The sequence below is a fragment of the Protopterus annectens genome, chromosome 8.part0 (genome assembly GCF_019279795.1).
Source record: "Protopterus annectens isolate FY-2018-M chromosome 8.part0, PAN1.0, whole genome shotgun sequence".
Lineage (NCBI taxonomy): Eukaryota > Metazoa > Chordata > Ceratodontiformes > Protopteridae > Protopterus > Protopterus annectens.
The window spans coordinates 1,120,099,048-1,120,171,136 of record NC_056741.1 but is presented as its reverse complement, the minus strand read 5'-3'; positions in this window follow the sequence as shown (position 1 = coordinate 1,120,171,136).

Here is a 72,089-nt window from a genome sequence, read left to right as displayed (position 1 = left end):
AGTTCACACAGCACATACCATGTCTGGCCAATGCACTTTTGTTGTATTTTTTCTTAATGCTGCATTGATGTTGGTAAATCCGTTGTTGAAGAATTAGTTTTACCCACATAAAATGCAGAACAAGTACAACAAGTGGCTAAGTAAGTAAGTTTTTGTGATTTACAGTTCAAAAAAGTTTATTTATCCCAAAATGTGATGTTATTTAACACACAATCTTCCCTGTTCACATTTTTATAAATACAATATGGGCAATGTTCACATTTCCTCATCATAGGTACCCCATGATAAGACCCTAATTTCTCTAATAATGCCTTAAAGTTGGGTTTGTTTTTATATGTAAATGTTAGCATGGAGTTGAATAAAGGACAAATACTGACATCACATTGCGAGAGCATCCAGTTTCTCTTAATAATTTTCTCAATTTCCTTCACATCAGTTGTGTAGTACATTACCATATTATTAGATGTACAAAAAGCATTTTCCACATTTACACCCTTGTAGGATACTACTGTAGTTAACCCATGTTTTATAATAGGTGCAAATCTATCTTGTTTCCCCAGCCAAACCTCATGTTCAGTTTTCTCCAACAAATCAACCCTCGATCAACAAACATAGTTTTGATCATAGCAAATTCTTCTAAACAATCGGACTCATCAGAAGTAAGACACGATGCACGAATCAAGTGACTTTTCACCACGCCTTTTTTCTGGTGCAGCGGGTAACAGCTTGTAAAATACAAATATGTGTTGCATTGTGGAGGTTTCCTAAAAATATGAGTAGACAATGTGCCATCACCGTTATTAGCAAATAAAACATCCAGGTAATTTAAAACCCTCCTATTAATGTATATGAAGATCTTAAAAAACTCAAACTTGTTTGCACAAAATCCATAAAAGATTCTAACTGGTCTAAAGTACCCTTCCATATAAAAAACAAGTCGTCCAAAAATCTAAAATACACCAAACATTTATGAAACAAGGGTGACTGAAACAGTTCATGTAGTTCCCACCAAAACATAATTGTGTTGGCAAACAACGGGATGCATGCTGCACCCATTGCAACGCCCTGGTTCTGTTTATAAAATGATCCTTCAAAAGACAAAAAATTGTTACATAGAACCAGGTCCATGAAGTGACATGCTAGTTCCTTGTCAGTCTCATTTAAACCGCTGTGTTGAGAAACAGTTTCACCGAACCAGTTCAATCCAATCTCCTGAGGAATCACAGTGAAAAGACTCTGAATATCACAAGTCACCAAAAAAGAATGTGCAGGAATAACCACAGATTTTAACTTACTCAGTAAGTCCCAGGAATCCTTTAATATGTGCAGAAACATATTGAACAAGTGCTTATGTTTGTAATCAACAAACTTGGCCAAAGGCTCAGTCCCTGACCCTCTTGCCACTACAATGGGACAGAGGGGTGGATTCTCTATATTGGTGTGTATTTTAGGGATACCAAATATTTTTTGAAGAACTGGATTCTCAACTCGAAGATAATCATAAAGAGACTTGGTAATGGAGTCAAACAACAAAAGTTCATCCAAAACCACCTTAATGGACCTGTATGCTACATTAATCTCATTTAAAGAAACCACACTGTATACATCAGCATCATGTAATAACTTCAGCATACATCCACAATAATCAACTGTCTCCATAGTTACCAGTCCCCTCCTTTGTCCGGTTTCATACACTAGATATTGTTGTTATACTTAAAATCATTAAACACCTTAATTTCTTCTTTTGTAGGTTGTAAAATCATTGTGTATTGTTGCCCAGTGCAGCGCAGATGTCCCTCTCACATTGTCTTTCAAATACATTAACAACTGGATACAGTGGAGGGTTAACCATGCTGCTCCTCTTAAACCCGTTGACCTCCAAACCTGTTATCATCTCCATCAAACATCACCTGAAAATTTAACTTGCGGGTAAATAATTTAAAATCAAGAATGGACTCATCAGCATGAACTCTAGCAGCAGGTATAAATTTAAACCCATTTAAAAATAGCTTGTGATGTTGTGGCTCTATAGTAATACCAGAAAAGTTATAAATATTGAAATTAAAGCAAGAGGTAATGTCAACAGTACCTGGGATGACAAAATTTGAGTCCAAACCTGGATTTAATAAGCTCAATTCCACTTCCCCTAGACATTCTTTCTGTTGTATTGTCTCCTCACATTCGTTTGTTGATATGTATACCCCTGTTGCTTGCTCGTTTTGTGTTTCTCCGCTAGTCTTTCCAATCTCCTCTTTACCTCCTGCTCTAAAGGGATCTCTCGATGGTCATCACCATGACTATTTGCATCCACTGCAAAGCCAGAATCCTGATAAATGGTAGGATACCTAGCTGGAGCCGAGTAGACAGTTTTTTTGTGATACTCATAGTCGTCTTGTCTCAACTTTTTGTCCTTCCTAGCTATCATGGAGGTCAACTTCTGCTCTGTAGATTCAAACACTCAATTAAACCCGGCCTTATGAACAGGAAACTGTAAATTCAGTGTAATAGACTCCACTAGCTTGGCTATATCATGTTTAAACGTGAGCAACCGTCTCTCCTTTTCCTTAATTAAGAGTCGAGTTAATTCTAGTCCTGTCCGGTCAAACAGTTTGACCATCTCAAGATGAAACAGTGAATTAACTTCCACTCCCTGTAGCTACTTCCAAATTCATAATCCCTTCGGAACATGCTGTCTTTGAACACTCTCACCAAGGAAGTAATTATCTGGCTGTAGGGATTTAAACTTGAAAAGCGACTTCTCCAATTCTCCAATTTGTTCATTTAAAGTCAAAAATTGCCCAGAATCCATTGATAAAGGCTCCCTGGAGTGGGAGAATTCAAAATTGTCAAGCCACTCATAAACCTTTGGTATTGTAGAAAAGTCACCAGAAGTAACCTGTCCATTGCCATGAGGATGACTTGCACTCATATTTGACAAATTCACATTTGCACCTGTATCACTATGCACATTACGTAAACCACTTAGCTCTCTCAAAATATTGTTTAATAATGTCACTGAATGAGAAAGCTATTGTATCAATTAAGTCAAATTACCAGGCTTGTTCCCACTTGAGTTGGGTTTGATTTTATATGTAAATGTTGGCATGGAGTTGAATAAATGACAAATACTGACATCACATTGTAAGAGCACCCAGTTTCTCTTAACAATTTTCTCAATTTCCTTCACATCAGTTGTGTAGTACATTACCATATTATTAGATGTACAAAAAGCATTTTCCACATTTACACCATTGTAGGGTACTACTGTAGTTAACCCATGTTTTATAATAGGTGCAAATCTATCTTGTCCCCCCAGCCAAACATCATGCTTAGTTTTCTCCAACAAATCAACAGGGTACCCTCGATCAACAAACATACTTTTGATCATAACAAATTCTTCTAAACAATCAGACTCATCAGAAGTAAGACGTGATGCACGAATCAATTGACTTTTCACCACACCTTTTTTCTGGTGTTTCGGGTGACAGCTTGTAAAATATAAATCTGTGTTGCAGTGTGTAGTTTCCTAAAAACATAAGTAGTCAATGTGCCATCACTGTTATTAATAAACAAAACATCCAAGTAATGTATAACTCTCCTATTAACTGTATATGAAAATCTTAAAAAAAATCGATAACTGAACAGATTTGCTATGACTGGTCTGTGCAGTTTCTACAGAATTACAGAAATGGACATAGATTTACTTGACAGTATCAGGGAGGAAGTAATTGTTAGATGTATGCAGAGGTGTAAGAATTGTTTGGTGACATGGTAAAATAGAATAACATTTCTTGTTTAGATATGATTTAAGTTGGGTTCTAAAGTCAGAGTAATTAGTAAGGTCCTTGATATAGCTGGGTTATGATTTCCAGAATATGGGTATGAAAAAGCTCTGATTTGTACATTATTGTCAGATTCATAGGGTTTGCAGCATACGACCAGATTGAAATTGTGCTTGAAGATTATACATTAGGGTGAAATTTGTGGTGAGTTTGGCAGTGAGGTGACAGTATGTGTATTGATGCAGCAGTTTGTAGAGTTAAGGACATCTTATCTACTTAAAATAGCAAAAAATGGCTGTGTAGCATTTTTGAAGTAAGAAAACTGAAGAGAAAATATGCAATATAAAATGAAACTAGGAGAAACAACCCTAACTCTACAGCCAAAGTTTCAATCATAATATTTAAATATACATCTAACTTCTGTGAAAATACAGTACAGTCAAATCAAGTGCATGCACATTATGCTAATAACATGGATTAAAAGCAAGTCAGGAAGTGAGACCTTACTGCTTCATTAATTTTGTTAATGTGGCCTCTGACTTCGCAAGTCCTGCTGCGGATCCTGAGATTAAAAAGTAAGCCCCTGCTCTACTGTAAACATAGCTTGTACTCCATAGGAACAAGTGCAGGGCAAACCCCATAAACAAACCTTTATCATAAAAGGAAAAGAATTTTGACCAAAAGTAAGAAGAATGATTCCCAGAATTTTAGAGCACTTGTCTCTGAAATAAACAAACAACTCGGGAGCTTAATAAAATCCACCAAAACTAAGTTTGAAGTAAAATTGCTACCCAAGCCAAAGACAGTCACAAGGCATTTTTAGTTGTGTTCGTAATCTCAAAAGCACAATGCAGCAATGATTTCAGCAGATTGTGAACAATGTTACCTAAATTAAGGCTGAAAATATAGCTAACCTACTGGCCAATAAATTTAACTCTAAATGTACCCATCTTTCCCCAGTCTGTCCTTCAAGATATACCTGAAACTGGCTTGCCTCCAGCTATCACACATGACCAAGTCCTAAAAGTGCTATCAAAAGTTAAAAATACTGCATCAGTGGGTCCTAACAATATCCCTAGATACATCTTAAATAGCATTAAGCATGAGTTAGCCTAATCCATAACAATACTATTAAATCTCAGCCTCCATACAGGTTTTGTACCAAGCAAATTGAAAACAACTACAGTCATCCTCCTCCATAAGGCAGGACCTTCCACAGACCCATATGTCTGACCAGCCTCATATGCAAAGCCATGGAATGACTTACCATGGAATTAATCAATCAGGACATAGGGAACCTCTTAACACTGGAGTCATCTCAGTTTGGATTCGACAAGGGCAGGTCATGCTTATTCAAACTGGTGGATTATTTTGAAAAGGTCACAAAAGTAATGGATGAAGGCAAACTGGTACACACCACATACCTCAACTTGGCCAAAGCTTTTGATACAATTTCCCACTCAGGCATAGTAGAAAAGCTAAATAAAATGGGAATAAATCCCTATGTCATACACTGGTTTGCCAAATGGCTCACTAAGATACCTTACTAAAAGGATGGAAGGCCTGAACAACATGTCCTACATGGACTGATTAAAAGCCCCATCACTATACTCTGTATCCTACAGACTACTAAGAGATGACCTGTGCCTGGCATACAAAGTATCCTTCGACCTATTACTGATGGATTTACTACACATCAGCACATCAAATGGCAGAAATACTTGGTCTAGGGGTCTAAACCTCTTATGCAACATCCACACATGGTTTGGACAGTCAGGTACATTTCACAGAGTATACCACTACTGTGGAACAGACTTTCCATCCACATAAAACAAAAAGTCCATCCCTGTCCATATTCAAGCACAAATTAGATCTCTGGATGGGAAAAAGAAAATTTACCCCAGGACTGCCTCCTGTACTACTAATGGACAGAAGCAGCTCCTAAATGTTTTATCCCATGCGTGGGTCCCCTCAAATTCTTTATGGTATTATTCTTGTTATTCTCATTAGGGGTAATATATAATTATCATCCTCTTTGGTTTGGGTAAGGTCAATCTATAGCCAAATGGGATAGGTTATTTCAAGCACAAAAAGGGAAACTGGTTAGGCTTAAAATGATCCACAAGGGCATTTGGCCCAGTACTTACCTATGAACCTATATCCTTGAGCAGGGGAGCAAGTCAGTATAACATACCCCTGAGATAAGGAAACTAGTCACTATACCTAAGAATGTTTCAGAAACTCGTAAGTAGAGCTGTGTGCCCACACCTCTTTATTCAACAGTAGCAAAGTTGTGTAAGAAACTAATCTTACATACCACATACTGCTGAGTATGCAAAAATCTGATGAATGTATTCATTGTCTTATATAGACAGATATACAGATAGATATTAAAAAAAACAGGGCTAATTGTAGAGAAGTGGCTTTACTGAAGTTGATTTATTTAACAGGTGATGTCACAAATGAGCGTGACCTTCCTGCTGTTATATTTAGACCTCAGTTTAGACTTGACTATATTGGCTATGACCTAATATGGATCTCAATGAGAATGGATATTTTTTTAGATGACTCAGTAGTTTGGAAATTAATTTAGCCGGAGTCTGAACTGTACTCTTGATGACAGACCTTTCTGGTTTTAAAAACTGGGCAAGCTTTACTGACATGTTACTCTTACACTTATGCAACCAAAAATAAATTACTTAAACACCAGCCAAACATGATCATTATGCCTAAGTGCATTATTCAGTCATTTATTCATTCAATCTGAAATTCTTTCTTTCTTTTGCCAGTATTTGCTTTATCCAGTTTAGGATAACAATGGAATAAAAGACTATCTTTCAATCAATCAATAGGAACAAGGCAGAGAAACTAATTGCAAATTGGATGCCAATCCATGATGGGATAGCATCTTAGGATGTGCATTCGCACACACATACACTCTTACAACAACACACTACACATGCACACAAGCACACGTGCATCTGCATGCACATGGACAGGGACACAGACAGACACACACACACACACACACACACACACACACACACACACACACACACGCACGCACGCACACACACACACACACACACACACACACACACACACACACACACACACACACGCACCATGCATATTGGTAATATGGATGATTAAGATATGGCAGGAAACCAGTGCACCCAGCAAAATCATATGTGTACTCAAGAAGAGATACAGACTCCACACAAAATGTATGGAAGTCAGGATCAAAATCAGATAACCAGGAACTGTGAGGCAACAGTGCAAATTTCAACACCTTTTTATAAAATGGAATTCATGATAAGGAGAGAAAAAAAATGTACATGCCAGTTCATCACAGGAGTCACAGGGATACACTGTGAAAAGTGCAGCTGCATGTAAACTAACCATAACAGTAGATGTTTGAATGATCACTGCTGCAGTAGCCTTATGGTTTGCATCCTGATAAGGATATAACATTCAGCCAGTTTCCAAAACTTCAGAGCACCTTCCATGCTGTAAACCATTAGTCAGCTTGAGCTAATTAAAAGGACACATTTAGGCACCAAGCCCTTCAGAGCTTTCATGCCAACAGAGAGAGTGTGTGGCTGAGTCCTGAGAGGACAATGCTAGGAAAAACAAACAATAAATATTCACACCCTGGCATAAACAACCCACTAAAAAAACAAGGGACTTGGAGGGAGGAAACAGCCACCACAGCAGTGAACTTTCAAACATCTAGTGTTTTGGTAAGTTTCTTACACAACTGTACTGTGGTCATCATATTGGTCACTGCTGCAGTAGTCTTAGTTATATGAGTAGATTACCCTAGCCTACTACATTTGGGTGTTGGAAAGAGAAGAGTTCAGAAGCCCCTAGAAAATGGTCCTAGCAAAGCTTTATCTGGACCTAGAGAAGGAATCAAGTGTGTAATGTTGTGTAAATTATATATAAAAGATCAAGTTGCTGCTTCTAGAATACTTCTAGAATCCAATCCTTTCCAAAAAGCCATAGATGATGCTAAGGTCCTGGTAGAGAGGACCTTGACCCTGTCTGGAATAGTTTTGTTGTGATGAGTATAACAAAAGGTAATAGCCTGAGATAACCATTTGGAAATAGTCTGCTTTGACACATTGTCGCTTTTTCTTACTTTCATAAGAAATTAACAATTGATCCAAAGTTCTGACAGATTTAGTTCTATCAAGATAGTACCTGAGCCATCTGTGGACATCCAAGGTATGGAGTATCCTTTCATCCTCATTTTTAGGTTCTGGAAAGAATACAGGGAGATGGATAGTTTGGCTTAAAATAAATATAGATAACATTTTAAGCATAAAAGAAGGATTCGTTCTCAAAGAAACTTTATATCTGTGGAAAATGAGATAGGGTAGGAGCTTGCAACTCAGATCATCTTCTTTCAGATGTCAGAGCAATCAGTAAAATAGATTTCTGTGTTAAGGACCTCAAGTCAGCCAGATTAGCTGGTACAAATGGTGCAAGTGTTAGCTTCATTAACACAAAATAAGATCCCAAGGAGGGGACACCAGTTTTCCTGGAGCCCTCTTAAGCAAAACCCCCTTTCAAAAATATTTTGACACGAGAATGCATTGAAAGAGGATCCATGGGCAAACATGCTGAAATTGTGGATAAATGAAACTTGATAGAGGGGTAAGAAAAAACGTAGGATAACAACTTACACAAATGCTTTAAAACTCAAGAACAGCTAGCCCTGACTGGGTGCTGGTTATGTTGCTGGCACCAACTAGAAAACCTTTTCCATTTGCTAATATATTTCTAGTAGCAGGCTTTCTTGCCTCCATTAGTACCTGCTGCACATCCTCAATAAACAGGTGCCTAAAAGAATTAAGACCCCATCATCCAGGCAGGCCACTGAAGTTGATTGGGGTTGGGGTGTATCAAACACCCCTGTTCTTGTCTGAGTAGATCCATACTCTGAGGAAGTTTGTGGAAATTGCCCCTGGCCATTTTCTAAAAAAAGGGAGAACCACTGATGCCTGCAGAAGGGAGTCATCACAATGATTTGTGTGGGGAGGGGGACTTTCTGAATCTTTAGAAGTACCCTGGATATTAGTGGGAAGGGTGGAAAAGCATTCTTGCCTGGAGTAGAATCTTATCAGCTATTGGTTCAAAGACAAGGTAAATAGGTCTACTTGAGGAACTCCTCACAGCTGGCTCAAATCTTGGAAGACTGCCAATCTAGTTTCATTCATGATGGTCTGCCTTTCTCCTACTGTGGCTTGTCTACCATACAACTTTGCTTCCACAGAATGTAGGATATCTGTAGAGTGAGACTGTACTGTGAAGCTATATCCCAAGCCAACGTGTCTCTTCTGCAAAGGGTTATGAACTGGTACCCATTACTACTCGATATACCACATGACTATGGTATTGTTTGTAACAACCTGAAGATGTGCAGGGGACCAAAGATGATTTATAGAGTTGAGTGCCTTAATTAGGGCAAGCATCTCTTTTATATGTATGTGCTTGCATCTTGTCCTTGGTGTCCCACATACCTTGTACTTCTATCCCTCCTAAAACTGCTCCCCAAGCAAAGTCTAAGGTGACTGACTGCTTTGGAGCAGAGATTTAGGGGAAATTTGCTGTCTCCACCAAGTTATATTTCTTCTGACAAACCCCAGCACTGGGACTTAAAGAGACAAAGGTTGTTGATGCTGGGACCAAAGATACTTTAGATACTTCATCTTTCTTATGTGGAGTTTTGCCAGGGTTATCAAGAGAATCATAGATGCCATGAGACCCAACATCTTGAGGTATTCCCTTGCAGTGACCAACCTTAGAAATAAATCTAAGTATAGATATATTTTACCTGTGGAACTGAGGTGTCTAGCTGACACTCCAAAAACACAATCCCGTGTGAAGTAGTCTTGGAATCCCAGCTTGTATCAGAGATCTCTTACCCAAGTGAAAGATTCATGAGACTTTGAAAAAGATTCTGCAAAGATAAGCAAGTCATCTAACTATGGAAACATTGGAATACTCTGTAGCCTGCAGTGAGCTATAACTGGAGCCAGACACTTTCTGCACACTCTGGATGCTGTGGATAGTGCAAAGGTAAGGCAGAAAACTGATAATGTGATAGCAACATATATAACCTTAAGAAATACCCAAAGACTGGAAGAATAGGGATATTATGATAAGCATTTTTAAATCGATTGCTACCATGAAAATTGAATGAGGAAGAAGAGGTAAAAGGTTGTGAAGTGACTTCATTTTGAACTTGGGCACTATCTCAAACATGTTTCAGAAAGAAAGATCCAGAACTGGTCACCCACCATTTTCTTTCTTTGGTACTAAGTACATCCTTAAATAAAAACCTTTCCTAACCTAGGAAGGAGGAACTGGTTCTATCATTCCCTGGGACAACATGTGTTGAACTACAGGAGGAAACAAAAGAGTCTGGTCTGATGGATGAGGAATTATCCCCTAAAAGGAGGAATTTTCTCCCACTGTCATCTGTAACCTTGATGAATGCTCTTCAGAACCCATTTGTTGAAACCATCTGCTGCAAAAGAGAAAAGTGGAGATTCAGACATTCTGGAATGGGAAAATGACTGCCAGGGTCGGAGGGGGGACTAGGTCCCTTAAATGGGCATTCAGACTTGTTGAACTATCCTTGGGTTTGGGGGTTCCTGAATTATTTTTGTTCCACCTCCACCACCATTCCTTTGTAAACATTTGTTTACCAGCATTTTGCTGAGACTATTTTTTTTTTTTTTGCAAAAATTGAACAAGAGGTTAGGGAATCCCTTGTAAAACTTGAAAAAGGAGGACTGAAAATCTTAGATTCCATGTATCAACATACCCCTTTCCTCAGACTTTTTGATTATCTCTGCAGCAGAGGAACCAAAAAGTAAATCTCTATCAAAAGGGAGAATTTAAAATCTCATTTTTCACTTTATAGGTTCATAGGTGTTTACTAGACTAATGACCACAAGGGCCATTTTAAGCATAGCCATGCTTCCCAAATCTCTGACAAGTTCTGGTACCATTGATAAGTGTAAGCATGGGCCTGGGAGATGAACCATTCTTAAAGGTTCTGAGATTGCACCCATGCAAACCTCCTCAAAACAGTACTAGTGGCCATATCAATGGAAGAAGCATCAACTGAGTCATATATACACTGCAAACAATTAGTAGTGACCTGTGCAATAGAAGAAACTAAGTAATTTAAAACAGACTTTTCCTCACATGAAGAAAATGCAGACAAAACATTCCTCATACTTTCAGAATTAGTCTGAATAAACTTTAAAATATGAGCCTGACAATTCAAAATTCTGAAAATCAAAGTTGCAGAAACAGATACTTTTTCTCATATTTATCAACAATCTTCCCATCCTTGTAAGAAAGAGTTGGGTTGGAATTAGCAAAATGTTTAACAGGATTAACAAAAACTATAGCTGCTGGGTCAACTTTAGGAAGAGTGTATAAAAACTTACAAGACTTAGGAACTTTATACATTCTAGTTACCTTTTTAGGGACAACAGGCTGACTATCAGGAAAATTGCAGGTAGTGACACACACATCCTCCAGAGTTGACAGAAACTGGGGAGAATGCTGAACGTTCTGGAAATTCCTTCTGTAACAGTTCATAGTATTTTCTGAGAGACTTAGAAAACTCAGTGTTCTCCCACTGAAGGCACTGGCACATTATAGAAATAGTCTCAGAGAAAGAGAAATCCCTTCAGGGAGAATCAGAAACTGAGCTCTCCTCTGAGTCTGAATTAGAAAACTGAGGAGAAAACTCTGTATATGTCTCTTCATCCTTCTGTCCAGATTTAGAATCTTGAATCTCCTCAGGAAAACTGATATCCCTCTTTATTTTACTAGAAACCACCTTATTAGAAGGATCAACAACTTGAATTAAACCTGAAGTCTGACCCAGTTGACGACTAATGTCTAAGGAATTTGAGGAGAAGTAGATTCATGCTTAGTTTACTGGGGGAGCAGGGTTGACAGGAAAAATGAGGCCAACAGTGTTATTAGTGACAGTGGCAGCTTCACAGGGATGAGCACAACATTCTGACAAAACAGGGAAGCCTTCACTGTTCCTTTTCCCAGGACCAAGAAAAGTGGCTCTAACTTGCCCACTGAGTCGACCCCAAAAGCCGCAGAGGACATAGATAACCATGGTCCATAGAGATTATAGGTATGACACCAGTGGGATCCAGAGTAAAAGATGAGTGATCTGAGGAACAAGCTATGGCACAGCAGAGATACCCAAGTGCAACTGAGGCAAATAGTAAACCTGCAGTGGCAGTAAAGTCTGCTTGCTTAAATTTATCTATTTTTGTGGCTGGCAGAAAAACTGAACATGGGACAAATAGTTTATTCCAAGATCAATCCAAAATTAGGGCCTCTTTCCTGAGGAAAACAAGAAGCAAAAGCCAGTAAAAATGCAAAGTCTTTAAAAGTCACTTTTTCACAAAATAACAATAAAAAGCACTTTAAAACACTTTGTCAGCACCAAAAAGTAAAATAAACACAGTTTCTTTACAGAAACCATGGCTTTCAATTGCTTTAAATATTTTTTAAACTGACAAGAAAAAAAGAGTGCTCCCATTTAAAAGTTCAGGTAAATCTCATGACAGTCAGTTAAAAACATATACTCCCAGCTTAAAAATAACTTTCCTAAATGAGAAGTACAATAGAACAACACTGTTTATAGTTTGGAAGGTTTTTCCCCAAAAGAAACTTACTTGCCCAGCAAAAGAACAGCACAAGCGGAACACTGATCCTAAAAAGCCCACAGATGAGCATAGTCTTGAGTGGCATGAAAGCTCTGAAGGGCTTGGCGCCCAAATCTGTCTTTTTATTTAGCTCAGGTCAAGATGACTTGGGCACTTAGAATGTGCTCTGAAGCTTTGAAAGCTGTCTAGGTGTTACATCCTTGGCAGGATATAATCTATATAGCTAAGGCTACTGCAGCAGTGATCAATTTGATGAACATCTATTACCACGTCCTAACTTTGTCAATGATGAGCAATCTGTGTGCACTAAGTAGAGGAATGTATTTGGGATGGCATGAGTGTTGCCTTATTTTACAGCAAGCTTGCATCTCTGGATATAAGAATGGTTTTCATGTGTTTAAAACATCAAACAATTTTGCAGTGCAGAAGATGTGCAAATGTTAGTGACAAGGAGAAAGCAAGCTGTTTGATGCAAGGTTGCAGATGTGCTAATGTCAAACACAGATAATGACTGCAACTGAGGCCAACTAGCAGCAGAACAACAGGGAATGCTGTAAGAAGGCAGCTAATCCGCAGTCACAAAATATCCATACGTTTATATTAGTCATTAACTTAACTACTTAATGTACCCAAGGCCTAGAGCAAGACTTGGCTCCTGATACCAGAATATTTGTCCAACAGTCATCCAAATATTCTAAATACAACTTTTAGATCCATGACTAATTCAGAGCCCAAAGGGGAGTATCTCAAGTTCAGTTAAAGTTGTTAATAGAAAGTTGTGAAGGAGCAGTTATATGCCAAATTGCTAGATCAAAACTCAGGTATACAAAAGTATAGGAAGGATCTAAATAATTGTATAGTTCATTGGCTTTCCTATTCTTGGAAACAAGAATATACAAAGAGACAGAGAAAGGGAACAATTAACAAGCTCATAGTCAAAAGTAAAAGCAGAAACCCTCAAACATTATTTTTTCTTGTTTGCTGCATTTATGAATTTAAACATATTCTCTGAAGGACAAGACTTGTGTTCTGCCTGAGCTCAATATGTATTTGGAATGCCATTGTTTTACTCAAGATAGACACTTCAGAAAATGAAATGTTATCATAAACAAAAAAATAATTTTGATCATATTTTATTTTTAAGCATTATTCATATTTTTGCATCAGTCTAAGTTGTTAGTATAATTGTCTAATGTGCCCTGCCCAAACTGGCAAGGTAGAGCCACCATACTGACGTTATTTTGTTTTTCAATCTATACTGAGTTTGCTTTTGGGATACTTTGTGTTTCCACAATATAACATAATATTATTGTTCCATTTCTTTTTGCTTTCTCACTGCACTAAATACGAATACAAGTACCCTGTACTGATGTTTCATCTGAGTGCTTTAGAGCAATGACTGCCTTAAATTTTTTGATAGTTGGAACCTCCTAAATTTAAACTAAATGAATTGTCCTTTTCTTGTTTCAGCCTGAACTGTGACCACAATAGTTGGTTTTGCAAATCACCTAAACGTCATAGCTGTAGGTATATCTCATTCACTAAAATTACTAAAATCAGAATCTCCTGTCACCTTTCCCAAATTCATACCTATGCTGTGCACGTATATGTTAATAAGTTATGGTGACAGAATTTTATGCCATGGGCCATGTGATGTGTTGATGCTGTGGTACAGTCTAAAAGGAAATAAAATGAGATCTCAAGGAAAAACAAAATTATATACAAAGGATTTATAGACTCAGGTACTCACAGAAAAATATGACTACTTAGTTCATCTTTTTTATATATAAATCTCTGAATGTTAAAATGAAAAGTGTTTTCAGATGAAAACATGACATTCAAACGTAGTTTAGTTATCCACTAATTTCTTCTTGAACTCATGAAAATCACCACGTCATCACAGTTCTGGACCAGTGCTTGCACTTTGCCTGAATGAGCTCTCCAAATACAGATTCCGTCTTTACTTCATATCCTGATTTACCAACTGTTTGGGAAAGAGACCGTCCAGATTGCTGGTCAATTCTGTTTTGTGCATACACACACCATCCACTTCTAACATCTCATAATGATCAGGATGGGATCCCTTGCACATTTTCCTATTTAGGAAGTCAAGCCTGATCACCCTGACCTTGAGGACATACTGTATGCTAATGGCCTTTCCTTGTTTTGATCTGACCACTCTCCAGTGACACTCAGCAACACATTCAGCCGTGATCCTGATATGACAATTAGTTGACTTGAGCAAAAGCAGCTCCACATTAACTTCGGCAAAAACCAGAAGTGATGTTCTTTGGGACACCTGTCAAGCTTTGGCGGACTCTTCCCACATGGAGCACAGCCACCTACATTTTCATAACACTGAAACTTTCCCTGATTTAACCACCTGGGATCATGGTTTGGCCATTTGTTTGGTTTGCTATTCAATACCTGTTGACTTTTTCTAGACAAAACCGATTTTTCACATATATTTTTACATTTTTATAACATTTCCCACCAGTTCCCTTTCACAAGACAGACTAGTCATCATTTCTTATTCAGCTACTCTAAATAAATCATGACAAGTTACCCTGCTCTTAGCACATAAGGAGCATTGTTGCACTACTACACCTACAACAAACTGCTTCGGTTTCCTGCTCTGCTATTTAAGCTGGGGCATCACACCTATTTTTGTACACATTCATGTATTGTTTCTATTATATAGCTCACCACAACTTTCATTCTTCCATTCTTTCTTGACACTCACATTTATGTTCTACACACAAACAGGACTTCCAGATCAAACAGATTGCTAAATTTATAAGAGCATGAACCTCAAGTGGAAGTGGCACAAAGGAAAAAGGATGATTTTTTCCCCTTGAATAGGGCAGTTAATCAATTAAACAAGTTTCCAAGAAGGCTGTGCATTAAAAAAATATCAATATAATTCAAGAATACACGGGACAGAAACAAGACAGTTCTTAAGGGTTAAACAGTAGTTTATTAAGTAGGATATCCATAAGATTGTTTATTATTATTCTGTTGTACCTAATTAAAACTCATCACTCTGATCTCATAAAAGCCGAAAGACACACACACACACACACACACACACACACACACACACACACACACACACACACACACACACACTGATCTCATATTCCTTTCCCCTTTATAATTTGACATGCTTTTCACTTAATTTTGACTTTCTAATACATCTAACCTGACTACCTCTATCACTTGTTGTCTATCTTTAAGTTCTGCAGTACTTTATAAACTTTCTCTTCCTCCTTTAACACTCAATTATTCCATATATTTTACATTATATTACTCTATACATCTATAGTACTATGCAGCTTTATTATTCTGTAAATAGTCCATATGTACATATATTGTCTATTTGTTATTCTTTACCTCAGCCTGATAATTCTTGTTCCTTTATGATAACCATTTGAAATGTCATGACCTGCTTTATTGAGTCCCATAAGACTGATACCGAATGGCCGTAAAAATGGATTTACATATTACTATACTAAGTCTGAGATGGTCATTTCTTGGCATGTTGCCTTTTGTCCAAGGTATTGCAATCTCAGAGTTGATATGTAATTTTTTTTTGGGGGGGGGTTGTCCCTGCAAAAAAGACGTTTAAAGAAAAAGTGTGATGTTTGATACTCTCTCTTCTACTGCATTTTCAGTATTTTTTAACATCAGCATTCGTCATTACGAGTACCAACATTCCAATATTTATTTATTTTACATTTGTTAACTGGAAAAGTCCGACTGGACACATCCATTTTCAGTGGAAGCCTGGGGAGAAAAGCTCCAATAGCATGTCATAAAAGAAATTACACAAGAATATCATACAGAGATATAGGTTCCACAGAAACATAAGTTATGTATAGATTAACAATTCTTTTAGTAAAGTCAGCTTACAGCATTCTAGTAGTAGGGTTTATATATAAAATAAAATTATAAACACACAAGAAAAACTTTTTTTTTTCTTTCTTTCTAAAGTATGAGTACTCTCAATATTTTGTTACAGAAATAATCAGCGATTATTAAGCTTTACAGTGAAAGGAATTAGGGGACCTTTAGTAGAATCCTTGAACATGGTACTGGTGCAAATTAACCTGGGGAGTAGCAAGAACAAAGCCAATTGTTTGAGAAGTGGGTTCTCAGGAGTTTCTTAAATTGAATAGTGGAGGTTATTTGGCTAGGTAGTGAGTTCCAGATTTTGGCAATAATGCAGGCAAAGAGAGATTTTCCAGCATCATTTTTGTGTCTGATAACGCTTATTAGGTTCTGAGAACTAGATTGTAAGGCTCTGGTAGGGATGTGGGGTTAATTATATTTTGAAATGCAGGTTGTTTTTCTGGAAGGTAGAAGAGATTATGCGCTATTGTGAGTTGATTAAACAGAAGTAGTTGAGGTAGCTTGAGCCAATTGAGTTGGTTAAGGGCGAGACAGTGGTGGGATTTGTATGAGGGTTCAGTAGCGAACTTGGCTATTTTGTTATAACAAGATTCCATTTTGTTCAGATCACTCTGGCGGAGATTAGTAAGGATGGGAGAGGCATAGAGAAGGATGGATAAGAGATGAGTTCTTGCAATACTAGCTTTGGTTTGTTTAGTTATAAAGTGTTTGTTCCTATAGAGAAGTACTAGTTTTTTATTAGCTTTCTTAATAGTTTGTGCTATATGGATGTCAAATTTGAGGTTATTTTCTATTTCTACACCTAACATTTTAGTATGTGCAGTTGGAGTGATTTGAATGTTATCTTTGGAGTGAATGGTGAAAGTGTTGTTGAGGGGGGAGCATGACCTGGGCCGAAAAGAATTAATTTAGTTTTTTTGGGGTTAAGAATAAGTTTGATGTTTGTGAACCATGTTTCGACTAGAGTAAAAGTGTTTTGGGTGAGGATTTGCAGTTCATTTAATGTGGAGGCAGCACTTATAAGGGTGGTGTCATCTGCGTATTGTACTACTGATGCTGTGAGTGAGAAGGAATTGATTTGATTGGTGAATTGTGAGAACAATAGTGGGTCAAGGATGGATCCTTGAGGGACACCTATGGATACTGGTAGCAGTGGGGACAGCTGGTCATGCCATAGGACTGCCTGCTGTCGACCAGATAAGTAGCTAGTAAACCATGATATAGTGGAGGGGCTGAGACTTAGAGTAGATAAAGTTTGGAGAAGAATATTATGGTCTACCATGTCAAAGGCTTTAGATAAGTCTAAGAAAATGGAAGATATAAATAGTCCCTTGTTTCTATTGTGGTTAACTATATCTGTAAATGATAGTAATGCTGTGGTGGTGCTGTGGGATGGTCTAAAGCCATGCTGGGATTAAGTTGTTTTGTAAGAAGTACTGAAGTAGTTGGGAATGTACAACTCTCTCTAATATTGTGGATAGAGGTGAGAGTATTGCAATTGGGCAGTAGTTGGTGAGTTCTAAGGAGTTGCCCCCTTTGTGCAGTGGAATAATGTGCAATGTTTTCCACAGGATAGGGCCTTTGAATTCTACAAGTGACCTGTTTATGAGGATGGACATGGGATAGGCTATGGCGTCTGCTGCTATCTGAAGGAATTTGGCTGGTAGGGTGTCAGCAGCTAGGGAGTCTTCTTTTACTGAAAGTTTGTATATACTGTTCCTTTATATAAATATTCTTCCCAGGTCTGAAAAGGGACTATTATAGCTCAGTTGGACTGCCCCAACAAATTAATTAATAAATTAATAAATAAATATGCAGCTTATTCAAAAGGTAGAGAAATAGAGACAAGGTGTGCCAGCTGGTTCTTATCTGCCATCAACTTTGATATTTTGTATATTTTTTTTTGTGTGTGTATAATTTATATTAACTGACAGTTCTGAGCTGGAAAACGGACAGTAAAATAATTCAGTTGTTTTTTTTTTTAATGTAAATTTATTTCCATGGCCTTTACTGGTAAGGCTCACCCAGACTCTACTACAGTTTGCTGTGAGGGAAAGGTTAGTTTGCTTTTTATTTGTTGTATTCTGTATTACTTTGTCTTTTTCTGTTTTGTATACTGTGATTTGTTTTCTTTACACTGTGTTTTACTTGTATTCTGCTTTTAACTGCATATTAAAACTTGAAAAGACACCACAGCTCTGTCTCTTGTTCCCACCCGGTTACTGTTGTGTTCTTAAACACCACTGTCTTTCTAGTTGCCTGCCCGTTATGTTAATATGACCATATATCTCATTTCCTCTTTGCTTTTACTGGTTGGTGTGAGTAAGCACAACATTGTCATTTTGTGAAATAACTCCCCTTCAACTATTTAAATTTATTGCCCATCCTACTGTATTCCATAGTACAAGAATAAAAAACTGACCACCCCCTTTCAATCTATCTTGCTGTTTTAAAAATAGTGACTTTCCACTAAAACTTAACTTTTTAGACAGGTAAAACATAAGTTTGCTACTTTCACATCTAACTCCTCTAGTGCATACTGCAGTTTTAGAATAAACCATTTTTTTTTCATCTTACCTTTAAGCATCTGTTGTAAGACCAGCTGTTATTGGAGAGCCCACATTCTGCCTCTCGGTAGTTATCTTGGGATTAGTGCTTCTGTTTTCTCCTGGTGAGATAAGGAGTGCAGTTACATTGTTTCCTGGAGACTGTTGATCACCAGAAAGCTTAATAACTGCTTTATAGGTGACAACTTGGAATCTGTGCTTATATTCTGATCCTGGTGAGAGTAGGAGCAGAGTGCATTGATTCCTGACTCTTTCTGGTTGGAGAGTAAGTGTCTGTGCTTAACGTACCTGATTGGACTGGTTACTATTCGAGGCATCTACCAGAAAAAGGCTACAAGCCTGCAGACCTTTGCATTATCTGGGACAAGACTGTGGATCACCAAACAGGCCATGTCCTGCTTCTCTTTTTAGGATTGGTGCTAATATTTTGCTTCTGGTGAGAGAAGAAGCAAAGGAGTATTGTATCCCAGCAGAGTGAAGCTGTGCTGATACCAGCATTAGTAGTAGCCATTCATGTGACTCCCCTCTTTTCATCATTCTTGACAAGCTAATTCTTTATTTTCAGTAAGTACTGCTTGATTTCTTACTAACTTCAGAATATCTGCCTAAATACTTCAGCCTTAAATTTTCAGGGTCTACATATTAGTTTCCCCTCAAGTGTTTGGCAGTGCACTGTACAGACTCAGACACTTTGAGTGACATTTTTCCTGTAAAAGGCATCAGTACTTAATATATTGAGCTCATATCCAGACATGTCTAAAGGTCAGTTCTCTGTGCTTTCTCCTGTCAACCTGGTGAACTTGGGCATCCTGAGGCAATGTAGCAGCTGCCTCATGTACAGAGACAACCCTCTCCTCTTACCTCCCAAGACTATGACTTGTGAGAGATACACATATATAGTCAAATTGGAAGCTAAGCACTCTCCAGCCAAGACTGGATTAGCCAGTCAAGAGGAGAAGGTTAACCTCTGCACCACACCACATTCAACACATAGCCCTCCAGAACATACACCACCACAACCCTCACATAGTAACACAAAACACATACCTACTTTTGTGGAGGCTCTCAATAAAAATCTGCCCAAACAACAGAGACCTCCACAATAGAAATACAAACAACCACTGCATCCCAGCACAAACCATGAGACACATAGCTCACATAAACAGTGTGGCACTCAACCCAAGCCCATAAGGCAAAACAACTTACCCAAAACACTAGTCATAGGTGACTCAATAGTAAGGCACACTGATGTCCCACTCACTAGGTTGAATAAGAAGAAGTTACGGTCAGCTGCCTGTCTGGTTCCAGGATCCACCACATAATGCATGCATTTAGGTCACTCCACAACAGGTACAAATATGACTCTGTCATTGTCCATGTTGGTGTGAGTGACCTGAGACGTACCTCCCTGGACTACATGAAAAGAGACATTGAGGAGCTCCCGGATCTTGTAGCCCAGGCAGGTATGACCCTAGCCCTGAGTAGCATCCTACTGTCACCCAGAATGATACCACAGTACAAGCAGAAAATGATTGACTTCAACAACTGGCTAAGTTTCTGGTGTCATTCTAAGGGGATCCAGTATCTGTCTGCCTTGGATGACATGATCGACAGACCTCGATGTTTCTCCAGAGATGGCCTGCATCTCTCACCCCAGGGATTCCAGATACTGGCCAAGGTTCTTGCCACCTCTATAGTGCATTTTTTAGGCAATGTCCTGAAGACAAAATTACCACCATAACAGCTACAAGCAAACGAAATCTGAAGGTTATGCTACTCAACGCTAGAAGTCTAAATCTCAAAATGCACTTGCTCGAAGCACTCCGTAAAATGGAGAACAGAGACATCTGTGCAGTGACAGAGAACTAGTTCAAGGCTCCGGAGAGCACCCCAGCACTACCAGGTTATAATTCATACCACATCTTTTAGACCCTAAACCTGGACCGAAGCACTAAAAGTGGTGGTGTCTCCATATTCATAAAGGATATGCACACCTCCAGACTAGTAGCCCAACATAATGCATCAGAGATACTTCAGGTACAACTAACACTGGGTAAAACTGCAATCCAGGTTGTAGCCTGCTATAGATCCCCCACCATTGTGTCCCAGGACTCCCATTCCACATTTCTAAACACACTGGAAAATATTAGGGTACAACCCAATATCCTTATACTGGGAGACTTTAACTACCCCTCCATTAACTGGGAAAATTACTCATGTACCAACACAATTGCTCAACATTTTCTGGAATTCAGTAATTCCAACACCCTGGACCAACTCATTCTTTCCCCCACAAGGGGTAGAAACATCCTTGACCTGGTCATTACTAACATGGGCAACCGTTGCTCTACACCAGTAAGCAACTCCTCCTTGGTCAGATCTGACCACAAGCTAATCACCATGGATATCCGCATCCCACCCTCACCCCCCTAAAGGAAACTACCATAAAACACATCTCCAAAGCCAATTTTGGGCTTCTAAAAACAGAGGTGGCTAACTTCACGACACCCATGCAAATGGAAAATAGGTGGATGACTGCTGAATCAACACCAATGCACTGTATGAGCACATACACAAGTGCATGGAATGGGCCATACCAAACAGAACCAAGAAGCTCTCCTCCAAAAAAAGGAAACCAATCTGATGGTCCCCCACCATAAACAAACTCTACAACAGAAGGAAAAAACTGTTGCAGAAAAGGGTGAAGTCCCAAGACTGGAAAAACTCCCTTGTTAGCCTCAGCAAAAAACTGAAATCCATCATCAAATCCTCTAAAGCTAGCTACAAAAACAAAATTGCTGCAGATTCTAAAGACAACCACAAGGCATTCTATAGTTATGTCAAGAATCTACACAGCAATACTCAGATCTGCTCTGAGTTACAGCACAATGGCAATACATATGCAGAACCAACTGATATTGCCAACATATTGGCGGACAGGTTCAGTGCGAGCTTTACCCCCCTTTCACCCCCTAAAGGGCCTATCACAATACCTGAGGAATGCCTAGTCCCTATTACCACAGCTACACAGGTAAAACCCACACTGTCCAAAGCCAAGAATACAGCTTCCATGGGACTTAATAATATCCCTGGCTGTGTTCTACATGAATTACAAAGTGAACTGGCACCACACCTTTGTACCCTGTTCAATCACAGCCTCATTTCAGGCTTTGTTGCTACCAAATGGTGCACTGCTATGATCATTCAACTCCACAAAGGGGGAGTGACTACAGACCCTGGGAACTACTGCCCCATTAGTCTGACAAGTCTGATATGTAAGGCTATGCAGCGCATCATCATGGACCTTATATGGACCTTATAAATAAGGACATAGGGAATCTCTAAACCCTGGACCCCACGCAGTTTGGGTTGTGAAAGGTAGATAGACTTCTTTGAGTCTGTCACCAGACCTGTGGATGAGGGCAAGGTAGTTCACACAGCCTACCTAGATCTTGCCAAGGCCTTCAACACTATCCCTCACTCAGGAATCATAGATAGACTCACTAAACTAGGCATTAACCCCTATGTCATAAAATGGGTTACCAACTGGCTCACTGACAGAACCCACACTGTGAAAGTAGAGGACTCCAAATCTGACTACTGACCAGTTACAAATGGTGTCCCACAAGGATTGGTCCTAGATCCTCTCCTGTTTGGCATCTACTTCTCTGAAGTTCAAGCCAACACAAAGGGACTCTGGCTGACCAAGTTCGCAGATGATTGCAAACTGGGAGCCATTATTGATTCTCCAACTGATGTAGACATTCTACAAAAAGGCCTCACTAACTCCAGTGAATGGTGCCAAACCATGGCCTTAAGCTCAATGCCAAAAAATGCATTGTCATTCCCTTTGGGAAAAATTTGGTGCCCATGAACTACCACATAGGCAGTAGTCCACTAAATACTGAAGGTGTGATAAGAGACCTGGGGACACAGGTTGACAGCAACCTCTTCTTTGATAACCACATTGCCACTGTAGTCAGAAAGTCCTTCTATGTGGCACATCTCATTACAAAAGGTTTCTCATCCAGAAAGAAAGAGGTCATAATCCCTCTCTACTCGTCCCTCATTAGACCTATAAATATAGAATACAATGCTCCATTTGGTATGTACCTCACTAGATACCTACAACAACTGGAAAGGCCACAAAAATACCTCACTAAGAGGATCTTAGGCCTTAGACACATACTCTATATGGGCAGACTCAAAAAACTCCATCTATACTCTGTCTCTTATCGCCTACTTAGAGATGATCTGTGCTTGACCTACAAAGCCATGTCTGACCCAGAGCTGCTAGATATGCTACACCTAAAGAAATCCCAATCCCTCCATGTCACATGCTTCAGGGACCTAAACCTCAGTACCACAATAAACAGAACATGCTGGAGGGATAGGTTCCTAATCCAGAGTCTTCCCATACTCACATAAAGCAGAGCACTTCACTGGCCCTCTTTAAGAGAAATCTTGACAAGTGGATGGGCAATAGGAAGTTCATCCTGGGGATCACTTCAATGGCCTTGCTTGACAGGAGCACTCAGCCCCTAACTTTGGGCGGCATGATGCCAGGGAATTTTCTTGGGCTAGGCTTATATGGGCTCCAGGGCCGTTAGCCTAGTACACACCTATGAACCTATAAACCTAGAGCTGGAAAACTGCTTACTGTCAATGAATAAATTCTGCTCAGTAGATCTTTTTGCTATAAAGTCAGTTTTTGCTGGCAGCATTCAAGCCAGTCTTCAAATATATCTAATACATGGTCTGTAAATGTCTTCTTAGATTAGTCTGACCTTGGCTGAATTCTGATAGAAACAGTGCTGTAGCCAAGATTTCTCTTACTAATATAAGGAACTGTCAACACTGTGACATCCCCTCTCTGGGCCTGTAATCAAGTCTGAATCCTCACCACTGACACTGGAGAGGGACATTCGCTTGGAACAAAAATAGATAAAAATAGATATACTCAGTATTTCCAGATGCAGCTCTCTGCATCAAGCACAATTTCCCTTAAGAGCACACAGGGAACACATTCAGTCTAGGGTCTTGATTTCTCTCTCTCTCTCCACGTCCCCAATAAGACCTCCACACTGGCACAGCTGAGTCCTCAGTTGAGTGTCCAAGCCAAGTACTCCAACATCCTCTCTGTACAATCAGTGCTCTGTGTCCCTGTTCCACACACACTCTTTGAGATTTGATTAACACACACACACACACACACACACACACACACACACACACACACACACACACACACACACACACACACACACACACACACACACACACAAACACAACAACACATACACACACCTGGGAAAGGCTGGCACAGATGTACTAGTTATGCCCCCTTCTGCCCAGACTATAATGTAGTTACTGCCACCAGACACTCAAAAGCCAGCTACCAGCTAGTCTAAGGCTCTTACAAGGGTACCCAATTATACTGAGTGAAATTAATACTAATTCAAATTATAGTGTTTTGACCAAAGCTGTAAAGCTTTCAGGAGTGACCACAGTGTCACTGAATAAATATAAGTACTCCCAAAGGTTACAATATTCTCTAAATGACCAGCCACAATGAAAAGTTTAAATATATTTAATAATATATAATAAAAGAACATGAAAATATGGACTATTTATTTATAATAAACACCAGAGCATCAATTACTGGAAATATTAAAATAACACAGAAGAACAGATTCACACAGATATAGAAAAGCAGTATTTAACTAATCTCACTATATTTTCATGACTGATCTAAAGAAATACTATTCCCTGGTCACTTGCTAGAGCAAGACAAGATGAAGTAGGTGAGGGGTCCTTCTTTGTCAGTTTACAAAAACTTCAGTCTCATCTAGTATTAAAATATCATTAAACAGCTGGCTTACAGAATGACATCACACACATCTGGTTATATGACTTCTAGTTCCTATACTACCCCCTTGCCTAGAACCTGCCAAGATTTAGCACATATGTGCCAATAATACATACATACATAGAGCTTCGCTAAGATCTGCTGCAGCTTCTGGAAGTTGTAAAACAATAAATACTTCCACCCTTTCTACAGGAGCTAATAAACCATTCTCTGGCACAACTATTTGGTCTCTGGCTGCACTCAGAACTGTAATATACAATCTTTATGGCCTAAATTAAGTAATGTAATTTCTTACTAGTTTTCAAAGTTAGCTGGACTGAGATTAACTAACCTCTTCTCTTCCAGTATCCTATTTACAACAGTACAATCTGATATAAATGTATATTTATTTTCTGTCCAGCAGGACACACTGTTGATAAATATTTAACACAATCAGCTTTTCAAGTACATTTTCAACACAAGCCTCTGTACAAATCAGTTTGATATACAAATGGCATATAATTATTTCCAAAATTCCAGCTAGCTGTGCTGGCGTATGTTACATATCTACTGCCCTACTTCTCCTGGCATAGCTGGCAATACCTCACATCATTGCAAACACATTAAAGCTTCAACTACCACAGTGTGATTTCAAAGCTCCTACTTCATTATAATGCAACTGTCACTACCTAGAATCTCTTATTGGAAAGTTAAAGCGGGAACATATATGAATTCTGAAAACCCTAGCAATATAACAACTTCTAAATGTGACCTTTATTGGTGTCCTGTCATACCTTGTTATATCTTTCAGGTACCTGAGAATTTCCATTAGATTTTCAACACATCTTCTCATCCTAAGTTTCTACATCATGGCTTTTTTGTGCCCTTGTCTGGTATTGCTGTACCAGTTTTGAAGTGCACCTGTGAACTGACTTAGATTAAAGGATTTCTTTCTTTTTTTAGATCAGAGTACCATTACATCTTACATGTTCTTTGTCTTTTCGGCTTTTCCCAGTTAGGGGTCGCCACAGCGGAACTCCGGTCCACTAGTGATTGGCAGTCGATTTTTATGGTGCCAAGTTGCCAGCTCGACGCCCAACCTTCAGTGAAGGCACGCCCATTCACGCATGTCTTTTGGACTCCACACAGAAGGCACTAAAGCCGAGAATTACATCTATTACATCTTACAGGTTCTATCACAATGAAAACATGAATTGTAGGAATATACCTACATTCCTTTTTCAGTGAGCCTGCTTGGAACACTTGTAAGTGCTGGCAAAAGCAAGTGAAAAGTACTACCTTAATTTGAAGTATCGTATTAAGCAATAAAATGTTTTTGGGAAACTGTGGCTGACAAATAACAAAGGGTCTGCTTTCCAGGAATCACTGCTTCTTGATTTTTATTCTCATAATACTACAAAACCTATTAAGAACATTTTTTTTCAGTTTTTTAATACCTAGATCATAAATTAATTATAACATCAAGGGGATGTGGAATTTTAAACCACATCCACTGCTTCCTTGATTTTATACTGACCTTGTTATATATCACAGTATAGCTTAACAGAAAAGGTGTCAGTTTGCAGACAAAACATGCAAAGGCATCACTAAGCTTATTGAAACGACTTTTAAGAAGGATACATTAAACAATATTTAATATAAATTTAAAATGAATCAACTTTGTCTTATATTGTATCTTCTAGTCAGTTTGCAGCCTGCATCATTAAAGACTATTTCTGGACTATAGTAGGTCATTTTTATCTATCTATCTATCTATCTATCTATCTATCTATCTATCTATCTATCTATCTATCTATCTGTCTGTCTGTCTGTCTGTCTTTCTATCCATCCATCCATCCATCCATCCATCCATCCATCCATCCATCCATCCAAAAATATTAAAAGGACATTCAGAATAAAACAGTTTTAGATCAGCACTTGAAAGTAAGCTTGACTTATAAGGGAGCAATCAAAGTCAGAAAGACCTAAGTACCCACAGACATCCATTTTCCTGCATTAAATGGTCCTGTATGTCTGTTGTCAGACTGAAAAAGGTGGTAGTAAGTTTATCACGTGGCTATGAAAAGTGGGGGGGGGGGGGCAGATGCAGTACATACTGGCTTGTAATGGCACTATTCACTAGGGTAAAATATGTGAAACAAACAGAAGCCATTATGCAGAAGTAACAAAAGGGAAGAGTACAGCCTTCAACACTTTAATGGGTGCCATCCATTTGCACTGTGTTTATGTGTTTCTGTATTCCAGCAATGCAATTCACTGAATGTGGCCAACTAGGTTTTTGAACAGGTATTATGGAGTCAGACTGCTATGATGTATTTATAGTAGTTTTAATGCTGTTTTATATACATTTCTATTACCTGTATTGCAGTAAACATGGAACAGCTAATGTTAATGGAAGTGGTACAGAGTGCAGTTTACTGGTATGTCAGACTGATAGATTAAGGATAACAAAACATGGAGTGATTCAGATGTTGACAGATTAGTGGCTGTACAACATATTCTGCCTCTGCCAACGTCACTGTGTTTACTGCAGTGATGGAATTTCCCTTTCCTGCAGTACACTGCAACCTTGGAGCTGATTATAATACTGATGTGGATACAGTATGAAGTTTCCTGCATGGGGATGTGAGGAATGGCTTCAGCCCCTAAAAGAAATGCTGTTTTAATTTTTATTTACTGATTATTAAAGTCTGTTTTTAACAGTTGTGTGTCACACACATATCTTTGTATTATTTTAAAGTGAAAGTGTGTTATTGCTTGGATTTCTAATAAGAAGTTTCAATATACTGCCCCACTATAAAGCATAAATCTGTATTAGAGAAGAACCACTTCACCAAACTCATATACTCCCTTATCTTTTGTAGAAGTGCAGACACATCTTCTTTTCCAAATTTTATTATTGAATTTGTACCTATGTCTACAATGTAAGAATTTCAAAAAGGTGTTAAATGTATTAATAATATTTAAACCTAACACTTCATTTTACATACTTTGCCTGTTTGGTTGGTTGTTTATTTAGTTTTGCCTAATGTCTTTGAATGGTATATTGCTCTATTCATTCACCACTCTTATTATAAGTATGCATATTTTTCATTGAGTCTAATTTAAAGATTTAGATCATGACAATTTATTCTTAAGAAATATTAAAAAAAAAAAATGTTCTTTTTTTTATATATCTGGAAGTCCCTCAACACTTCCTTATAGTTCCACGTCTACCTTTCAAAGTAGCTATAGGAGGAAAAATCATTCTCTAAGATTAGCCCCGCATCATGAAATTCTTTACCTGGAATCCACACCCACTATTTACACAAGTTCTTCATATCTCTGGGGAAAAATGAATATTCTGATACATGGCAATTTGGACTTAGTATGTACAAGTCCTCATTTTCTCACCTCCAGCCTTCCTTTTCCAGGACTCAGACTTACGAGTCTTGGAATTTAAACTGTAATGCATAGTACATATGCAACAAGACATCAATAAAAATGCTAACGCAATTGAAACAACAAATCGGAGATGGCTTTTCTGTATACCAAAGCAGTCTACTGAAGCTATGTTATATCACAGTTCCAGGAATGCGCTAGAAGGAGAAGGGCTATTAGGTGAATCCTGCAACCTTACAATGATAGCATTCTACATATGAGCAATTTCTCCAAATCATGCAGGTAAACACACAAATGTGCTGACATGCAAAGCTGTATGACATCAGTATATAACAGTACGGCTTATAAGGGTCTATATCGCTTTGTCGAAGACTGAAAATATCGAAGTTGATATGTCAGCACCATATCAGCGAAAATGAGAGACATCAAATGTTTTAATGGAAATCTCCATAAGGGAAGATTTCTGTTTACTACAATGTAGTGCGATCTCGGAGTCGGTATATTTAAGTAGCAGGGGTGTGGAGGACGCAACCCTCCACATGAGGGTCGCAGGGGGCTTGCCCCCCTGATTGCAATGTTTAGTTGTTTTCTTTTTTTCTTTTTTTATGTTTGAAGTTTCAAAATATCGATGATATGATGTCAACCATATCAGATTCGATATTTTGAAATTTCGACGATGTGATATAAACGTGATCATAAAGTAGTAGGATTCCATTAGTTTATAACATCGATATACAGTACAAAGCTCTAATGAGATAAAAATAAACACTAGTGTGCAGGAAACAATAGTAAGCAAAGTACAATTTAGAAGGTTTCTGGAATGTGCTGTTCATTTCAGCATATTGTCTTAATTACAATGGTTCTCAATGAGTACCACTGTCTCCTTTTGTGCTTTAGTATGTATCTGTGCACCTAAAAACTTCTGATTTATTTTGCTTGACAGGCAACCTAAATAGAACTAATCTTATACCATCCTCTCCCAATCATACGTTAGTATCAGCTCCCTATTGAAATGTCTACACTCGAAATGCCAAGTATTGACAAACCGGAATAAATAAATAAATAAAGCTCAAAAACACCGGAGAAGAGCATATTTTGCAAATTGCTCTTCTCCTTTAAAAATACGTTTTGCGGGGGGGGGGGGGCAAGTCCAAGATCACCATACCTCAGAGAAAAGGGAATAAAATGGCACTGTAGACTTAGTATATGTAAGTCCGTTCTTTCAGTCATTCATTCTAGGTATTTCGGGACTTGCTCTAGCGAGTCCCAACATTTCAGTTAGTTACTGTTGTTATCATTATCCTCCTATACAATACTAATATTTCCCTCCCCTCCTATATAATTTTATAACTTACTTCATTATATCTCCTAAACCCTTTACAAGCCTTTACAATATGAAAATCTCCCTTCTTACATAATTTTATAACTTACTTCATTACATATGTTGAACTACTTGCAAACCTTCTTTACTGAAATGTAAGAACACAAATCTTCTTTACGTTTGCAGTTTTACAGTCTCAAACTATTTACTTCCTGCAAGATTTTACAGCTACAACAACTGTATAGACTTATAACTGCTGATGTAAATACTTTACTGTATACACCTGTCTTGAGTTGTAATTGTGTTTTTTTTTTTTTCTATGGACTGTCTGAAATTCACTTGTTAATACAAATGTAATATAATGGATCTTTTCTTCCAGGTTCTCTGCTGAAAATGGGCTCTGCCCAGTTGAACTTTCCTGGTCAACAAAGGCAAATAAATAAGTAAATGTACAGAGTATATTGTATAACTGTCCCAAGTGCCTCTGGACTACTTTTGTACATAACATGCATTGCAGTACTGCTCTGTACCCTAAGCATACAGTAAAAGACCCAGGACACCTAGTATGCCACTGTAATGTAGGACACAAAGTGTGATACTAAAAAAAAAAAATAGTGTGCTGTTGTTGTCCAAGTACTTTATTTGTACATAATGCAAGAAATACTTCCCTTATGACTCCTTCAAACCCCAACCCTTCAAAAGACACCCACTTGACCTTAATCCATGAAACTCTTCCCTACAGTACAAAAATTATCTAAACAGTAATATTGGGAAGGTAATCTAGTTTTAGGCAAACACAAACTACTCACAAATACAAACAAACAAAAATGTTTTTGAGGGAGTGCTTTGCCACCAATCCCTACTTTTTCTTCACAATCTGAGGGTACAGCAACTTGCAGAAAGTGCAGTCACTATAAAAAATAGTGACTTATACAATGACCCCCCCATTAATATTTAAAAATGTGCACGCTGATTGGCCAGCCCAACCAGTGTGCCTATTGTAAATCCCACAATATATCAACGGAAAAAGGTCTAGACTTCTTTCCATTGGTAAATTGTTTAAATTTTATTTTTATTTCTTAAAAAAATAAAAATAAAATCTTTAGCCCCGACTCCAGACATACCAGAGAGGCAGCTTGGACAAAATACTAGAGAAATCAGGTACATTATTTAAAATTAAACACACGTACCTGATATCCCTTGTATTTCTTCCATGCTGTCTCACTCCTACCCCCTAAACTGCCCTAAAGTTTTTTTTTAATTAAAAAAAAACAAAAAACGGAGACTTTCTTTTCTCCGTTGCTTTCATTTCAAAGCATTGATATACTGGGTATGCATGGGAACGCAAGTCCCATACGCATGCGCAGTACATCAACACAAGGAAGCAGTATACCACCAGCCATGGAAGAACAATAATGCGCCATTATACAAAGACATTATTTAAGAAAATTAAGTATTTTTTCTTAAATAATGTCATTGTATAATAGCAATAACCGACTCCGTGGTTGTGGTATATTGAAATTTATCCACGGTTGGCTTTATTTAATCACTCAGGGTTCGCCCTCATGATTAAACTATGCCAACCATGGGTAAATCTTCAATATACCACACCACATCATCAGTTATTGCTTAAATACGTCCTTCTCTGAGATACTGCAATCTCAGACTAAGTATTATATATTAAAGCACAGTCCTACATATACTGCTAGAACATATAGTGTGCAAACATGATATATCACTTCATTGAGTCACCACGTTTAAGCAAAAATAATGCATACAAATATGTATAGCTAGAGCCAAGGTCATTTGGTGCCCTGGGCAGCACTCCTATTTGGCATTCCAGCAACAAACCTTTAAAACATGGAGACAGCCTACAAGTTTTCACCAAGTAATCACAGACACTTATTAGAGAACTTGTAAGTTGCCTGTCAATCTTCTGATTTATTTTGTTTAACAACCAGTTTAGAAGATGTCTAATAATCAAGTTGGATCAGTGACAACTTGTAACCTGTCATTTTTTATAATACAAAAGAACTGGCCAAAATATGCTATGAAAAAGAGACTCGTATCTCTTTATTGTAACTGCTCATGATAAGCACTTTCATCAAAGATTTTCTTCTTAAGGTTTAGAGCTCTTACTGGCTAGGTCCTCCATTCACCCCAGCCTTCCAATGGCACTGCAAATACATATTGGTCATGTGAGGGAAAGTGCTAATTATAAGAAGAGTGAACAGTGCTGCACTGGTGTGTGCCTTACAGTACAATGTAACCCGTCCTAAGAGCTACAGCTGTGATCTTCAGAATAACGAGAATGAAAGTGTGAACTCAAGGAATATATACATAAAATTTGTGGCTGTGATTTCTCTTACTTCAAGGTACAGAAATCTTAGACTTACTGTATATAAGTAACAAGTGCATGGAGGCATAGACACCTATGTCAGAAATACAGGGGATGAATACCCCCCTGCAAAATGCTTTAATGGCTTTACAGTCAGATTCAAAATTGTGGGCGTTCGAAAGATAGGCATTGAATGGGCGTGCTTTCGTTGAAAGCTGGGCGTCGTGTTGGCAACATGATACCATAAAAAAACAACTGCCAATCATTAGCGGACCGGAGTTCCGCTGTGGCGACCCCTAACCGGGAAAAGCCAAAAGACAAACAAACAACAGTCAGATTCAAAATTCACATGGAGGCCTTTTGCAGTTGCAGTTTATTTTTGTAGATGTGGCACTCATAATTATGGGTCTCACACTTCTGATAGGGAGCTATTTCTTAGTAGACCGCAATCATCTGTACACTTTAAAAAGGGAGTTACACCTCCCTGGGAATCTAACATGCTATTTACATGTACAGTCCACAGTGCTGCAATGCTGTGTGCCCCACTAGGTTCTGATTCATCTCTCTGGAGTACCTTCTTAGTCCATCTATAATGCAGAACAGAAAGTGCTGTTTTGCTGTGTGCCATGCCAGGCATCTCGTCTCCAACACACAGCACTGAAATGAGTGACACATAGTACTGTTGGTCTATGCACCATTCTTGCCAACATGATGCACAATGAGCATCAGCCGATAGGCATGCAGTTCTGATTCTAGTGATTCTAAGGCTGGTGACCTATTACTCAGCCAGTGAACAGACAGATTTATAAACATATGCCACAGTTGTTCTAGATAAACCAGGATACAAAAATTCACATCTACCCAAATAAATATATAAAATGTGTTAAGTATGAAGTGCCTATATCAGCTGTCTACTTACTCTTCAAATAACTAACAGACCCATTAAACTGTTAGAATTTTAATTAACTTTAGAGAATGGGCCAAACATACATTAAATCCAGATTGGAGAAAGAATGTTATCTAGCAGGGTGTTAATGTACAGGTAATACCCCAATGAAAAACAAGTCAACACTTCATAGCATCATACTAAGGTGCTGTGGAGCTCGGACTGTAAGGAAGCTAATGGCTCCATTATTTTACACAAAGTTTCTAGGATAAAAGGATTTGTTTTAGCATGCATTTTCTGAAGGAAATAATGTCTGAAACTCAAATGTATAATATCATTTAGCGAATTCAATCCCTGATGATTTATCTGTGAAACAGCAATTTTATATGGAACAGGCCTATAAAACTAAAAAAAAAAAAATGAGGTAAAATCTGGACATTCTTTGAAAATGTAGACAACTGAGAGTTCTGGTGATAAGAAACTTTTAATGGCTGCCATTATTAAATAAATGTTTTTAAACCTACAGTGCTTCTGAATGTGTGTGTGTGTGTGTGTGTATGAGAGAGAGAATGTGTGAAGATATTAAATACTTATCAAACTTATATTTTAGATGTAAAATACTCCTTTAACTGGATTTACATGTACTACAGCAAGTTTGAAACATTAGGCTGAGGAGCAATTTTACATCAAAAATATAAGAATAATAATAATAATATAGTGATAAAAAATAAATAAGTAAAACAAAACAGTTTTACAGACAGACCACTCTCCAAGTACAACAATGCCTTCCAAGATGTGTGCTACTGTATAAATAATTCCTTTCCAGGGGTGTAGAGGCCCTCCCATCTGTGGCATCAGTCGTCGTAATACTCCTGGGCGTGTGTTATTTTACACAGTAACACACACCCTGTTGGGCATTATTACTTGCATAAACTCAATGCCACACCAACCAGGCTTGATATTATTAACACATTGAGTAGACACTGCAAACTCAAAGTTTCCATAAACACCTACACCATTCACAAAAGTCAAAAATGCATACGGAAAAAAAAACATTCTAAAAAAATCTAAGCTATAAAATCACAAACCGATGAAATTGGAACATCAAAAGAAAGAAAACAGCTGAGGAGAGTTGCAAATACACATTTACTCAGATCTTCACAAAGCTTGGTGACTGTGCCAGTGCTGATACATTGTTTTTGGCCAAATATAAGCTGAAAACTTCACTGTCAAGTACTTATTTACTGTTTTGGAATTTATTCTGCATTGTAAAGTTTAAAACCTGCTAGATCTGAACTTATTTGTGGATGTTTTTTTTCATAATTTGTAGTTAGAATGCATTGGTTTACACTCTAGCGGGAAAGGAAGGACCCAAATCTTTTCAGAGCTAGTGATTGCTAAAAGAACCTGAGAGGCTGGCCAGAGGACTCTGATTTTTTTGGAAGTATTTCTCTGCCTCTATAAACTAGTCATGTTTGTGCAACACTGTTCATCCTGCAGTGACAGTGAGCTGAGCCGAGTATAGACACAGGTACTTAGAATTTTAGCTTTACCTGTACAGCTAATCTCTTAAATCCCTTGAATACTTAGCACTCTGCAGTTGCACAATGAGGCCCTGGTTTATGTTAAGAGGAGCATTACTCTTTGTGTTTAGACTTGGACTGGTGTCTTTACCAAGATAGTACCCTAGTAAAACAGTTCTAAATCTCACTGGTACCACCACCCCTGCAGCCCACACAAATAAATATCTTGAACCATGGAGTTGCACTTTTCAGCAGTCTCTTCAACTAGCTTGGTAAAAATGGGCATCCTGAGACAAAGCAGCAATTTATTTTATTTTTATTTTACATTTGTTGACTGGGAGAGTCTGACTGGATACATGTCCATTTTCAGCGGAGGCCCGGGGAGATAAGCATATGCCGAAAATTATTTCATTTATACATGACAAGTCTTCTTCTTCTCTTTCAGCTGTTCCAGTTAGGGGTCACCACAGCGGAGCATCTGTTTCCATTTCTTCCTGTCCTCTGCATCTTGCTCTGTCACACCAACCACCTGCATGTCCTCTCTCACCACATCCATAAACCTTATCTTAGGCCTTCCTCTTTCCCTCTTACCTGGCAGCTCCATCCTTAGCATCCTTTTCACAATATACCCAGCATCCCTCCTCAGCACATGTCCAAACCAAACCAGCGCAATCTCGCCTCTCTGACTTTGTCTCCAAACCATCCAAACCCAGCCACTGGGGATGCACAAGCCAGTGCATTTCTTCGTGCCAGTCCCAAGCCCGGATAAATGGGGAGAGTTACGTCAGGAAGGGCATCCGGTGTAAAACCTCTGCCAAATAACATGTGGACAATAATACAGATTTCCATTTATACATGACAACTACAGTTTAGAAATTCATATCAGTATTACAATACATTGAAAAGATAGGCAGACATATATCACTAGATCTTACATAGACAATTCATAGACAATCAGTAACACCCTATCTGAGTGACATAAACAGTCTCCTTTTACTTGTGGCTGTAGGATAGAAGTTAGTCGGGGTTAGAGCAATGACATAACCAACGTGTTTTAAAGTATTTTTTAAGGCTATTTTTAAATTGGGTTACTGAGGGCACCAACTTAATATCAGTAGGAAGATAGTTCCAAGATTTGCGAACAGAGAGTCCCCGGCTGAGTTGTTGGTTTTGACTGCTTGTACTGGAAGTCTGTTGGATGAGCATAGAGTCTTAAGGTTACTGTAAGAGGTGATAATTTTTTTAAGTATAGGGGTGTTCTCAGGTTGGTATAGAATCTTATGTACAACTATTACTTGGTTATACTGGAGTAGGCTAGGCAATTCAAGCCATTCTAGATGATTTAAGTTTTTACAGTGGTGTGTTTTGTTAGCTGCTCCAGTGGCAAATCTAGCAATGATATTATAGTAGCTTGATAGTTTGTTAAGGTCAGCTTTATTCAAGTTTGTGAATAATGGGGAGACATAAAGGAGGGTGAATAGCAGATGTGTGCGAGCAATAACTGTCTTTGCTAGTGGGGTTAGGAAGGGTTTAATCCTGTATAGTGAGCGAGTTTTTTGTTGACTGTTTTAATAGATTGATTAAAATACATGTCAAACTTAAGGTTATTGTCTACTAGTATGCCTAAAAGTTTGGTAGAGGGATCAGGTGAAATAATGGTGCCATTGTTAGATGTAATAGTAAAGGATGGAAAGGAGGACCTGCAGGTGGGGGAGAACAACAGCATCTTCGTTTTGTTAGGATTTAGTATGAGTCGCCGGTTAAGAAGCCAGTTTTCAACTGTACTAAAACCTGTTTGGGTTAAAGTTTGCAGTTCAGGGGGGGAAGTGGCTGAGCAGATTAAAGTGGAATTGTCTGCATACTGGATCCAGGTTGCTTGCAGAATGATGGCATACAGGTCATTAATAAAGATGGAAAAAAGAAGGGGTCCTAATATGGAGCCCTGGGGAACTCCAAGGGTAACAGGTAGAATGTTAGATAGTTTGTTCCTCCAAAGGACTGCTTGTTGTCTACCACTCAGGTAAGACTGTAACCATTGGATAGCCTGGTTATCTAGGGAGAAGGTTCTTAGTGTATTTATGAGGAGTTGGTGGTTTACCATGTCAAACGCTTTAGAGAGATCAATAAAGATGGCAGAGGAAAGAATGTTACTGTTGCAGTTTTGGTTTAAGATGTTAGAGAATGAGAGTAGGGCAGAGGTAGTGCTGTGAAATTGTCTAAAGCCATACTGAGAGTTAGCAAGTTGGTTGTTATGGATAGGCTAGCTCAATAGTTGTTTGTGGATACATTTCTCCATAATTTTAGCCTGGGGTGATAGAATATCTATGGGTCTGTAATTTGATAGCTCAATAGAGATACCACCTTTATGGAGTGGGATAATATGGGATATCTTCCAGATAGAGGGGATGGTAGCTTCTTGTATAGTTCTATTATTAAGGATGAGCATGGGGTATGCTATGGCATCTGCAGCTTTTTGTAGATACTCTGCTGGTAAGAGATCAGCAGAGAGGGTGGTAGGTTTCAGCTTCTTAATAAGGGTTTGGATAAGTGATGTGGGGACTGGTTGAAGGTGAAAGGAGAGTTGGGAGCTGTGTATAGTAGTAGTTGTGAAGGCTCCTAGTATTGAGTAGCAGTACCTTAATGTTATGTGGATTCCATTTTGTTATATTTGAACTATTATATAGTATTGACTACTGCTCAATACTAGACAATTGCCTCATGTTTACCTACAGTTACCTAATACTTAAACAATCTGATACAGTGCATGAGAGATGTAGTTATAAAATTTAATTGGATGCCAGGGTCTCTCATACAGCCACCGCAAATACCAAGCCAGCTGTCAATAACACAGAATGCCATACTATACCTACTATACATATTACAGACCAAGCACATAGACCCACATATGCTGAGAATCTTAAAAGTAAACTGCCTAAACCACAAAAGCCTCCCAAATGCTACTGTAGTAACAAGCACCCTTAGCAACCTCTCAACCCCTCAGCTCAAGCAGCATCCACGACAAAACATGCATCTGTAACTCAGTGTCTCAACTCAAAAGCCCATAAGACTAGCATCCACACAACCCAACATCCTAATCATAGTAGATTACATTGTGAGACACATTCCTACACCAGTCACCAGGCTGAGCAAGGAGGGGGTCATAGTCAGTTGCCTATCGGGGGCCAGGTTTTCATGCACACAATCAAGTCCTTGCATCACAAGTACATATATGACACAATCATATTGCACATAGGAGTAAATGACCTGAGACATATCTTCCCTGGATTTTATGAAGACAGATATGGAGCTCTCAGAATACGTGTTTGAAGCAAGTATGAACCTAACCCTGAACAGCATTTTGCCTTCACCAAGAATTATGCTGTAATTATAAATAAAAGATGGTTGACTTCAACAGCTGACTTAGCTTCTGGTGGCATTCAAATGAGGTTCAATATATATCAGTCTGAGAGGACAGAAAGACTGTCCTAACTGCTTTGCCATGGATGGCCTGCACCTATCCCCCAAGGCTTTTGTATATTAGCAAAAGCCTTATCCACACCCATAGTGCCTTTTTAGGCAAGGTCAGTTTTCAAGAGCTTCCAATATAACAAAACAGAATCCACAAAACATTAAGGTACTACTACTCAATACGAGGAGCCTTCACAAAATCTCCAGTCCCTACAGGTACTCCTTACACTGGAATGCATCAATATGTGCATTGTCAAGGAGACCTGGTTAAAGGCCATTGACAGCATCCCATTAGTGCAAGGCTTCAACACCTACCACTCATTTCGGCCCATTGCAGTAGATGAAGGCACTAAAGGAAACAAGGTTTCTATATTCATAAAGCAAAAATTCACCTTCAAACTTGTTAGACAGGATAATGACCTGAACTCCTCTGTGTCCAACTTACCATTAACAAAAACCTCAAATCACATCTTAGCAAACTACAGGACCCCTTCTATGTCCCCTTTGGCCCATACCTCCTCCCCGACCAGTATGGAATCTCTAAGCATTCCACCAAATACCATTCTCCTAGGGGATTTCAACCACTCTCTCATCAAATGGAAGACTTATACATGCTCCAACATGTATGCCCTGAGATTTCTGGACTTCATAAATACAATCTCACTGGACCAGTTAGTCTGTATACCAACCATCAGAGACAAATTCTAGTCTTTGCTCTCACCAATATGCAACAGCTCTGTTCCCTACTAATTGTAAACACCTCTCTAGTCAAATTGGGCCATAAATCAGTCACATTCACTATAAGACTGAAGCTGGAAACATCCTCCAACAACTCGGTGTGACTATGTGAAGTACTGCCAGCTATGCCAGGAGAAATAGGGCAGTGGATGTGTAACTTATGCCAGCATAGCTATCTGGAGTTTTGTAAAGAATTATATGTCATTTGTATATCAGAGTGATTCTTACAGATGCGTGTGTTGAAAAACATATTTGTAAAGCTGCTTGTGTTAAAAGTGTACTGACAGTGAGTCTGCTGAACAGAAAAAATAAACTTGTATGCCAGACTGTATTATAACTGTTGAAATTAATATTGTAATAGACGATACTGGAAGAGAAGAGGTTAATCTCAGTACAGCTAACTTTGAAAAATAGTCTGAAATTAAATTACCTTGTAAGCTATAAAGATTGCATCTTACAGTTCTGATTGCAGCCAGAGACTAAATGTCTGTAAAAACAAGGACTAGGAATCCTACTGTATTGTCCTTAGCAGTGAACCAATTGCTACCCTGGATGGGTGGAAGTGTTGAAATGGTTTATGGATTCCACATGCTATAATACATCTTAGCAAAGCTCTGTGTGTATGGTAACACATGTGTGTGAGATTCTGGTTCAGTTTCTAGTAAAGGGGCTAGTATAGGGACCAGAAGTCAGATGACCAGATGTATGGGATGTCATTCTGTAATCTAGCACTGAAATGATGTTTTAATACTAGATGAGACAGAAGTCTCAAGGCAGTCTGTTTTTGAAACCAGACATAGAAGGATCACTCACCCACTTCATCTTGCCTTGCTTTAGTAAGTAACCAGGGAATAGTAATTCTATAGACCAGTCAAGAAAATATAGTGAGATTAGTTACATACTGATGTTCTGAATCTGTGTGAATCTATTCATCTGTGCTATTTAATATTTCCTGCAATTGAAACTGTGGTGTTTATTGTAAATGGATATTTAGTATTTTCATGTTCTTCTATTATTTATTATTAGATATATTTAAACTTTTCATTGTGTCTGGTCTTTTAGAGAATATTTTAACTTTTGACAGTATGTATATTTATTGGGTGACACTTTGGCCATTCCTGAAAACCTTGCTGCATTGGATAAACACTACCATTTGTATTAGTATTAATTTCACTCTGTAAACTTGGATACCCTTGGAAGAGCCTTAAAGTAGCTGGCTTTGGAGTGTTCTGTTGGCAGTAACTACCTTATAGTCTGGGCAGAGGGGTATAGCTAGTAAATCTGTGCCAGCTTTTCTGAGGTGTGTGTGTGTGTGTGTGTGTGTGTGTGTGTGTGTGTGTGTGTGTGTGTGTGTGTGTGTGTGTGTGTGTGTGTGTGTGTGAGTGAGTGTTTGAGTTTGTGAGTTTGTGAGTGTGTGAGTGTGTGTGTGGTGTGTGGTGTGTGTGTGTGTGTGTGTGTGTGTGTGTGTATGTGTGTGTGCCAGCTATTTGGAGCAGGGACACAGAGTACTGGTTTCACAAAGAGGGCGGTGAAGGACTTGGCCTGGGACACTCAGCTGAGGATTCAGCTATATAGCTATGCAAGTGGGGAGTCTTATTGGGGGCCTGGAGAGAGAGGGGGGGGGACCCAGACCCTGCACTGAGTGTGTTCCCTGTATGCTCTTAAGGGAAATTGTGCTTGGTGCAGAGAGCTGCATCTGGAAATACTATGTGCATCTATCTTTGTTCCAAGTGAACGTCCCTCACTGGTGCTAGTGGTATGGATTCACGCTCCTTGATAACCCAGAGGAGTAGCATCACACTCGGTGATCAGAGATTATACTAAAACTGAGTAATGGACGAACTAAATTCAACATTGGCTTTTACCCTGATGGCCCCTCTCTAAGTGTAAAATCCTTCACTGCCAAATTCTATGCACAAGTAAATAGCTGCATAAATGCATCTGTCCCCTTCTGAAGTAAATACAAGGCCAAATTCAAATATAAACTCCTGTGGTGGAACCCAAATATAAACAGGCTCTATAATAAAAGGAAAAAGTTCATTGCACATAAAAATAAATGTAACTCTTCAAATGCTAAAAACACTCTTGATAAACTTAACAAAGAACTCCGGTCCATTATCAAATCAATCAAAGCCAGATATATTGCCATATATCATATAACATAAGCAATGATACATAAATTATTAAATTCTTGCCCCTCTTCTTTAACAAGAAATGTCTTTATTAAACCATCACTTCTGACATAAGCAATCATACATTTATATAAATGAAAATGAACCACACCAACACAATCCTAGTTGCAAGTATTTTACATCACAAACCTTACTGACAGTCCCAGCTGCAAACATTGCACATCACTTATAATCTACACTATCATTTTCAGTCAAGCATAAACTAGCTCATTTAAGTCCTGCCTTCTTTTAAACTTCATTCCTCCGCTGTATGTATTGTTCCCACAATTCCCATTTTCCTATGTAATTTGCTCCTACCCTTTTCTAAAGATCTCAGTTCAAGCTGTTTTATCTTTGTTAATAGATTTTGATTTCCACGTTCTAGTAATTGCTTTTTTGACAGCCACCATAATTAGACACAGCAAGACCTTACCATGTCTAGGCAATTCCGATTCTGTATCATAGCTCAGAAAATTCATCTCCCTCATCACACCAATCTGCCTAACCAGCATCTCCCACAGTGCATCCCACAGGGAATCCTTAAAGTCCACCAACCCACCACAATCCCAGAAAATATGTTCCCAATTACCTCTTTTTTCCTGGTCACACCTCTAATATTTGCTGTTTACCTGAGGGGAAAAAATCTCTGGAGTCTATTTGGGGTATAAAAATATCTATATAAACATTTCCAAGCAAAAATCTTAAATCTTCTAGATTTTCTTCCATATTTGGGAGACATACATATATCCTCCTGTGATGTCTCCACTCTGGGTTAGTAATCAAGGAGCCTGAATCCTCACCACTGACACTGGAGAGGGACGTTCACTTGGAACAAAAATGGATACACCCAGAATTTCCAGATGCAGCTCTCTGCATCAAGGCCAATTTCTCTTAAGAACACACAAGAACATACGCAGACCGCGGTCTGGATTTCTCTATCTCTTCCCTGCCATGTTTCCATTAAGACTCCTCACTGGCACAGATATATAGCTGAGGCCTCAGCCAAGCCAGCACCCTCTTTGTCAAACCAGTGCTTCATGTTCCTGACACACACACACGCACACACACACACACACACACACACACACACACACACACACACAGACACACACAGACACACACACACACACACACACACACACACACACACACACACACACCTGAGAAAGGCTGGTACAGATTTACTAGCTATGCCCCCTTCTACCCAGACTGTAAGGTAGTTACACCACCACCAGACACCCCAAAGCCAGGCACTCTAATGCTCTTGCAAGGGTACTACATTATACTGATTGCAATTAATATTAATACAAATGGTAGTTAACAGCAAGGCTTTAAGGAGAAGCCAGAGCTGTCACCAAATATATACAAGTAGTCTCAAAGATTAAAATATTCTCTAAAAGACCAGCCACAATGAAACGCTTAAATCTATTTAATAATAAAAAAGAAAAGAACATGAAAATACTAAATATTTATTTACAGTAAATATCAGAGTTTCAATCACAGGAAATATTAAAATAACATAGACAAATACAATCACACAGCTACTGAAAAAACAGCACTTAACTAATCTCACTGTATTTTCCTGACTGATCCAAAGAAATACTATTCCTTGGTTCACTTACCAGATCAAGGCAAGATGAAGTAGGTGAGGGGTTCTTCTCTGTCAGGTTCCAAAAACAGACTGCAATGAGACTTCCGTTTCACCTAAATATCATTTTTAGTGATGGATTACAGAATGACATCACATACATCTGGTCATCTGATTTCTGGTTCCCATGCTACCCCCTTGGCTAGAAGCTGTCAGGATTTAGAACATATGTGTCAATAATACATGCACACAGAGCCTTGCTAAGATCTTCTGCAGCTCCTGGAAGTCATAAAACAATTTCAAACCTAAACCTTTCCAGACTAGCAATTAGTTCACCCCAAAGACAATGTAGAAAGCTTCCTAGTACAGACTTTTTGTCTCTGGCTGCATTAAGAACTATAAGATACAATCTTTATGGCCTAAGCCAAGTAATTTAATTTCAAACTATTTTCAAAGTTATGTGGATTGAAATTAACATCTTCTCTTCCATTATCCTCTGTCAAAACATATACATTTAAGCAGCTACAATAATATGTGTATATTTATTTTTCTGTCCAGCAGGTCACACTCTTGGCACATTTTTAACACAAGCAGCTTTACAAATACATTTTTCAACACAAATATCAGTACAAATCAGTTTGATATACAAATGACATATAATTCTTTACAAAATTCCAGATAGCTGTGCTGGCGTATGTTACACCTCCACTGTCTACTTCTCCTGGCATAGCTGACATTACCTCACATTGTCAACCCCCCCCCCCTTTGAAAATGCAGGCTAGTTTTCTGAGTGACCCTTGAGAAAGGTTGCTTGAGAGGAATGGGCTTGTCTGGGAATACCTTAACCCAAACCCTGTCTTGTGAGCCCATTTGCACTGGCATTGCTAACCCCACTATGGTGCTGCAGTGTCATATCATATGCCTACAACCATAGGCTCCACCTTAGTAACTTGGCATTTTGCTGGCAAGCTCAATGTAGCCATGTTAAGGGACTGTGGTCTGTAACAACACTGAGTTTCCTTCCATACAGATAGGGTTGAAGTTTCTGCAGAGCCCATACTATGGCTAGACATTCCTTTTCGACTGCTGCATAACATTCATCCATAGTTTGGGTTCTACAGCTGAGATATACCACTGGGTGCTCTTCTCTCTCTGAGGAAACCTGGATGAGTAGATTCCCCACCCCATGGTTGGAAGCATCTACCCACACAACAAATTATTTTCTGTAATCTGGACTGGTTAACACAGGGGGTCACCCCAAAGCCCTTTTAAGTTTTTGGAATGCCACTAACCTGTCTGGTCTGTTTCTCCTCATCAGATCTGTGAAGGGAGCAGCTACTGTACTATAATTGGGAACACATTTTCTATAGTACACACTGTCCCTAAGAATGCCCTCACCTGCTTTTTGATAACAAGAACAGGCCACACCTAAATGTCTTCCACTTTGTCAGGTTCTGGCCTCATCTTACCACTCCGCACAATTTGTCCCAGGTAGGAGACCACTGCTATACCCACATAACACTTACTGGGCTTAATGATCAAACCTGCCCTTTGCAGTCTGCCCAGGACCTCCCTGACATGCTGAAGGTGATCATGCCAGGAATGGCTGTAAATGGCAATATCATCCAGGTAACGAAGGACGTAATCTCCTGCTTCTGCTAGGATACAATCTACCAATCTCTGGAAGGTCACTGGGGCATTTTTCATCCCAAACAGCATCTTTGTGAACTCGTAAAATCTGAAAGGCTGACCTCTCTAGTGGTGGGAGTCAAGGGCACCTGCCAGCAGTCCTTGGTCAGATCAATAGTGGTCAGCTACTTAGCCCCACCAAGTTGGTCTAAAACTTCATCTGTCCTAGGCATGGGGTAAGCATCTGACTCTGTGTGACTATTTAGTTTCCTGTAGTCCACACAGAACCTGGTGCTGCCATCTTTCTTTGGTACCAGCAGCACTGGAGAGGCCCAGAGACTGCTGAACTCCTGGATTACCCCCACTTCCAACATTTCTTGCATCTCCTCCCTCAGAGTCTGTTTGACTCCCTCAGGCACCCAGTAAAGGGCCTGCTTGATAGGCCTTTGGGGTCTTGTATCCCCATGGTGCTGCACAAGGTGGGTGCACCCAGGTTTCCAACTGAACATGTCCCCAAACTCCTGTAACACTGCTTGGATTTCTCAAACCTGGGTAGGGGATAGCCATTCAGGCATTGCTACTCCTTCCATTGAGGTGTCAGCCCGACCCTTCCTGAGATCAGTCATCTGATCCCTCTCAGACTTCTCCTGCCATCCAGTGCAAATACTCAGCACCAGGGCCTCCTAATCATGGTAAGGTTTCATCATGTTAACATGGTACAATTTGTGCCCCTGCCTCCTGCCTAGCAGTTTTACCATGTAGTTAACATAACTGACCTTCCTTACCACTTTGAAGGGTCCCTCCCAAGCTGCCTACAGCTTATTTTGTCTGACAGGAATGAGCACCATAACTTGCTATCTCACAGCATACTCTCTGGCTTTAGTATTCCTGTCATACCAGACCTTTTTCTGCTGTTGAGCTCCTGCCAACTTTTCCTGGGCCAAGCCCATGAGCTCCCTAAGACTTGTCCTGAGGTTTAGGACATATGCCACAACAGACTCCCTGTAGGATTCACACTCACCTTCCACTCCTCACAAATCAAATCTAAAGGTCTCCTCATCCTATGCCCATACAGCAACACAAAGGGTGAAAAACCTGTGGATTCTTAAGGTACCTCTAAGTATGCAAACAGCAGGTCAGGCAAATATTTGTCCCACTCTCTCTTAAACTGTTCTGCAAATGCCCGTAGCATGGTCTTTAGTGTAGAGTTTAAACTCTCCACAAGACCATTAGTCTGGGGATGGTAGTGCTGTTTTTTAGATTCTTCACCCCACAGTGCTTCCACAGACAAGCCAACAGATCTGATATGACATTGGCACCTTTGTCAGTCAGTATTTCTTTCAAGAAATCTACATTACTGAAAATCTCTAACAAAGCATTTGCCACCTTTTCTGCCTTGGAGGAGGACAGAGCCACCCCCTCAGGGTATCTAGTACTACCACCAGGATATATGTCTTCCCTGTGGAGCTTGGGGTACTTGGAGGTCCCACAATATCCATAGCTACCCTCTGAAATAGCTCCTCAATTACAGGCAAAGGCATCAAAGGAGCCTTGACCTTGTCTCCTGCCTGGCCTACTTTTTGGCACTGCTCAGAGGTCCTGCAGTACCCTGTTAATCCCTTGCAATCCCAGGCCAATAAAAGCTCTGCATAAAATATGTCTCTTGGTATGCTTTATGCCTATATGACCTGCAAAAGGAATGTCATGAACTATAGTTAAAACTGCCAGATGGTAGGCTCTAGGCACTACCAACTGTTGTATTACCTCACTCTCTAGCCCTCCCTCAGAGGTCCACTGCTTATACAGTAAATCTTTGTTCCAGTATAGAGACTTCCCTTTTTCTTGAGGATCAGGTGCCTCCCTGGCTACCTCTGTCAAGCCTTTTAGTGTAGGGTCCGAGAGCTGAGCCTGTCTCAACTCTATCTTTGTGACCCTTCCCAGCTCCCTTTCCACAGGAAGCCTGATATCCTCTGATACCAGTGCCTCACTGTCAGCCTGGGTACCATCACTCACATCTGCCCTTGCAGTCACTCTGTCCAAAGGAACATCAGTACCTACCAGCAGCTGTGGCTCACCTTCAGGCTCACTATTACAGGGTAGCTCCCTCCCTGAAATAGCCACCTCACCAGCCCTGGCTTTAGGTGTGGGGTCTGTCTGGGTCTCCCCCAGGCTACCAGACCCACATGCCTGTCTACAAGCATGACTGCATGTAACTGCATGCACACAAGGTATTGCACTATCCAAATCATTCCCTATCAAGATATCTGCAGGGATATCCTCCTCAAACACAGCTAGTTGCTTGCTTCCTTTTCTACCATCCCAGTCAAGGTGAACCCTGGCCAAAGGCATTTAGAATGGGGTCCCTCCTAAAGCTCTGACTGGAGTGGACTGCCCAGGCAAGTACTGCTCCTCTTTAACCACTGCAGGCTTCACAATGGTTATATCAGAGGCTGTGTCTCTCTTAGCAATGGCCTGCTTTCCATCCACTAAGATAGGATATAAACTCTGGTGATAGTTTGGTACCCTGCTGTCTCCAGAAAACATACCACTGGCATACTGTTATTCCCACTTGCTGGCTTCCCCACCTTTTGTTACTCACCTTGCCTCTGTGGACATCTATATGATACATGGTCCCAGTGGTAACATTTAAAACATTTAACCCATGATGCTGGCCATGTATCTGAACTAGTGGCTTTTCCTGTTACTGTTAGACGCTGTTGGGGTGGTATAGGCTGCCCATCATGGGTTCCCTTATTTCCATGTGCAGCGCTGGGTAGCCCTTTCCTGTGCAGTGATGCCCTGTTTCCTAAGTAGAGATCCGCCTTTTTCCCCAGCTCATCTGCAGAGTTACATTCTCGGTCTGCCAACCAGATTCTCATGTACTCAGACAAAGTACTAAGGTTTTGTTCTCTCACCAAATGATCTGCCAGCCCTTCAAAAGTGGTGACCTGACACCCACTTACCCACCTATGAAAATAAGTGCTTAACTCAGCAATATAATTACACACACTTTCATCTGCTTTGCATCTATGCTCATGAAACTTTTTCTGTAAGCTTCAGGTGTTAACTTAAAGCACTGAAGTAATTATTTCTTTACTTTATCACAGTTTAAACAATCAATATCAGGCAATTTAGAAACAGTAGTTGCAGCTGTACCATGGAGTAAGAGGGTCAGGAGCCATACCCAAAGCTCTTGGTCAACATTAAACTGTTTACATACTCAGGCATCAAATATATGAATATAACTATGAAAATGATCACCATCTGTAAATTGTGGAAGAACTTTACTGACCTTTATTACTTCTGGGGTTCAGTTATTATCTTCCCTATTATCTCCATGAGCCTGGCGAAGAGTCAGCATCTCCCTCTCATGTTGACTCTCCTTTTCATTTTCTTCAGCCTCCAAATGCAAAAGTCTGTCATTTTCGTTGGCCTCCAAATGCTGCAGTCTCTCTGCTGATTCTAATTCCATCTGTTTCTCCTTTTGTTCAGCCTCCAAACAACAGTATATCTGCTGATTCTTATTCCAAATGTTTGACTTCCAGTTCAAGTCTCTTTAACTCCAGATGGATTTTAAGTCCTCTGAGGAAAATGTGAGCTGTCTTGTTTTTAAGGGCTGGAACTCCCCATCACAAGACTGGTTATCCTCCTGGTTGCTGGTCTGGGTTATAGTTGCAATTAAGACTGAAGTCATTTCCTCTTTAGTCAGGTTGGCATGCACCAGTCATTTGGCTTCACACACCTTGGCCAACTGGTTCTTTGTCAGCTTGCCATAATCCTCTGATGACATCTTTTCCTGCTTTCCCTAACTAAACTAAACTAACATAAATAAATAAATAAATAAAACAGTTGTCCAATGAAACTCTGAATGTTTACCTTGTGGCTGCTTGACAGTACACCCACTTTTAGTGACAAATGTTACAGGTTACATAAGTTCAAGTAATATTCAAACCACTGCTCACAAATATGTGACATCCCCACTCTGGGCCAATAATCAAGGAGCCTGAATCCTGAGCACTGACACTGAAGAGGGACATTCACTTGAAACAAAAATGGATACATCCAGTATTTCCAGAAGCAGCTGTCTGCATCAAGCACAATTTCCCTTAAGAGAACACAGGGAACACACTCAGTCCGGGTCTGGATTTCTGTGGCTCCCTCTACGTCCCCAATAAGACTCCCCACTGGCACAGATACAAAGTTGAGACCTCAGCCAAGTGCCAAGACAAGTTATCCAGCACCCTCTCTGTGAAACCAGTGCTTTGTGTCCCAGCTCCAAACAGCTGAAACACACACACTGCCTTAGAGATTTGATTTTCACACACACACACACACACACACACACACACCTGGGAAAGGTTGGTACAGATTTACTAGCTATGCCCCCTTCTACCCAGACTGTAAGATAGTCACACTGCCACCAGACACTCCAAAGCCAGCTATTCTAAGGCTCTTGCAAGGGTACCCAATTATACTGAGTGAAATTAATATAAATACAAATGGCGGTTTGACCAACAGCTCGGCTTTCAGGAGTAGTCAGAGCTGTCACCAAATATATATAAGTACTCTCAGAGATTAAAATATTCCCTAAAAGACCAGCCGCAATAAAAAGTTTTAATATATTTAATAAAAAAAACAAGAAAAGAACATGAAAATACTAAATATCAATTTACAGTAAATACCAGAGTTTCATTCACAGGAAATATTAAAATAATACAGATGAATAGATTCACACAGATAAAGAAAACAGTACTTAACTAATCTCACTATATTTTCCTGACTGATCTAAATAATTACTTTTCCCTGGTTCACTTACTACAGCAAGATAAGATGAAGTAAGTGAGGGGTCCATCTCTGTCATGGTCCGAGACTTCAGTCACACCTAGTATTAAATTATCATTTTTAAGATGGATTACAGAATGAAATCACATACATCTGGTCATCTGACTTCTGGTTCCCATCCTACCCCCCCCCAGCTAGAAGCTGTCAGGATTTAGCACATATGTCTCAATAATACACACACAAAGCCTTGCTAAGCTCTGCTGCAGCTCCTGGAAGTCATAAAACAATTTTAAACTTACACCCTTTCAGAGTAGCAATTAGTTCACCCCAAAGACAATGCAGAAAGCTTCCTGGTACAGACATTTTGTGTCTGGCTGCATTGAGAACTGCAAGATACAATCTTTATGGCCTAAGCCAAGTAATTTAATTTCAAACTATTTTCAATGTTAGGTGGATTGAGATTAACCTCTTCTCTTCCAGTATCCTCTGTTAAAACATATACATTTAAACAGTTACAATAATACATGTATATTTCTTTTTCTGTCCAGCAGGGCACACTGTTGGTACATTTTTAACACAAGCAGCTTTACAAATACATTTTTCAACACAAGCATCTGTACAAATCAGTTTGATACACAAATGACATATAATTCATTACAAAATTCCAGCTAGCTGTGTTTTTATATGCTACACATCCACTGTCCTACTTCTCCTGACATAGCTGGCAATACATCACATTGTCATGCTTCCCATTGTTTCCTTGTGAATTGCTTATCCAATCACTCTTCCCAATCCCTTCTAACCTATTCTTATTGAATCTTATAGTTATCATGCAGTCGTTTATAGGGTCTACTAATTATTCCTTTTTAATTGTAGCTTCTGTAATAGGTTCAACTAAAAACTATACCAGTGCTGTTCTTTCATTTAGCGCCCTCCCCATTTGTTTCTTTGCCTATACTCTGATATCAATCCTTGATAGGGAAGGCAATCTATAACCTGCAATACACATAAAGTCTTGGCCTCTTCCCATTATATTACCTTTCCCTGTTTAGTTATTTGCTCTTAATACTTTGGTTAATTTGCCTGTTTTCTCCAATAAATCCCAGCCCCCTCTCATCTATTGTCTATTAGAAGAATTATTGATGCCCCCACTTCTAGGCTGAAACTCATTACTTAACTGGACAATTACTATATGGACTGTGACTAGTGAGACATGTATCCTTCACTTATTACTGATGACTAAGACTATTCTCTATATGCTATAAATAATGTTTCATTGCTTTGGGGATTCAGACTTCAATTATGTGGAATGTTTTATTTCTTGTCTGCACCAGGTACTTTGTACATTCATTTTATTTACTGATTGACGTATTTTAGGTTGTGCCTAAAAAAGGCCCAAGGACAAGTTACTCTTACCAGTCAATTTTTCATACCTCCCAACTTTCTTGCTTATGAAATCTGAAGAAAGTTACAAATAAAGGCCAAAATCAGAGACAATTTTAAAATATTACTCTAATTCACTTAAAAAGTTAATAAGACAACATATTTGGCATCAATGTGCATTTTCAGAACAATAAGAACTATTAAATTCCAGTCTGGCATGACTGACTGTTACCCTCAATAATATACTAGAAAATCAAACATTTATAGAAGATGCTTTTTGATTTTAGAAGAATTGTCCTTTCTTAAAACTCAACATAGTGACTCCCTCCATTTCATTTCCAGTCCCTCTTCTTTTTTTCCTTTCTCATAACTCAGCCTATTCACCTTTCACTGTTCTACTCTCTTGCTCTAATTCTTCCTTTCTCTCACCTCATGAAACTGAGTGCATAAGTGCCTGCACTCCAAATTATACTTATGTACTCCAAAATACTTATGTTTTAATTTCTTTCAATGCTTTGTTACAACACATTGCTCAAATGTTATTATTCTGTCTTCTGTATTACTGTGTTTTAGTAGTTTTGAAAATTGTATTGTAGTTAACTTTGTTGATATTAGCTTTGTAATAATTGTATATGGAGCTTTTCTCCCCGAGCCTCTCTTGAAAATGGGCTCCTTTTGGCCCAATGGACTTTCCTGGTTAACAAACTGCAAATAAATAAAATAAATAAGTACAGGGCAAAAATGTGAGTCAAAATCAGAGGCATTTGAGAGGTATGAGTTTACAAATAATTTTAAAAAAAGTAATTGAGAATAATGCATGATACAGATTATTAATACAAATGCATCCATTCTATATGGTGCTATGTCCTGCTAGTAGATTCATAATGAATGACTTGTCCAGACTGTAAACACATTTTGGAAACTGTTTGACTTAATTAGTACATAAAGTTCTCTAAGATGACAATGGCATATGAGTGGAAGTGTGTATTGTTGTTAAAGGAACAAAGCACTGGTTCAGTACTTATCCAGTGAAGGAGTCTAAAATACAAGCAGATACTCTCAATTAAGATCAATAAAACACAGTCATTTTACTAGACTCTGGTCTTTTTTTAAATGTAATCTCCATCAAAATAGAATATATGATACCATAAATATAATCTAAATAAACCACTCACTTTTACATGGATCTTTTCTAGCCTGTAAGCAACATTTAGGGCTTGTGTGTGGTACACTAATTTAAACCATGCTAATTTTAAAACAGCTTAAACAATTTTTTTTGTCTTTCGGCTTTTCCCGGTTAAGAGTCACCACAGCAGAACTCCGGTCTGCTAATGATTGGCAGTGGATTTTATGGTGCCAAGTTGCCAGCCCGACACCCAACCTTCAAAGAAGGCATGCCCATTCATGCATGCACCTACCTGCATGTCTTTAAACATCATACCACCATGAGGAGGGCATGCAGACTCCACACAGAAGGCGCTCCACCCAAGAATTGAGCAGGAGAACCTCTTGCTGTGAGGTCACAATGCTAACAGCTGCACCATGACAGGCCATCATTTAAATAGCACTGTGATAAATAAGCAAATAAAGCTTAAACTGGCATGCATAAGGATCTGCAAGAACCATATGACTGTTCCATGACCCTTTAACATTAATTTGAATTTGCATTTATTCTTATGTATTGTATGCTTCCTTTTCTTTCTGTAATTTTGCATCATGGCTAAAGGGGTCTTTGGACCAACCCACCTGCCAGGTTACCAAATAGTAAATACATTAAAAAAAATGGAACATCCTCCTCCCACAACTGGTAAACCCCTTCAGTTTCTCAGCTCTAAATGCTCAGAGCATATGCAACAAAAGTCCTAACCTCCATGCCTGGCTTCTCAATAACCAACCCAATATTCTGACCATCTCAGAAACCTGGCTCAAACACCATATAAAAGACTCTGAACTAACACCACCCAACTACTCCATAATTAGGAAAGACAGAACACATAAAAAAGGAGGGGGAGTCACTCTCCTCTACTCATTATCCCACTTAGTTACCCCCATACCAAACTTTTTTCCAAATTTGGCAAGGCAGAACTAATTCCTGGGTGATGCAATTCAATCTCATACAAACTCACTTAATATAAACTTGTACAACTTCACTCAGCTTATTAACTCAACAACTATGCCTTTCAAGAACTTCCTTACTGGAAGCACCCTGGACTGGATTCTAGTTTCTCATTCACATTACATCTCTGATAGTGGCACTCTGCCCAACCCATTAGGTCTTCCCTCCTCCATACAACTAACTCATATCTACACCTTCACTCGCTGTCGAAAAAACTTTAATCCTAGCACATTCTCAAATGCACTAAAAAAAATTTACTGGAACCCACTAAAAACCCTTCCCTTAGAAAATGCTGTTACCTACTTTAACTCAAATTTCCTCACCTTGCTTGACTCCTTTGCCCCTCTGAAAACAAAATGCATAAGAAGCAATCCTGTACCTTGGCTAACCAAAAATACCTTACTAGCCATGCGATTCCAGGATAAAGCCTGGAAACGCTACTTCAAAAATAAAGCTATCACCACTCTTAATGAATTTAAAACACTTCATAACAAAGTAAAAAAAAAGTATTATCTCAGACCACAAAGCCTACTTCTCTGCACTCTAAACCAGCCATAACACCACCCCCAAATAATTCTGGCATGGAATCTCCTCCCTTCTCAACCCTGGCAAAAAAGATAACCTCTCCCCTGATCCAGATGCCTCTGACTTGGACTCAACCACCCAATTTAACACTTTCTTTATCAATTCCATAAGTAAACTTACATCATCCTTCACTTCCCATTCAGCTTCCCCACCCTTATTTCCTCCTATCCCTCCCTCCCCTAGCATCTCCTGCTCCCAACCTCTTCCTTTCTCTTTCAACCCCATACCTACAGCCACCATAAAAAAAAAACTTCTACTAACATTGAAACCCGGCTCCAATGCCCCTGATGATATATATGCCCACATATTTCTTAAATGTTGCCACAGAAGGCATAGCTCTTCCCATCTGCAGTCTTATAAATCAATCTATTGCTGAATGTCAAGTTCCCTAGCTCTGGAAAAAGGCCTTTATTATTCCACTCCATAAACTGGTAATAACAATAATATCACAAACTTTTGACCTATCACTATCTTCTCCCCTATTTCTAAACTTCTCGAAAAATGCATCCATCTACAACTTCTACCTTACCTCATAAACAACCACCTTCTAACCCCTACTCAACATGGTTTCAGACCCAGCCACAGCACTACCACAGCTCTTCTCTCCTTCCTAGAAACAGTTAATAAGTCTTGTGACACTGGCCACATCATGTCCACTCTCCTCCTTGACCTCTCTAAGGCATTCGACACTATCTCTTATAACCTTCTTTTCACTAAACTCTCCAAACTCTCCACTCCTCTATTAACTGGTTAACCAGTTACCTCTCAAACAGGCAACAAGCAGTCAGATGGAAAAAAGCCACCTCCTCTTTTCTCAATACTCCCACAGGTATCACCCAGGGTTCAATTTTAGGCCCCCTTCTATTCAAGATATACATAAACTATTTCTACCAAGCCATCCCAAATGCCAACCTTGTCCAATATGCCAACGATTCAACAACAATCTGCTCTGCCTCTTCTATACCCACCCTAGTTAAATTAACCCAAGATTCCTTGATGGACAACCATCTAGCACTCAATGCTACTAAAACTAAACTCATGATATTTACTGCTTCCAAAACCACCACCCTAGATAAAACCTCATTCTCAGTCACCAGTCAAAGTAACTCTCCTCTCGAAATAGTCTCTAATGCTAAATTACTAGGAGTCCTGATCGATGACCAACTAAAGTCTGATAATCATCTACAAGTAAATATAAAAAAACACACAAAAAATAGGCATGTTTTACCGCCACAACTGTTACATCTCTCCCTCCACTAGGCTCACCCTCGCCAACACTTACCTTATCCCATTCCTCCTACATGGTGCCTCTATCCTTACTAACCTGCAATCCTCCCTCAAGACTAAACTCTCCTCTTGCTATAATAAAATAACAAAATTTGCAACTGGCCATATATCCACTTCCCATCACTGTACTGCCCTACACCAACTGAATTGACTTGAGCTGTCCAATTACCTCATCTATATTCAACTTGTCCAAGCACACAAACTTATTTTCACCCACTCTCTCTGTCCCTCTCTTGCCACCACCTTTAAAATGCACCAACCAAATAGACTTTTGAGATCTAATTCCCAAAATCTAATTGAACTGCATAAACCTGTCCATCCACCAGGCAGACATCTAATGTCCTTCTCTCTAGCACGCCAATGGAATTCCCTCCCATCTCTCATCCGCACCACCAGCAGCCTCTCTTCATTCAAAACCTTACTTCACACACACCTAACTACACTATGGGAAAGCTCTTGTTCCCACCCCACATAATCTCCCTACACTATAGCTACTCTCTATAAGCTATAATTCACAATAGCCTCCCATTGTTTTATACCCCTAATAAACTCTAGGAATTAGCATAACTCCTAGAATGGTACAATTCAGCAGCCTAGAAATTAACTGCATGAATTAGCATAACTGTTAAAAAATTTAGACTGTTTCTGTTATTGCATTGTGCTAATATGTTAAACTGTTAAAAACGTTGACTGTTTGTAAATATTACTCTTATTGCATTGTACTAATATGTGCACTCTACTAATATGTGTTTTTCTTTTTGTTTAATTTTTGCTTCACTTGTGCATATTACATTTCTCTAATAACTTACTCATGTCAAATCTGTAATTTGTAATTTTCTGGAGTGTTTCTCCCCAGGACTCCATTGAAAATGGGCTCCTCGTAGCCCAATGGACTATTCTGGCAAAGAAACTATAAATAAATAAATAAAAATAAAAGTAAAATGCATACTGTATCCAGTATTTATATTCTTTTTTTTCTAGAACACTATCTGGTTATGCATCATACTGAAATACAATTTGCCTGTTCACAACCTGTGCTTGACCCCATCCTTTCTTCATTCACTCCTGTGTACTGAAATGATCCTGTAAGTTGTTCCAGAAACTACCCCAGTATGAACTCAGCCATCCAGATGACTTTAAAAAGGCAGACACTTCAAGTGAAAAGACAGCTGACTTAGTGCAAATGGTAAACAATCATCTCACTGTAATTTAACAGCTACCAGTGACAGATGTATTGTTCTACAACCCCAAGTGTTGCATTAAAAAAACATAAAATATTACTCTGTTTACACACCAGTGGTACTTTCCTGTCTGTTGTCCAAATCCTCAAGCTATATCCACACACCAGGCAGCCCTCAAATGCTCTCATATGATTCCCTCCAATATAATCTTATCACTGAACAATAATTTCTGCCATCCAGTTTTATTTTATTGGTTGTTTGTAAAAATATAAATGTCAAGATGAGTCTCACTTGAACAATACAAACTGCAAGACAATAAAGCCAAAGCAAGTGTGATGCCAAAGCCTTCCCCATTCTGTGTCACAGCTCTCTGCAGAAACCTCTACTTGTTTATATACAGGCAAAGTCATCTAGGGTGTACATGGACATTTACAAAGACCTATAAAACAGGCATTAAATAATTATAAAATAAGAATGCTGATATATTTTAAAAGGAGATATGCAAAATTAATAGGAAAGGCTTCCACCACATTTCGGCTATGGTGTAAGACAGTTTTTCTGCAGTGCTACTGTTTTAAATAGTGCTGTCAACAGAATGTAGCTGAATTTATATGAAAAAAGGCACTCTGATTGAAAGCAGCAGCTAAGTGACACTGTTTTATATTAATTAGTATCAGATTAGACTTCTTAGAGATGGTCACTGTAATGGGAGAAATGTCACTTCCCCCAACATGAAGTGACATTAGTGATGATTTTAATAGTTGTGTGGGGAGGGGATATTGCCTTCCATGTAAAGTATTGATTTTCTTTTTTCATTGCATAGTACTGCATCTTTCTGAATTGAAATATGCTATTTGTATAGGAGAATTAATTGATCATAATCAAAGAGGTTAGTAGGATTTTTAGCAATGCATCATGACTGGCTGTGATGCCAGAGACATCTCATTCAAAGCAGTGTCCTTGGGTTTTCAATGTGACCTCACACATGAACCATAACTACATTTTTCTAGCAACTCTGTTGCATCTTTGTGCACAGTTACTGTCATGTTCTAATATGTCTGGTATATGATGTAAAGAAACACATATATGTCTGAATGATGCCAAGGGCTTTCACAGCATCCTACATATAAACATTTAGGTGCAGTGTCTTCAGCCTTGTGGAACATATTAAAAAACTGTATTATGCCCTGTGAAATACATAATGTGACTATAAAGCAACATTTAAGCAAAACTGGGAATTTCTAGTTGACCCATAGAGTCTAGTGAATTCAGACGGGAGCATTTTAGTGCTGTTGAGCTGAGGATATGGCATTTTACTTTTGTTGACAAAATTGTAGGCTATGAGCCCTAATGTTTTTCATATCCTTTTACATGACTGTGATATAAAACCTAGCTGAAACATCACTGCAGTTCTTTTGCAATGAACAGTTATTATGACTTACCCATGTGTTCTTGATGTGTGAGACAGCAAAATTGATTCCTTCTGCCTGTAAGAGCAAAAAAAGTAAGTGCTGGAAACTGTTGTACATTGTTTTGGGGGCTTTTTCTTTTCCACGATGTTGTGTAACTGTGAAGCTGGCATACTTTATTTAAACACCTTTATTGAATTATCACTCGTGACCAGGCACATTTACATTTATATCAAAGTAATCACTTTATTAACAAGTTCTCATTTACAAACATTATACTTCACATATATTGTTATATATCATATAACCTAAGCAACATTACATAAATTATTCAATTCCTCCTCTTTTATAAAACAAGAAACATCTTTATTAAACCATCACTTACGACATAGGCAATCATACATTTATATAAATGAAAACAAACCAGACCGACACAATCCTAGTTGCAAGCATTTTACATCACAAACCATAAAACACTCCCAGTTGCAAACGTTATACACCACTTATAATCTATCCAATCATTTTCAGTCAGACTTTACATAGCTCATTTAAGTCCTGCCTTCTATTAAACCTCATTCCTTCCCTGTATGTATTGTTCCCACAATTTCCATTTTTTCCTGTGTAGTTTGCTCCTACCTTTTTCTAAAGATCTCAGTTTCAGTTGTTTTATCTATGTTACTATATTCACTACTTCTAGTATAGCTGGTTTAGATTTTGATTTCCATTTTCTAATAATTGCTTTTTTTAGCAGCCATCATAATTAGACACAGCAAGGCCCTACCATGTCTAAGCAGTTCCAATTCTGTATCATAGCTCAGAAAAATCATCTCCCTCATCACACCAATCCACCCACCCAGCATCTCCAACAGTGCATCTCACCGGGAATCCTTAAAGTCCACCAACCCACCACACTCCCAGAAAATATGTTCCCAAGTACCTCTTTCTTCCCTGTCACACCTCCAACATTTGCTGTCTACCTGAAGAAAAATTCTCTGGAGCCTACTGGGTTATAAAAACAACTATGTAAACATTTCCAAGCAAAAATCCTAAATTTTCTAGAGTTTGCTGCATATTTAGGAGACATACATATATCCTCCCATTCAGTACAACAGGCATGAGTGGATTTGCCTTTTGCCTCCCATGCAAGGTGTGTGTGTCCCATACAAATCAGTTGTCTTAAGTTCTTCCATTTGGTTACATGTTAATGTCACCTTTTAAAGTTCTAGTATTGCAACACAAGCATTACAGTTGCAATATATTATAACAGAAGCCAGTATTACACTGTAAGAAACCTTGCTGTATTTCAACATGTAATCTAAGTGCAACACAAAGCAAAATTGTGCCCTATATATCAAGCAGATGATGGATTACCTTTTATTGACATCTCCATAACATCTCTCCATATTTCTTGAATGCACAAGCTATTGTTTTTCATGCAAGTTCTGTGATGGTATAGCTCATGACATAGGACTACATAATTGTACACCATCCATGTTTTAGTGTAATTTTAAAATAGGTAATAAAACAAGATTTACTACATATGGGCACTGCATGTGAACACATTTCTGCTTCCTTACACGATTAAGTGCTATGGATGCCTGCTGTCTCTCATTAATAAGAACATTACTAAGGTCCCTCACCTTATCAACTCTATTTCCATTCCATGACCATCACTATAAACTATTGAAAATTAAACTTGCTTGAAAAAAGTAACTGAAGCAATGAATAGTGGTTATGTAGTGCATACAGCATATCCAGACCTGGACAAGGCCTTTGACACTATTCTCCATGCAGACATTATTGACAGATTTGTAAATCTGAATATAAATCCTTATATTGTGCTGTAGAAAGCTAAGTGGTTGCCTGACAGAATCCATGTGGTTAGAGTTGCTGGTGCCACTTCTGAAAACAAAATAGTTACCTGTGTTATACCACAGGGCTCAGTTTTTGGCCTTCTCCTATTTGGCATATATTTTTCATACCTTCAGGCCACCACTCCTGGCCTATGGATAATTACGTTTGCAGGCAACTGTAAATTAGGTGCTGTTATTCAATCTTCAACTTACTTACAATTGCTCCAACATAGACTAGTGCATAGTAACAATTGGTGCAAAGACTATGGTCTCAAATTAAATGCAAAAAAAAAAATGTAGAGTAGTTTGTTTCGTAAACAAAACAGTTTCACTTACCATACTGGAGGTGCTGTCCTCCAATCAGACACTGTTGTAAGGGATCCAGACACTCTTGTTGTTAATTTGTTATTGTTTGACTATCATGTCTCCATAGTACATCAGAAAGCCTTTTATCTGTCCCAAATGACTTCCAAAGTCATCTCCACTAGATTCAAAGAGGTCTTAATTCCCCTTTACTTATATCTTATCAGATCCGTTATTGAGAAACCTTAGAGATTCATAACTAAAAAGATCAGTGGTCTCAAAAATCTTAGTGATTAGGACAGACTTAGCAGACTCTGTACTCAGTCTCTTACAGACTCTTAAATGGAAATCTATGCCTAGCCTTTCAAGCTATGAAAGGTCTATCCCTATTTGAGTTCCTATTCCTTTGCAGAATTAATGTTACCTCAAATGCTTGGTTAAAATGACTAAACCTTCATCAGCAGAAAAATGAGACAATCTGGCACATTAGATTCATATCCCAATGTATCCCTCACCTCTGGAACAAACTTCCATTACATGTCAAGCAGAGTAGCACCCTTGCCACTTTCAAGGTAAACCTAGATGACTAGATGGGCAGCTTCAAATTCTTCTCTGGTCTGTCTTGTCTCACTCTTTTGCTCTTCTTGAAGCTAGAGGGAACTTATAAATAGGGTTTTTTGGCTAGGATTGAAAAGGTCTGCAGATAGCCTAATACTTGCCTATGAACCAAAACTACTCGGATCAAAAAGTTAAATTGTAAGAAGAACATAGCATTTGAACTTAAAGACTCTTTTAAAGGAATTAGTAATAAACAGACACATAATGTTTAAGGTCTTTGCCTCCCATGCACAAGGTACAAGGTTAGATCCTGACCTCTGGCCAATTCCTGTATAGAGTAGGCATGTTCTCTCTGAGTCCCTGAGGTTTTCCATCTCAAACTCAAACTCACCAAAGAATGGAGTTGTGGACAGCAGCACAGACTCTAGATGGTACCTTATAGGGGGGAAGAGTTGTATAAACCTACCACTTTGGGCATCTACTGTGGTGTGCAGTATCCTCAAGATAGGAGAACATGGATCACAGACTGCTCGCTGTGCCAGGGCTAGCACCGATGGTGTAACATATGGCTCTAAGTGATTCAGTCATATTGACTAATGTCACCAAATGTGTACAGGTATTTGCCTGTGATATGTGGGTTGAGGACCTAATCATACCTATGCCATAGGTTCATAGGTAGGTAGGTACTAGGCTATTAGCCCAAGGGTCTAAGTAAGCCTAGCCAACAAGATTCCCTGGCTTATGCCACCCAAGAAAGTTATTTTCCTGTGCCCCTGTCAAGTAGAACCACAGAAGTGATCCCCGGGGTGTATTTCCTATTTCCCATCCACTCATCAAGATTTTTTCTTGAAGAGTGCTAATGAGGAACTTTGCTTGACATAGATGAGTAGCTTGTTCCAGAGTATGGGAAGTCAGTGGGACATGAATCTATCCCTCCGGCATGTCCTGTTTATTGTGGTGACAAGGTTTAGATCCCTAGAGCATGTAGCTCAGAGGGATTGGGATTTCTTTAGGTGTAGCATGTCCAACAGCTCTGGGTTTGACATAGCTTTATATGTTAGGCAGAGATCACCTCGGAGTAGGTGATATGCTATGAAGTAAAGCTGGAGTTTTTTGAGACGGTCAGTGTAGGGCATCTGTTAGAGGCCAGTAATCCTCTTTGTGAGGTACTTCTGCGGCCTTTCCAGCTGTTGCAGATGTCTTGTGAGGTACATTCCAAAAGGGGTGTTGTACTCTATAATGGGTCTAATGAGTGTCGAGTAGAGGGGAACAATGACCTCTTTTTTTCTGGATGAGAACCCTTTTGTGATGAGGTGTGCCACATAGAAGGATTTCCTGACTACTGTGGTGATGTGATTATCAAAAGAGAGGCTATTGTCCACCTGGGTCCCAAGGTCTCTTATCACACATTCAGCATTAAGTAGACTGACGCCTATGTGGCAGTTCATGGGTACAGAGTTTTTCAAAAAGGGGATGACATGCACTTTTTGGCATTGAGCTTGAGGCCATGGCTCTGACACCAGGCATCTGTCTCAGTGAGGCCTTTCTGTAGGATGTCCACATCATTTGGGCACCCAACTATGGCTTCTAGTTTGTAGTTATCTGCAAACTTCATTAGCCAAAGGCCTTCTGTGTTAGCCTGTACTTCAGAGAAGTAGATACCAAACAGGAGAGCTTCCAGGACTGAACTCTCTGGTACTCCACTTGTTACTGGTTTGAAGTCAGATTTGGAGTCTGCAACTTTTACAGTGTGGGTTCCGTCAGTGAGCCAGTTGGCAATCCATCTTGTGACATAGGGATTTATACCTAGTTTAGTGAGTTTAGCAATAATTCCAGAATGGGGGATGGTGTCAAAAGCCTTGGCGAGGTCAAGATAGGCTGTGTGAACCACCTTACCCTCGTCTACGGCTTTGGTGACTGCCTCAAAAAAGTTGATCATGTTCAGGAGGCATGATCTGCGTTTCACAAACCAGAACTGGGTGAGGTCCAGAGTTTGGAGGTTACCAATGTCTTTGTTTATGAGTTCCATGTACGTTCCATGGCCTTACAGACCAGGCTCATCAGGCTAATAGGGTGATAGTTCCTGGGATCAGTGGTGGCTCCCCCTTTGTTGAGTGGGATAACTATTGCTTTGCGCCATTCAGTGGGCACAAAGCCTGATGTGAGGCTATGATTGAACATGGCGCTTAGGTGGGGAGCCAGTTCGTTCTGAAGTTAATGTAAAATGCAGCCTGGGATGTTGTCCGGTCCCATGGATGCTGCGTTTCTGGCTTTAGAGAGTGCAGCTTTTACCTGCGTAGTTGTGATTACCGGGACTCTGCATTCTTCCTGTATAGATATGGGCCCTTTAGGGGGTGAGAGGGGGGGGGTAAAGTTAGCAATGAACCTATCTGCCAAGATGTTGGCAATATCAGTTGGTTCTGTAATTTTTGTGCCATTGTGCTGTAACTCAGAGCAGATCTGGGTGTTGCCATTCAGATTGTTGACATAGCTATAGAATGCTTTGTGGTTGTCCCTGGAATCAGTGGCAATTTTGTTTTCATAGCTAGCTTTGGAGGATCTTATAAGTATCTCAGCTTCTTACTGAGGCTGACCAGGGAGCTCCTCCACTCATGGGATTTTACTCTCTTTTGCAACAGTTTCTTCCTTCTGTTGTAGAGTTTGTTTATGGCAGGGGACCACCAGATTGGCTTGCTTTTTTTGGAGGATAGCGTCTTGTTTCTGTTTAGGACAGCATGATCCATGTACTCGTGTAAGTGCTTATAGAGTGCATTTGTGTAGAATTCAGCAGTCATAACTGTATTGTCCATCTGCATGGCTGTCATGAAGTTCGCCACTTCTGTCTTAAGAAGCATGAAGTTGGCTTTGGAGATTTTTTTTACCGTGGTTTCCTTAATGGGGGGGTGGGGGTGGTATGTAGATATCTAGGGTGATTATGCTCGGATCTGACTAATGAGGAGTTGACTTCAGATGTGGAACACTGGTCACTCATGTTGGTAATCACTAGGTCTAGGATATTGCTGCCCCTGGTGGGGGTGTGAATAAGTTGATCCAGGGCATTGGAATTTATGAATTCCAGGAAGTGTTGACCAAAGGAGTTGGTACATGAGTAGTTTTCCCAGTTAATGATGGGGTAGTTGAAATCTCCCATTTTTAGGGTGTTTGGTTGAACCCTAATATTTTCCATTATATCAAGAAAAGTGGAGTGGTAATCCTGGGGTATGGTGGGGGATCTGTAGCAAGCTACAATTTGGATTGCAGTTTTGCCCAGAGTTAGTTGCACTTGGATAACCTCGGATGCATTATGCTGAGCAACTAGCCTGGAGGTGTGGATATCCTTAATGAATATGGACACACCTCCACCTTTGGTGTTCCGGTCCAGGTTAGGTGGCCAAAAAGTGTGGTATGAGTTATAGCCTGGTAATGCAGGGGTGCTCTCTGGAACCTTGAACCAGATCTCAGTCACTGCACAGATATCAATGTTCTCCATTTTAAGGAGTGCCTCAAGGGAGTGCATTCTGAGATTTAGACTTCTAGCATTGAGTAGCATTACCCTCAGTTTTTGCTTGCCTGTTCCTGTTACCGTGGTGAATTTGTCATTTGAACCTTGCCTAAAAAGTTTACCACTGTAAAAAAATGTCTATTGCAATTTGTTTGTATACTAATCATGTCTAAATATCTAAATGCATCTGTAATTTTTCTATGTGGAGCTTTTCTCCCCGGGCCTCTGCTGAAAAAGGACCTTTTTGGCTCAGTCAGACACCCCTCGATTAACAAATGTAAAATAAATAAATAAATGAATAAGCCACTATAGGGGTAGCAAGAGCCTTAGCCAGTATCCGGAATCCCAGGGGTGACAGGTACAGGCCATCTCTGGCAAAGCATTATGGTCTGTCGAGCATGTCGTCCCAGGCAGACAGATACTGGATCCCCTTAGAATGATCCCAGAAGCTTAGCCAATTGTTGAAGTCAATCATTTTGTCCTTGTACTGCGGTATAATTCTGGGCAATGGCAGGATGCTACTCAGTGCTAGGGTCATACCTGCCTGGGCTACATGATCAGAGAGCTCTTCCATGTCTCTTTTCATGTAGTCCAGGGAGGTACACCTCAGACCATTCACACCAACATGGACAATGCCAGAGTCATATTTGTACTTGTGGAGTGACCTGAGTGCATGGGTTATGTGGCAGATCCTGGCACCCGACAGGCAGCTGACAGTAACCTTCTCCTTGTTTAGCCTGGTGAGTGGGACATCAGTGTTCCTGACTATAGAGTCACCTATGACTAGAGTGTTGGGTACATTGTTTTGCCTTATGGGCTGTGGTTGAGTGGCACACTGAGTCTGTGGGTTATGTGTCATTTGGGTTGTGTTGGGGGGTTGGAAGCTGCTTGCATTTCTGCTTGGAGGTCTCTGTTGCTTGAGCAGATTATTATTGAGAGCCTCCTTGAATGTTTTTGTGTTTCTATGTGTGGAGTTTGGTGGTATAGGTTTAGTGGGACTATGTGATGAATGTGGTTTGGTGCAAGTGTTTACCTTCTCCTCTTGACTGTCAAGTTCAGTCTTGGTTGGAGAGAGCTTTACCTCCAGTTTGGCTAGATAAGTGCATCTCTCACAGGTTGTAGTGTTGGGTGATAGGAGGAGAGGGTTGTCTGTGTACATGAGGCAATTGCTACATCAGATAGAAAGGAGAGAACACTGGGAGCTGACCCTAGGACATGCCTGAATAAAAAAATATTTTCCTCTAGACAAGTGAGGAAAGTGAGTACAAGAGCTGGTTTTCTCTAAGCAAGTGAGGAAAATAAGTGCTAAAACTGTTTTCCTCTGGGTAATGAGGAAGGTTGAGTGCTGTAGTAATTTGTAGCTTATTTAGTGCTTACAACAAGTTCTAAACAAGTGCTCAGCACGAATAAGCAAATTCAAGTGCTAAAACTAAGTGACCCATACTTATGATGGGAGAGGTGTATGTAACCCTACTAGCCAGTGTCTACCCACCATAAAGCACAGCAGCCCTGGGTCAGTACACTACTGGCTTGCTGGTATCCAGTTGCCCAGCTTGGGTTACCTGGGATACCACTGTTGAGCGAAAGCTAGACATAAAGTCAATCAACCTGCCAAACATGAACTAAGAATTGCTACACTCATTGTAGGTTGACTGACAGGATGGAGCTTGGAAGTGGATAACATAATGGTAAAGAGGAGGCTGGACATTCTATGTATCCAGGAGATAAGATGGAAGGGCAGTACAGCAAAGCCACTTAGCTTGGGATCCAGAGTCTACTACTCAGAAGGAATACAGACCAGAAATGGTGTGGGAATTGTGGTGATGGAGAAGCTTCAGAAGACAGTGAGGAATATCATCATAATTAGTAGCAGAATTATGGCAAGCAGACTCCAGTGTTATTATATATATATATATATATATATATATATATATATATATATATATATATATAGGTCCCATTCATTCGCAGACTCACTAAATATTGAGCAGAAATTCTTAAAATTCTTGACAGTCTGAAACTTTGACTGCAGATTGTGATGTCCTCTCTTTACCCCGGGCCAGTAATCAAGGAGTTTCAATCCCCAGCACTGACACTGGTGAGAGATGGTCACTAAAAATAGGAGTAGATTTACACAGAATTTTAAGATGCAGCTCTTTGCATCAAGCACAATTTCCCCCAAAAGCACACAGGGAACATGCTACAGATGTGTAACTGGTCCATCTGTCTCTCCAGATACCAAACAAGACTCACTTTGGAGCACTGTGTCCCATTTCCAAGAAGCTGACACACCCAAGCCTCGGTAATTGACACACACTCCTGTGAAAGGCTGGCACAGATTTACTAGCTGTACCCCCTCTGCCCAGACTATAAGGTAACTACACTGCTGCCACCAGTCAACCACTCGCAGGGTCTTAGGCCAAGGTGTCACTAAAATAAGCACTAGTACTCTCAAGGCATGAAAAACATTATCTAAAAGACCAGCCACAATAAAATGTATACAAATATTTAATAATAAATAAATTAGAAAACATGAGAATACTAAATATCTAAGTGCAATAAACACCAGCGTTTCATCACAGAAGAAATAAAAATAACACAGATGGACAGAATCAAACAGATACAGAAAACAATACTTATCTATCTTTCTAGGTGCCTCCTTAGCTATCTCCCTCAAGCCTCATAAAGTAAGATCTGAAATCTGAGCTTGCTTCAGCTATATCTTTGTGACTTCTCCCAGCCCCCCTTCCACAAGAAGTCTAGTATTTTTGACAGTGGTCAGTCTGGGTACTACCACTCACCTCTGCCCTTGCAGTCACCTTGTCCACAGGAACATCAGTACCTACCAGCAGCTGTGGCTTACTTTCAGGCTCACTGCTACAAGGTAGCTACTTCCCTGAAATAGCCACATCACCAGCCCCAGCTTCAGGTGTGGGGTCTATCTGGGTCTCCCCTAGGCTACTAGACCTACATATCTGTCTTCAAGCCCGACTGCATATACCTGCATGCACACAGGGTACTGCATTGTCAGAATCATTCCCTATCAAGACATCTTTAGGAATATCCTCAAACACAGCTACTTGCTTGTTTCTTTTTCCATCTTTCTAGTCAAGGTGAACCCTGGTCAGAGATATTTGGAATGGAATCCCTCCTAAAGCTCTGATTGGGGTAGACTGCCCATGCAAGTACTGCTCCTCTTTAACTACTGTAGGCTTTACAATAATTATGTCAGAGGCTTTGTCTCTCTTAGCAATGGCCTGTTTTCCATCCACTAAGTTAGGATGCAAACTCTGGTGATAATTTGGTATCCCTATTGTCTCCAGACAACTTACTACTGGCTCCCTCACCTTTTGTTCCCTACTCTGCTTAATTGGACAAATTTGTATGCTACATGGCCTCTCTGGTTACATTTAAAATATCTAACCCCTGATCCTGGCTGTGTATCTGAACTAGTGGCCTCCCATGTTACTAGTATACTCTGTTGGGATGATTTAGGCTGCCCACCATGGGTTCCCTTATATCCATGTGCAGCACTGGGTATCCCTTTCTTATACAGTGATGCCCTGCTTGCTAAGTAGAAATCCCCTTTTCTCCCCAGCTCATCTGCAGATTTACACTCCTTGTCTGCCAACCAGATTCTGATGTTCTCAAGCAACGTACTAAGGGCTTGTTCCCTCACCAAAAGGTCTGCCAGTCCTTCAAAAGTGGTGACCTGACACTCATTCACCCACCTATGAAAATAAGTGTTTAGCTCAGCAATATAATCACATACACTTTCATCTGCCTTGCGTCTATGCTCATGAAACTTTTTTCTGTAAGCTTCAGGTATAAACGTATAACAGTTTGATAATCATTGTTTCACTTTATCAGAGTTTAAACAATCAGTATCAGACAATTTAGAAACAGCAGTTACAACTTTACCTTGGAGTAAGTGGAAGTCAGGAACTGTACCCAGAGCTCTTGGTTAACATTATACTGTTTACATACTCTTTCAAATATATGAATAAAACTATCAAAGTCACCCCCTCTGCAAATTGTGGAAGAAATTTACTGACCTTTATTTATTTTATTTTTATTTTACATTTGTTGACCGGGCTAGTCCAACTGGATACATGTCCATTTTCAGTGGAGGCCCGGGGAGAAAAGCTCCAGTTAAAAGTATACTATAAGATGTACTAAAAACATACAGAAACATCTAATACAAAAATTAGAAAATGACATTAATATAGAATAAATCATCTTCAGGTTAACAAAATTTACAAAAGGACTGAAAAAAAAGACTGGAAGAGTTAAGCATGGTAAGTGGTACTCAGGAGTGACAGTGTTAGGAAATTAAGAAGGAAGGTTAGTTTAAAGAATGGTTGCATGAAGAGTTATGGTTGAGAATGTTATGTTTTGAGGGTATTAGATAATTAGAGAATACCAGTTAGTCAGGGTTGGTACAAGAGCATAACCAGTGGTTAGAGAAGAAAAGTTTTAGGTTAGTTTTAAATAGTGGGAGAGAGGTTAGGGTTGTAAGGTCTTGTGGTACGTGATTCCATATTTTACCAACTGAATTAGAGAATATGGAATCACCTGCTAAGTTATTTGATAAGGAAGTGTGAATCAACATTTTGTTAGTGGAACGTAGATTCCTCAAGTTATTATATGGTCTTATGAGGGTAGCGAGAATTGGGGTGTTGTTGGGTTGGTGTAGGGCTTTATGGGCGATTGTAAGTTGGTTAAATTGTAATAGATGAGGTAATTCAAGCCAGCCTAGTTGTTTTAGATTCTGACAGTGATGAGTCCTGTGTGGAGAGTTTGTAGCAAACCTGGCAATATTGTTATATGATCTAGCTAGTTTGTTAAGATTATTTTTAGAAAGATTGGTATATATGGGGGAAGCATATAATAGGGTAGAGATTGAGTGGGTTCTAGCTATAATGGTTCTAGCTACTGGTGTCAGGAAGGGTTTGATTCTATAGAGGGATCCAAGTTTTTTGTTAATAGATTTTATTGTAGTGTTTATGTGAGTGTCAAACTTTAGTTGATTGTCTATTGTAATTCCTAGGAGTTTGGTGGTGGGGTCTGGAGAGATAATGGTACCATTGTTTGATGTAAGTGTGAAATGAAGAGGGGGAGACAAATGAGAGGGTGTAAAGAGCAATAGTTTGTTTTTTTTTTGGGTTGAGGAGAAGACAGTGGTTGGAGAACCATTGTTCTATAGTGGTGAAGGCTTTTTGTGTGAGAGAATGAAGTTCAGTTTGGGATGAGGCAGAACAAATGATGGTAGAGTCATCAGCATATTGAATGCAGGTAGAGAGTGGAGTAGAGAGGTGAAGGTCATTTATGAAAATGGAAAACAGTAGTGGACCTAAAATGGAGCCCTGTGGGACACCTAGGGAGGTGGGAAGGAGGTCTGAAAGATGGTTTTGCCAGAGAACTGCTTGTTTTCGGTTTTCCAGGTAGGATGTAAACCAGGTCATAGCAGGATTATCAAGAGAGAGGGACTTCAGTAGGTGGAGGAGAAGTTGATGATTGACCATGTCGAAGGCTTTAGATAGGTCTACAAAGAATGCTGAGGAGAGAATATTATTGTTGCGATTTTTGTTGATACAGTTGGTAAATGATAGCAAGGCTGTGGTGGTATTTGAAGGGCGAATGGAGCGGGAAGACACAAGAGAGTGGATTACTAAGGAAAACAATCTATGGAATGGAAGAAACAGCAGGTAGGTCAGAGAGTGAGAGAAAGTATAATTGGTAAAGTTGGCTAATCTGTAGAGATATACTAAGTTAGTGTACTAGAGTGTGGTATAGCAAGGTAAGGGAGGGGAGGGTGAAAAAAGGAGCAGGTCAGGGAAAGAGACTCCGTTTAAAAGACTAGTAAGTAAGGTATAAGGGAGGTTAGAAAAAAAGTCTATGAGGAGAATATAGAGAAGTGGTGAGGCGCCACCTTGTGGCCAGGTATATAACTGCAATGACTGGTTCCTGAGCAAGGGGCTAAAAACAGTAGGGAGAGAGGAAAGATGCTCTAAAAAGGCAATAAGAGTAGTTGAGCAGGATATTAATTGAGATTCAGCACTAGTAACAATGAGGGGATTGGGGGTTATTGGCTGCTGGCTATTCTGGAGGGAAGCTTAACTAAGATACGAGAGTCTTTTTACTTAGAACAAACATACAGAAACAGGACATAATTTCACTGTCTTTTTGAGTAGGTTTCTCAGGGAGCTGAAGGGTATGATCTTAGTTGGTGAATATTCTGTGCTTCCAGGACAGTAGTAGGCAGGTATATTGCTGCTTAAATGTACCAATTAACCAAGCTAGTATAGGGTAGGAAGAGAGAGAGAGGTAGTAAGGCTAACAGTGCAAATATTGCTTCTGGGGTCTATTTATTCCTGTCTCCATTACTTCCATGACCCTGGTGAAGAGTAAACATCTCCCTCTTGTGTTGTTGCTGCTTCACTTTTGCTTCAGCCTCCAAATGCTGCAGTCTCTCTTCTGTCTCCATGGGAAAGGCTGGCATAGATTTACTAGCTGTACCTCTTCTCCCCAGAATATAAGATAACTACACTGCTGCCACCAGTCAACCACTCTCAGGGTCTTGCAAGGTTATCCAATTATACTGAGTAAAATCAATACTAACAAAAATGGTAGAGTGTAACCAAAGCAGTCAGGCTTTTCAGAGTGGCCAGTGTGTCTCTAAAATAGGCACAAATACTCTCAAGACATTAAAAATATTCTCTAAAAGACCAGCCACGATGAAATGTATAAAAATATTTAATAATAAATAATAAAATAGAAAACATGAGAATACTAAATATCTAAGTACAATAAACACCAGAGTTTCAATCACAGGAGAAATAAAAATAACAACGCAAGGTGATGATCTTCTAACTAAACTGAACTCAATTAACTGAACAGTGATAACTGTCATAGATTTTTATATCTGGTTCCAAAGAAAACATAACAAAAAAAGCTGCTGTGTGAGCTCCAGTCTCTCAGTTCTGGTTATAGAATGACATCACATTTGATTACCTGACTCTGGTACAATACACACTCAGAGCTTTGCTAAGATCTGTCGTAGTATTTGAAAATTATAGAACAATTTCAAAAACTTCTGCTCTTCCCTTCCAGAATTCTTTGTTTAAACATAAACATTTAATCAGTTTAATAACACGGTTGATACAGTTTTAACACAAGCCTCTGTACAAGTCAATGTGATAGTCAAATGACATAAGACTATTTACAAAACTCCAGCCCAGCTAACTATGCTGGCATATGTTACACATACACTGCCCCATTCTCCCTGGCACAGATGGCAATACCTCACATCATAACACAGAGTATTGCAGGAAGACTATTTTTTACTGAGATTGTGGTACAGTGGGGGCAGAGGCATTTGCCCATTTCTCCACTGTAGCCAACTGTAATGCAATTTCAGCATTGGTATATGTGTGTGTGTGTGTGTGTGTGTGTGTGTGTGTGTGTGTGTGTGTGTGTGTGTGTGTGTGTATATATATATATATATATATATATATATATATATATATATATATATATATATATATATATATAAATAAAATTAGCAAGGGGTATAAAGGGTACAGGGTGGCTTTTCCCCATGCAAAAACAGTGTTTGCTTTTTCTTTGATTCTCGAACATCAACAATTATGAAGTAGATAGCGTTGTCGCCTCACAGTTAGACGTTGCCCGTTCGATTCTCAGTTAGAGCGTCTTCTGTGTGTCGACATGCGTGAATGGGCATTCCTTCGTTAAAGGTTGTGTGTTAGGCCCAGTAAGCCAGCACATAAAAATCTACTGCCAATCATTAGCAGACCGGAGTTCCGCTGTGGCGACCCCTAAACTTGAAAAGCCGAAAGACATAAAGAGAGAAAGAGCAGCTGAAGTCACCAGTCTTGTTTGCAATCATGACAAGAAGTATACTCTTGCCATCTCTCAGGTATCATGTTAAATCTTCCCTATCTGGTAATTCTGGAGTAGTGACTGTTAGGAATTTGTATATCTTCTTGCTTTGTCATGTCAAGTAAAACAGTGTCAGAATTAAGATGGTTAAAAGAAACACAAAGGTGCAATATCATGTTAAGAGCAATCTTGCAAAACAAAAACAGATCCGTCTTCCTGGTGCTTAAATCATCTCCTAGCGTTGATAAGCAGACCAATAGCTAGTTCTATCCACACTGTGGTGACCCCATTCAACTTAAAGTTGAGTATCAAAAAAAAAATTGAGGAGGAAAAAAAATGTCCTCTGAGACTGTGATGACCCTTCTATAACGCAACTGTACCAAAGAGCTTATTATACACTCACCCTAAAAACAACTAAATGCATTCATTTAATGTCAGCCTTGGCTCCTTAAATGAGTGTTGTTATTGCAGTCACACCCAATCAGCAACTCTCCTGAAGTGTCAGTTTTATCCCTTAGCAGCTTGTGTCTGGGCCAGGTGCTCCCTTTGCCCCATCTGTTTCTTAGTCACATTAAGTAGTCTCACCCACATCTCAGAATTATGAAATGATGTCTGTTCTGCCTTGTACAACTGCCTACTTTGTGTCTCAGTAAATGTCCCTCTTTTGTCTCATAGGTTCATGGTGTATAGTAGGCTAATGACCGGTATGGCCTCTATAAGCCTAGCTGTGCAACCCAAATGTGGCCTAAAAATTTGATTAAATAAGGGCGCTTTATGACTGCCTCTCTCCATCAGAGACATAGGTGGCAGACCAGAGGTGAATTTCCAATCACCCATCCATCGATCCAAGTTGTACTTAAATAGGGCTAGGGAGGAACTGGTTCAAAAGGTATTTCTCTGGTATTATTCAAAGTAAAATGGGGATGTGAACTATCTTCCAACTAGCCCCCATGGCTCATTGTTCAGCCAGTACTATTCAGTCTATACATAAACTCAGCCTAAACACTGTGATATTCTTATGCTTGTCCAGTATACAAATGGCCCAGCCATTCTGTGCTCTCCTAGGACCCACTCTTCAACCCCAAGAACTAGTGGCTAGCTTCCTAAAACTGGATATTTGCAGAATTCTTACCTACACATAAATGCAAAAAAAATAAAAAAATCCTCATTGTTTGTAGCCAGCATACTCTCCCACTCTTTTGATTAAAGTTGCCAGTGCAGAAATCATCCCCTGCTTATCAAAAATCAAATACTGAGGTGTTGTTCTATAGCTAACACTTCTCTGGAGGAATATGCATTCCAAAGGTTAAGAAATACAATTAACTTTTTTGG